This window comes from Microchirus variegatus (genome assembly GCF_963457635.1).
Source record: "Microchirus variegatus genome assembly, chromosome: 5".
In the NCBI taxonomy this organism is placed as follows: domain Eukaryota; kingdom Metazoa; phylum Chordata; class Actinopteri; order Pleuronectiformes; family Soleidae; genus Microchirus; species Microchirus variegatus.
Genome location: NC_139806.1, coordinates 21,944,302 through 22,016,390, shown reverse-complemented (window position 1 = coordinate 22,016,390; position 72,089 = coordinate 21,944,302). Strand labels below are relative to the sequence as shown.

Genomic DNA, 72,089 nt, shown 5'->3' with positions numbered 1-72,089 from the left:
CAGCGCTGCATGTTGGCCTGAACAGACGGGACCGCCAGTTCCCTCTCCTGGCAATTGAAGAGGGGTGGTTGATAGCCCAGGGATGCCATGAAGGGGGAGACATCGGTAGAAGCAGATGTGAGTGAGTTGTGTACGTATTCGATCCATGGCAGGAAGGTGCTCCAGGCGGAGGGGTGACGTGCGGAGACGCAGCGCAAGGCGACCTCCATGCTCTGGTTTGAGCGTTCCGTCTGACCGTTGGACTGGGGGTGATAACCAGAAGACAGGCTGGCAGAGGCCCCCAGGGCGGAACAAAACCCCCTCCAAACCTGAGAGGAGAATTGTGGAACTCTATCGGAGACGATGTCAGCAGGGATCCCATGGAGGCGGAAGACGTGTTGCACCAATAAGTCGCCGGTCTCAGTGGCGGATGGCAGTTGGAGAACCTATCGACGATGGTCAGCACTGTGGTGTTATTATTGGAGGTGGGGAGACCCGTGACAAAATCGACGGCGATGTGGGACCAAGGACGATGAGGGATGGAGAGGGGGTTGAGGAGTCCTGCAGGTGGACGATTTGACATCTTGCCACGGGCACAGGTGGGGCAGGCCGAGACGAATGCCGCGGCGTCTAGGGGGAGGGTCGGCCACCAGAACCGTTGCCTGATGAAGTTGACTGTGCGTGAGGTCCCGGGATGGCAGGCGAGTTTTGAGGAGTGTCCCCAATGTAGAACCTCAGATCGCATGGCCGTCGGTACGAAGAGCAGATTAGGAGGACCTCCACCAGGATCAGGTTCGACCCGTTGAGCCCTGCATACTCTCGTCTCCACCGGCCATGACGCCGCGCCCAGGATGCAGGAGGAAGGAAGGATAGGATCAGGTTCCTGGTCCGGCGGGTCAGGAGAGTACAGGCGGGATAGGACGTTGGGTTTGACGTTCCGGGTCCCAAGGCGGAACGTCAAGGTAAAGTTGAAGTGTCCTAGGAATAGTGCCCACCGAGCCTGCCGAGAATTTAGGCGTTTAGCAGTCCGAAGGTAGGCCAAGTTCTTGTGGTCGGTCCAGACCACAAATGGTTGGGGCGGTCCCCTCCAGCCAGTTTTGCCGCTCCTGCAACGCCAGAATGACAGCCAGGAGCTCCTTATTCCCTACGTCATAGTTCCTCTCAGCAGGTGATAGGCGGCGGCTGAAGAAGGCGCAGGGATGGAGCTTCTGGTCGCCTGGGTCGCGCTGGGAGAGGACCGCCCCCACTCCGGTGTCTGATGTGTCGACCTCCACAGTAAACTGCCTCTCGGGATCTGAATGGGACAGGATTGGTGCTGATGTGAATCTCTCCTCCAGGTGTAGGAAGGATGAGTCGGACTTCACTGGACCAAAGGAAAATCTGCTTGGGAGAGGTGAGTTTAGTTAAGGGTTCAGCAATACGACTATAGTCCTTGATAAATCTGCGATAAAAATTAGCAAACCCCAGGAACCGTTGTAGTTGTTTGCGAGTCGTAGGGGTCGGCCAGTCCTTTACCGCAGAGATCTTAGCAGGATCAGGGGATAGTCTGCCTTGCTCCACAATGAAGCCTAGGAAGGGGACGGACTGGGCATGAAAACAGCATTTTTCGGCCTTGACAAACAGTCTATTCTCAAGTAGGCGTTGGAGGACCAGGCGAACATGCTGGACATGTTCCTCTTCGTCCTCGGAAAAAATGAGGATGTCGTCTAGGTAGACGAAGAGGAACTTGTCCAGCATGTCTCGAAGAGTGTCGTTAACCAGGTGTTGGAAGACGGCGGGGGCATTGGTGAGACCAAACGGCATGACCAGATACTCGAAGTGCCCCATAGGTGTATTGAAGGCCGTCTTCCACTCATCGCCTTCTCTGATTCGGACAAGGTGGTAGGCGTTGCGTAAATCCAATTTGGAAAAGGACTTGGCCTTGCTCAGGGGACAGAAAGCAGCGTCGAGCAGCGGGAGGGCGTAGCGGTTCTTGACCGTGATGTCGTTCAATCCTCTGTAGTCGATGCAGGGTCTGAGGGATCTGTCCTTCTTCTGGACGAAGAAGAACCCTGCACCGACGGGGGAGGAAGATGGACGAATCAGGCCAGCTGCTAGTGACTGGTTCACATAGTCCTCCATACTTTGACGTTCAGAGCGGGAAAGGTTGTAGAGACGCCTGGACGGAAGAGAGGACCCGGGAAGTAGGTCGATGGCACAGTCGTAGGGACGGTGAGGTGGCAAGGAGAGGGCCCTATCTTTGGAGAAGACCTCTGCGAGATTGTGATAGGCCTCAGGAACGCCAGAGAGGTTGGGAGGTTCAGGTACTGGTTCAGGTTTTGTTGAGGAGCTTGCCTGGACGGAGCGAAGACATCGGGAGTCACAGTTGATGCTCCAACTGGAGAGCTGACCGATGGACCAGTTGAATGTGGGGTTGTGGGTAGCCAGCCAAGGAAGCCCCAGGACGATAGGAGCTGATGAGGAGGGAATCAGGAACAACTGGATGACCTCTCGGTGGTTGCCGGATAGGGTTATGGCGAGAGGAATGGTGCGGTGTGTGACCTCGGCCAAAGGTTTGCCATCCAGGTCACAGATAGTCTTAGGTTTTGGCAGGGGAATACAAGGAATCCCAGTTTGATGGGCTGTGTTAGAGTCAATAAAATTCTCATCGGCCCCAGAGTCGACGAGGCAAATGAGAGGGATCGAGTCTTGATCCCACCGTACTTGGCCAGTCAGGATCACACGGGTTGGAGCCGGGCAGGAAACAGCTCTGCTCACCAGCACTCCTGCGTGTGCTGGTGAGCTCATTCTTTTGGGCGACTTGGACAGGAGGAGATGAGATGACCCAATTCCCCGCAGTAGATACACGCCCCAGCCTTGAGTCGTCGTTTCCTCTCAGATTGAGTCAGGCGGGTCCCGCCTAGCTGCATGGGTTCGGGGTCAGGAGGGTGAGTGTTGGAATGTGAGTGTGTCGGATGGAAACTGCTAGGGGATGACTGAACTAACAACAGAAGTGTAGGTAACACACGTCGCCTTTCGCGTTGTCTCTCTCGTAATCTCCCATCCAGTTTAATTGCTATTTCAATCGCCGCATCGAGATCGGTTACCTCATCATGAGTTGCTAACTCATCTCTCAATTCGTTAAAACTGAATCAGATCTGGAAATTTTAGAGCTTGTATTTTTAAGAATTAATTTGTGTTGTCTCTATATCCTGCCTTATTTATTACTCTGATTGCCCTTGTCAGCATTACATACATACTCAACAAAAATATAAACACACAAATTTATAGAAAAATAGAATGTACTCAAACCCAGTAGTCCAGTGTTACTTGGCCACTCCTATTGACTACAATCTCAGATTGAGTATTTCAACTCACCAGAGTCATGGAGCATGGCAGAGTGGTGGTCAATATGCGTGACCAGTACACAGACACTCCTTATGGTCTGGTCAATAAAAGGGCACACCAAAATGTGGACTTTTGTCACTTGTCAATATGCCACAGATGTCACAAATCATGAGGGAGCGTGCCATTGGCATGCTGAGTGCTTGTGCGTTACAACTGTGGTAACACAACTGAATGTGCATCATTCCACTGTCAGCCGCCTGTTGACTCGTTTCAGAGAGACTGGAACGACAGTGAACCGTGCACATGTCAGCCGGCCACGTGTTACCACGCCCGCTCAGGACCGGTACATGCGGCTCCAGCACCTCCGTGATCGGTTCTGTCCAGCGACCAGAACTGCCAGTGAGACTGTTGGTCTGCACAACAGGCGGAAATAAGCGCAGACAGTCAGGAACCGCCTGCAGGAGGTGAATCTCCAAGCACGTCGACCACACCAGGGTCTCAACCTCACAGCAGGCCAGCAGAAATGTATCCTAATGCTCACAAATTAAAGCCACTTTATTGATAAAGTTGTACTGTTATTTTTGGATAGTTACTCTGTTTTGTCACATAACAATAACTACAAGTTTTTCTTTGTGTGTTTATATTTTTGTATATATATTGGTTGAATATTGCTTTTGTACACATTTCCCCTCACCTCTACACAGTAACTCAAAAAGTAATGAACAATATAATGTATATAGTGCTTTCTGATTTTTAAAATACAAAAAATGACAAATTTACGCCTGTAAATGGTAAACTCCTGCTGACTCATTCAATGGTAATAACAAGTGAAAGTATCTTTACCTGCACATCACAGCACTGCTTTTACTTAAATCCAAGGTCATTGCTAATGCTTCTCATAATAACCAATAGTGCCATTTACCTGCGTTTACATCAGCATGTGTTACTGCGGTCACCATCAGCTCTTGTTATTCAAACGTGAACTCAGGGTCAACCTGAGGTGAGACAGAGGAGGAGGAGATTTCCACCTGCATTGAAAAATTAATGAGGGCCACCCTAAAACGAACAACAACACATTGCACTCTGAGCTCTGTGTGGCTTGGTAAATATTAACAAATTGCCCACAGGCAGTGAGGGTGTACACTCTGTGATAGCAAGCTAAGCTGTTTTGAGGCGATGGCAATATTGAGGCATAAAGGAGAAGGAGGAGGAGAAGGCCAATAGACAAAAGCAATTCTGTGGGAGTACAGTGGGACAGGAAGGCAGAGCTGTCTTCATTTAAAGGGTGTCTCAGGCGCTGATTGTGTCTAGAAGGGCAAACCTGAACTCATGCTGCAGAAAGGTTATGGGGGTCGACTTCCTCCGGGGAGGAGCTGATAAAAGGGAAGTCTTGTTGGAGGTCTCACGGCCATAGAATCATGACTGTGGGCTGTGTGTTACCTCTAAGTGAGCCGATGACATGATGGAGGGCTTTTCCCATTTCCCATCTGTCCCTCGGAGCACCAGCCTCTGCTTTTTATTGCTTCACAGTGGCAGGTACTTCAACTCACTGCATTCGGTCTCACATCAGTGTGAGATTCAGACGACTTCCTGCCTCGACTTCAAAGTGAATATGCTGATAATATTTCTCCAAGCAATTAAATGTAAAGGTGTGTTTGTGCAGATCATAGAACATGCATTGCTGGAACTATTAGTATTAATATCAGATGTGTACAGAGATTTTTATTGATGCTGTCAGAGAGGTATATGTTAATTATTGAGCTACATTATATTGGTGCTTTCCTAATACTTGGCTAAGGCAGGACAATATAGCTTATAAATAATATCTCAATATCTATAAGAATTTCCCTCTGGGGATCAATAAAGTACATTCTGATTCTTATCAGTCCACTGAAGTACTTAAAGCGGACCTAGAGTGGTCCTGTTGCACATATATGTTAGTTATGGAGGTCTACTTACATACATTAACTTGTTTTTATGGTTAATAAACCTCCTAGTTGCTCTAAACGAGCCGATTGAAATCCAACTCCCAGCCGCAGTCCCTTTTATGACTTTGACCCGGAGTGGGTGGGGGTTGCGACTATGTAAATGTGATGCAAATGGTGCTTCTTTAGTGCTCTGGTGAGGTTCCAAGTGAGCTGAGCCGATACCAAAAAGTGACATCAACAGACTGCCGGTCACTGATTGGTCAGAGAGAGTTGTCACTGGACAAGTCATGAGCTCGACGTCCATCATAAGAATCAAAGCAAATAATGCTGAGCTGTAGATCAGTTAAAAAGTCTTACAAAAATAGTGAATAATGTGATATGTTACTGTAGAACTTTCTACCAGTTGCCCAGCGCGTACAGTGCGAAATCAAAGAGCGATTGTCATCAAAGCAGTCGTCATCAAAGCTTTGATGACCTAAGTGCTTCTTGTATATAGCAAATCCTTTATTTGTTTGTCATCATCTGTAAATGATCATCAGAACCTGTATGATTTGCCGGTTTACAACCTATTAAGTAGTGTATTGAGTTGTGTTTAGAATAAAACCTCTTAAAGACACTCGAGTTGTCCGCCATACTTGTTCTGGTGCAGAAGTAGATTTCAAGACTGAACCATTATGTCAAAGAGAAATACTGTTTTCCTCAGTTGACAGGTGCCTGAGGAAAGTGTTGCATATGTTTATGGTCTGTATTTGAGTTAGAGCTTATGCCAAAGACTAAAAAGAAATGAAGTCCAGTTTTGTTTCATAAAAGAGCCCATGGTGATTCTTCTTTTACTTTGTAAATAAAATCAAATGAAATGATCACCATATCTTAAGTTTCTCATCTTTTCTTCCATCTTCCTAAAATGTCCATACACCTGTTGTGTTCATTGGTCCATTATGAGCTGAACTCTCAGTGAGTTCTACACACTGCTGAGGTGTTGTGATTTATGACTCATAGCAGCTAGCAGGAGGTAGCAATTTTGGCACATTCTCAGACCAAGACTGCAGGCATACATCTGTCCATCTTGGACTCCACTCTTCATGTTGAGATTATGCACATGCAAATATGATCTCCAGTCTAATCCACCAAGCTCATCAGTTACACTAATCAAATGAACATTATAATGTCAGCGTAAACACAACAAAGGGCATGTTTCCATTAGCTAATTAATGTTCTTCCTCGTTACTTTGCTCATTTGCTAAATGATGAGCAAGTTTATCAACACCAAAGTTGGATTATTGCTGTTTTAGGTAAGAATAAAAACATGCATCCGACAAAGTCAACATTCAATGACATTCAAACAACTGTGAATAGCTTGTGTAGTTTTAGATTATTGGCTACAAGCACAATAATCATCCATCCATCCATTATCTACCGCTTTATCCTCCACGCACACAATAACTTTTATGAAAAAGTTTTAGCCTTCTTTAATTTAATCTGTTCTTACTTTCTCTCATGAAGGTGTGCAGCAGAATAACATTGAATGACCTCAAAGATCTGTCCCAGGTCAGGTGCTTTAAAAAAGCACATTCGACCCAAATCATCCTCTGAGGGACCAGTTCATGAATGTTGCCATTGGGGGTGTTATGTGTTCCCTTTAAGAACGAAAATAAATATATATATATATATACATATATATATATATATATACACAAATACACGTGCTAGCAAGAGTGTAGAATGCGATAGCGACAGACAAAGAGTATAGACAGCAGCCGGCCAGATCCTCAGCGACTCCTTCGTGGCAAACACAGTTCGTTTCACGTTCCCAAGGAACGGACTCACTCGAGATGTTCAGCAAGGAGGGTTTGACGATCCACGAAGGTCGAGGAGAGGCGGTGCCGCTTCGTCGTGGTGGAAGAGACGAATGCGGTGGAGAAGAACAGGATGTAGGCGATTCCAGGAGTGGTAGGAAATCTGCGGAGACTCTGTGTTCTTCTCACGGCACTTGGAGACCTGAAGACGGAGGTTGAGGTAGGGCTGGGCGATAATTCGATCTCGAATCGGGATCGCAATAAAATTTTGATCGATTTCGATAATAAGCTCGGGACATATTATTCGATATGAAAAGGTAAGCGCAACAACAACAGTATCAGAGTCTGTCGGCCGCCGTCGGACACGCCCACTACCCATAGCAGTGCCGCTAAAGTTCCAACCACAGAGAGAACGGGAAAGAAGTTGAAGAAATGAGGACAAAATGAGCGAAGACAGCGAAAATAATGGCGAACACAGCGAAGAGATTGTTGAAAAGAAAGGCAACACGACGTCAACTGTGTGAACGTGGTTTGGATACTGCAAACGCGACCATGTACGAGCTCCATGTTAGAAAATACTTTTCTCAGACGGCACTGCCACAGCTTTATGATAAATGCCGTTGTAAGCTAAAAAAAAAAAAAAACTATAATTGGGTAAATGATAGAATAACTGACTGGTTTACTGCATATTGTGCAATTTTGGCTCAGATTTCGTTCTACTTTTAAAATATATCTAGAGATCTACCTTAAACTTTCAGGTAGCATTTGTGCCAGGGCCATGTTTACTGTTTTTGTACTGGAAATGTTCACTAGTAATTTAATGTGATAGACGTCACAGCTGTTTATATACAATGTTTCAATAAGTAAAAGCTTGTATTATTGTGTAAAGGGAGATGACTCATGTTAACATTACATTATTAAACTTTATTACAAAGTTTCAGTGAATCTCTTATTTCTTCAAGCTTCAGGATGTCCCTCACACTGGCTGCATCTGAAAAACTACATATCGTGATAAGAATCGAGATTGATCAATATAGAAAAAAATATCGTGATAACATCGCCCAGCCCTAGGTTGAGGTGAGTACTTAAGAAGTCAAGAATTCTGGTAGCGAGGTAGAGAAGCATTTACCAGCTAAGCGAAAACGTGGAACTGACACCAGAGAGTCCCGCCTTATATGCCCGGATGGTCGCTGATCAGGCGCAGCTGGGCAGGAGCTGCGCAGGTGGAAGTCATCTCTGGCGTCATCAAAAATAACAATAAAAACGGAAACCATGAAATGTGGATCGTGACAGGGGGGTGCAGATACAATCTCCCCCGGTGGAGAACAAACAGGTTTAAACTGCAGTAATCAGCCTTATGGACGTTAAATGAGATGTATTCTATTCTTATAGTAGTTATTTGTTTCTTGTGATGTGGTACTAATTTAGTTTTAATTTAGTTTACCACTGTCTGGATCTAGCCCCAGACACCGTCCTATCTCGGCATGGACCTAATTCAATTTCCATTTAGATGAATAACTTTTTTTTAACTAGCACAGCTTTCCAGCCTTTATGGCACTGGAGGTCCAGGAAATTCAGACAAATTAACTATTATGTCCAGTCACTCCCTGGTTTACAATCAGCCAGCCCAAATATTTCCAGTAAACTGTCAGTCAATGATGCAGATATGTTCTACAGTCAGTGCAGAAGTTACGAGGAGTGTTTAGTTTGTTTTCATTTAAGGTCTTGAATTGACGATAGACATTTAATCTCTCAGGGCTAACTTCTACTAAATGGACAAAGTAGATAATAATGTAATGGTTTTTTATTGGTTTTCAACCCTTTAACATCGAGCGTATCACAGATGTCGCATAAGCGTACTTTGCATCACTGTAGTTACGCAACGGTTTGTGCGTAACTGTTGGGGGCCTGTTTCTGGACAATGAGACAAAAACTCAAACAAATGTTGTTTTGAATATGTTTTATAATGTTAAAATTTAACACGTAAAATCTGGTATTCATGTACAACTGCAATGTGTGTTTCTAAATGAAACTCATTTTAAATTGTTAATACACTATTTTAACATGCAGTACATTTTAAATAACTGCCAGATATTGACAGTTATTGTGGAAAAATGGGCAAAAGCACTTGCAATTTTCTTTCTTTTATGGTTAAAATTAGCAAAAAAAAGTCCTGACGGACATTTTGAGGCTTATGTGTTAAAGGGTTCAAATTTCAAGCTGGCTTTAGCGGAAGTTGTAAGTGAAGCGCTGCCCATTTAGTCCATTACTTGTGCTGTAGATTTCCAATCATAGTAGTGAACTAAATACAAATACAACACTTCCTGTTCTCATTAAAATTAAAGTTTACTACTGTTTCAGTTCTCTGTATCCATACGTTTTTCCATCAGCAAGACACAAGGTGGAGTCTGACAGTCGCCAGATCCAAAGCTTAGCACAGTGTGTTTGCAGGAAACCCAAACAGATGAGTACTGCTGAGCTATGAACGGCTGCCAAGACTCACTAACAAGACAACTTCAGGGCTGAAATAATCTCTGGAAGTAAAAGGCACAGCTGTGTTTGCACTAAATGCTGAAGCACACACACAGGTTTACTCCCAGGATCTGTTCTGTTCAGTCACAATGAATTGTGCCATGGAGACGTTACACAATGTCGATATGTATAGGCCATGGTGCCGGCATCAGACATGAAAAGGTTAGAGGATTGTGCTCCATACTGATTCGGTTGGTGGATTGATCGAAGCGACCACACATCACAGTGATTTTTTTTTTAATATGTAGCCTGCAGCAGGTTCCCTCTACTCAGTGGAAAACTTATATATTTATGTGGAAATAAGATAGAGGCCATTGCACAGGCAGTAGCATTAAATATGTAAGTAATTGTTGATCTCCATGAAGACAAATGTTTCAAAAAAATGTTTTGTAGAAAACTTATTTTGTGTTTTAAGTTAACCTTGCTCACAGTTTTGTCCAGGCATCAGGATTTACATGTATTTATCTGTATTGAAAAAATAATAATCCTTGACCAACTGTGCCTCTGTTCCTCTAGGTTTACTTCACATTTTTTTTATTTTTTGAATGATGTTTCTTTTTGTATTTTGTCTGTTTCAAGGTCTCTGGACACATTCTTGACGTCAGCATTGCTGAAGTATGAGTGTGTCTAAGTCTGGATGATGTCCACTCACACAGACAAAAGAAAGAAAGATGTAATGACTGCAGGAGAGAGAGAGGAGGTATGAATGTTAAAGATGTTTGTCTGCAGTGTTGGTGTCAGATTTCCAAAATGTTTTGAGGCAAACAAAGATTTGAATCTCAAAGCAAGCTGCTCATGGATTCATCCAGTTCTGATATTCATTCATCAACCAAACATTAATCACTTTCAAATTCGTATTAGATATGTTCTATTGAATATTCTGTTACAAATCTCCAAATCTAATTATCCTTCTCAATTAATCACAAAGCGTAACCCTGGATTTCCACTGGACGGGGAACGGCCGCAGAACGGCAGCGGCGCGGTCGCCGTTGCAAATCGCTTCCATTCTAATCAATGAGAGCATTTCCACCAGACGCGATGTGGCGCGTCTCAGCAGCGGCCCAGAAGCGGCTCGCCGCGCCGCATCGCTAGCGATAGGAATCAGTTCTATTTTTTCCGTTGCCGCTGCTGAACCTCGTAAATTTCAACGAAGCAGTTCGCACCAGACAGGAAAAGCGACACAGAATCAAGGTAAAACATTTCTGCCCCCCTTTCAAAATAAAACACAATACGCAGGTCATACAGCCTGTCACAACTTCACATCAACATTACGTCGTGACCTGTGCTGCCAGGTAAACAGTCAATTAATCAGAGCGTCTCTGAGAGTCATAATGTATGACGAGAGACTGATTGTTGAATTGGGGAAACATAAAATTATTTATGACACCAGATCAATATCTTCCACATCAGAGAATGAAAGAAGCTGTGTTGTTGTTGTTTCCTTTATACAAACAGTCTATCGCTGGATCTCGCGAACTCGCGTCCGTTCGAGATTATCGCGCGATCTTCCGTGAATACCGCTGGCTCCCAAGGCTCCGCGCCGCTGCCGTAACACGCCCGGTGGGGATTGACGCCGGGCAGAGGACGAAGCAGAACCGCGCCGCCGCCGTTCCGCATCCAGTGGAAATCCAGGGTAAGGCTCAGGGCTTATGATTACTTTTACGCCATATAACATCAAGCTTCAATGAATATAACTCTATAATTATGGTGAATAACATCCGAGGACTGAGTTTTGGCCTGATTTTAGTTAGATAGTGTACTGGCTGACCTTGTCTTAGTCACAGTCAGTGTGTACAAGCAAGTCTCACTTGGCACCCGATGACCAACTATAGACCAGGAACCTGCAGGGGCCAAATACCACTGCAGCCAAATGATGCAGGAGGCAAGAAGAGTGAAGCAACAGTACATTTCTGAATTAGATATCTGTTCATTTATTTTGAAAGTGCCTGTAAAGCAAATTGAATATTTCTCCTCTTCACACATTATTTATATATTGTGTGAATTTATATATTTCCCTTCCTTTGCCCTGTTTTGGAGTATCAGCGTTGCAGTGCCACATCTACACACACATCTACTACAGTGTTTGGAGTCGTTTTGATAAAGTTTGGTTTTGTTTTGTTCTGTTTCTGTGTGGACAGAGCCTTAGAGTCCGTCCATAGTTAATGATCTCATCCATTTGGCCTGTAACTGAATTCAAATCGGTATGATAATATCATACCGATTTGAATTCAGCTTCTCATATGAGACTGCGTCTGAGACTGCGTCTGGTGTGCCTGAAAAATACTCACAAGATTACAAATTTCATTGGCACCTAACTATTATGGTACAATCAAATCATGTCAATCCACAAAGAAAGAAACTTCCATAAATACCTGGAAGATGTGCAGTATCTGTGGAGTGCTGGCAGTATTTAGCACCTCATGGCTTTCATCATTCGCATAGGGAAAAAAAGGAACCTTAAAAATGTATTAGATCCAACTGTCAGAATACCAGAGCAGGCTGAGATCACACGAGTTTCTCTGACGACAATCAGAAACTATTAAGTCACCTGTGTCATCACCAGTGTTGGGGAGTAACGAATTACATGTAACGACGTTAGGTAATTTAATTACAAAATTTACATAATTGTAATCAGTTACATTACTGGGAGAAAATATGTAATTAAATTACAGTTGCTTTTGGAAATTTCAATGATTACAACTTAAGTTACATTTGAAAAAAAAAAAAATCAACCACAAAAGCTCGGATTTATCAGTTTTTTCTTCCCCATGGATTCATGTTTGTTTTTAGTTTTTTTCAAATCAACATCCTCCTTCCAAAACTGACGCTTGTGATTGGCTCTCTCTGGTCATGTGCCATTCGACTCAACCGACAAACCGTACGGCGGCAGTCAGACTCAGAAGCGATAATGTCGGCAGCGCACAAGATGTTCCTGGGCTGGAAATACAAAAAACACTTCATACAGACAGACCAGAACCTGGTCCCGACCAGTTTAATCATAACATCGGCTATAAAAGCACCGCTGTTTCACTATTTAACTCATTTACAGCTGGCGTCACCAAAGTCCAGTGGAGCTGGATCAGAACGGAGCATTTGTACGGAGGGAGAGATCGTGCTGATCCGCTGCTGTTTACTTTCTCTGTGAGCGTGTTCGCCTACAGATGTTCAGCTGCTCAGCGTCAGGAGGTCATTTATTAGGCTATAGACTATTTACCTTTATATACAGTCACCACTGAAAGAAGTTGTGCGCTCGCAGCAGGACAGATAATTTAACTTAATGTGGCCATGAATAAATTAATTGTTTCGCCTGTTATGTGTTGCCCAAACACAAGTCTTGAGTAGGTCTACTCTGTTTTCTCACATTTAAAAAGGTCTGAGATTTGCTTGTAGCTACATCACCTAAAAACCCACCATAACCTATTTTCATACGCACACCCAGCCTCGCTTTCAATAAAACACACACTGGCATTTTATAATTGTGATCAGTGAAATATATGAAAACAATATAAAACACAGTTTAAAACAACAGTTGTTGTTGCTCTAAAGGTTCATATTTAAAAACAGCCTCTTGTCATATTTGCAGCAACACTGTTGCTTCAGGCTGCGATCAGGCTTTTTTGTATCGCTCATACTCTCTCCATTAAAACAACCTGCTCCTCTTGGCTGAAATCAGCCCATTGTCGCTCCATTTAGTGAGGAAGTGAGCCTCCTTCACAGTACAGACCTAAGGTCAGACTCATAATATATGGTTAAAAAAAGAGTCTTTTATTATGTTGTTTTTATATAGTCTTAAGTACTGCTGAAAGGTTTATCACACTATAGGTCTTAACATGTGAAAATGGTTAACAGTTGAGAGATTTCATTCAAAATTAAGAAAAGTAATCAAAATGTAAACAAATGTAATTAGTTACATTACTTTGAGAAAGTAATTGAAATAGTTACACTACAATTACATTTTCAACAGGGTAACTTGTAATTGTAACCAACTACATTTCCAAAGTAATCTTCCCAACACTGGTCATCACTGTCAGAGTCTTCAAGGCGTAAGACTGCAACCACACTACTTGATCTCCACTTGGATTGAAGTTTGAAGTTCAGGCTGTTCAAAGACCCCAAAGCTTGTGTACGTATATGCACATTGCGTGCACATGCACACGTCTATATACTCAGTAGACATGTTTCTGTGTTGACAGGTGCTGCTTTCACATACCCACAAACCTGAGAAAACACAGCATGTGAACAACACGAAACATGTGAGGGATTTCACAGTCGAGAGCAGCTTGGAAAGGTACGGTGCACGCTGAGCGACTTTAGACCCTGGCTGATCGTGTCCTCACTAACAGGCTTCAGTTTCCCGCTGGTCGCTCTGTAGTGTGTGGATGTCAAAGAGCATCTCCTCTCCCTTTCATATGTTGTATAATTAGTCATCAGTGGGCACACATGGCTCATGGCTTGGAGTTGACAAATCTGAATAAAAGATCTGTGGGGCTTTGAAATCCATACAGCTTATTTTTTTTTTGTAAACACAGGCAAATTAGTCGGTGTTCAATGTAATGTCTGCATTTATTTGTCTGTGGACATGCATCTGTATGCAAACATCTATATTCTAATCAATTTGCCAAACACGTGGCCGTGTTCGCACATAATCATTCTGTTTACATTGTAAGTAAATAAGTCATGAGACAACTTTATATGAAATCTGCTGCACGAGAAAAACAAATTAAAGAAATCCATCTCTCTCTCCAAGTCTCTTTGTTCAGGAGTTTGGCTGCAAACACACCGTCATTCTCACGGTGCAGCTTCATCACCTGCACACGCCTTAATTTACACAGCTAAATGAGGTGCAGAGGAGTTATTTAAATAGAGGCAGGAGCAATGACACACTCACAAAGACAGCAAGCATTATTCAATCTCCTTGCATGCACGCACGCACACACACACACACACACACACACAGCTTCCCTCCCTTCATCCTCTGCACACACACACAGACTTCCCCCAATAAAACTCCCCTTCTCAATCACGTTAACAAATACCCACATACCTCACAGTGACCTCGAGCCTATAAATCATGGTCTTTTCTAGGATCTGGTCTGGAGGATGAGCTGAACATGCCCACAGGGCAGGAGAGGATGGGGGGATGAAAGAGGAAGACGGAGAGGAGGCAAGGCGTTCAGCCAAGTTTTAGCCGTGCGTGCTTCCGTGCTAACAGGCATTTTTCTCAATCTGGCCTGTCACTCAGTGTAATGTTCTAAGCAAGATTAATCACTGGTCTAGCAATCAAGTGAAGACCGTGGCATTTGTCATGTAATGGAACCTGAAGAGAAGTAAAGCTGCACTAAAACAAACACACATACTATTTCGGGTTGTGGTGGATTGCAGAGAAAAAAAAAATACTATCTTTACCTTGAAAAGCTTAAATGGTCAACAGTTTAACTGGCTTAACTCCTTTTTTTTATTGATCTTCAGGATTTGGTGTACGATCAGTTGACTCAACTGCTGGCACTGCGATGGAAATAAAAACTTTCAGTAAAATGAAGCGCGTCACATCCTAATTGAGTTCATTTCAGTGTCTCCGTGTTTTATATCGCTGCAAAAGCTGGCAGGCAAATACTCCACTGAAGGAATATGTTCATGTGATTTCGCATGGCGGGCGAATCCCCAGCTACTGCAAACAATTAGGTGCATCTCAACATGAGACAAGTTAACGCCAAAGAATAATGAGCAGGTCAGCTAACAAGTAGCCAGCAGCCCACATCCTGATTAGTGGAGGAGCCTGAGAAAGGCCCACTCACACACTAAGAGAGCCATTTAGCATAATTAGATGTCCGGGGGAGAAAAGTGCTTGGGCGAAGGGTTCATTGTTCAGGATTGTGTCATTGTGTTACTGAGGGAGGGGGAAAAAAGCTGTAAACACGAGCAGGGAAATATCAAGTAATAGCAATTAGCTATTTTTAATTTTTTATATAATTTAACACCTCATTATCACAGTGGTGGGTGGACCTTGTCTAACCACATCTGACAGCCTCTAAAGGGGGGTCTCCATTTATTCAACTGAATAATAAAGCTGTAATCTTTTACTTACGTTCTTTGTGTGTTTCTTGCAAGTGGTGCAATATAATACAGTATTATATTATATATTATATATTGTTCTCTGCGAACAGGCAAATATGTGGTTCTCTACAGCACTTCGGTCAACCTCAGTTGTTTCAAACATGCATTATAAATAAGATTTGAGTTGAGCTCTTCAGATTATTGAAGGTCGGAGTTGAGTGGTTTCCTGTATTCTTTCAATTCTATGTTGCAGCACCGACCACACCCTGCATCACAGACGTACCAACACATCCTGAGTGAACTTTGACCTCGCTTTTTAAAGTGGAAAAGTTTGTCCAGACTTCAAACCCTGACTTTAAGCTTTGTAAACCTCTGTGTTCATGTCCAATTTTCCTTGTGTTGCCTCTAAGTTCGATTGCTTCTTTACCTGGATTTTTGCCTTGTTTGGACAATTCTCTTGTGTATGTCCTTGCACTTAAGTGATTTGTCTTTTATTCCCTCCATTGTTGTCCTTTGGATTCCCTGCATTTGTGTCTCTGTTTCCTGTCAGTGTCACTGTTTTTGAGGGGTGGTTTTAAATGAGACATATTACTTGGTAGTGATAGCACGTTAACATCTGTTGAAGCCAATTTAGTCAATGTGTTTACAATGTGCTGCTTTGGATTTAGCCGCTAATGCCTAATGCTGTTATTCCGCAACAGCAAAAGACAAGTTTCCTCAAATTGAATTAAGATCCATTAAATGTCTTAAAAACCCCAGCATCACTTCGGAGTGGTTTCTGTGGTAATAATCGGCTGATTCCAATTCCACAGCAATTTATCCTGAGCTTTTATTTTCCTTTTCAGTGGCAGTTACATACATTGACCACTATTTGTTTGCTGAAGTGTATTGCAGTTTTAAAAATGCATAAAGATGTTAAATTAGCCATGACTGAATGGAATATACAGTAAGTGGTGTTTGCTGTGCTCGTCAAGATTCTGGGTATTAATGATGACACTTTTGCTGAGCTGTCTTTAAGTGAGTTAACTGCTCACAGAGACAAAAATAAGATTGTGTGAAACTGGAGAAATTGGCTTTTAAATGGAAAAGAGAAAAACAGTACAGATGGAAAGAGGGGAATTGAGGAAAGGGCGATCAGTGTGTGTGTGTGTGTGTGGGGGTATAATTTATTTTCAGGTTCTTGTTATTTTGCAGTCATTCACATTTTTGGTGACTTCTGCATATTTTTTTTTCTTTCTCTCACCAAGTTATGACTCATTCAGAGCATTCTGAGCATTACAAAACAATTAGATCAGAAGACTCCGGTAATGCAGCAGGGATCCAATGCTTCTAACCTAGAAATAGCGGGGGAGAGAGTGTCTCGAAGGGAGGGGCCGGGGATCTCAGAGGCAGTAAAGGAAGGAGAATTACAAGAACATGAATGTGACTCACAGATCAGCACAGCCACCAAGATATTACGTTCTTTTCCGGCATTTGTTGACAAAAGTGGTAACATTAAACACATACTTCCTTTGTCATTGACTTTATTGCTCACATGGTAGTAGTAGTAGTGTGCAGAGATTTTGCATTTTAATCTCATTTACATGACCTAAAATGGCTCATTGACTCCATTGTTAATCTGTTGCATGACTAAATTACATCTATCGATCTTCTACCGCTTTATCCGCCACATGAGGACCTTGGGAGGAGCTGTGCCAATCTCAGCTGTGATATGTGGGATACACCCTGGACAATCCATCAAAAACATAGAGAAACAACCACTCATTCTCACTCTCACACCTATGATCAATTATTATTATGATCAACAAGTTACCTAATTCCCATATTGCATGTTTTTGGACTGTGGGAGGAACTCTGTGCACACACAGGGAGAACATGCAAACTCCATGCAGAAAGGTCCTTGTTCTGACAGAGTACCCCTCCTATCGCTCTATGTTGGCTGAGAAAGGCACAGTATCTCCTGCGACCCTCCGTTGGAGGAAAAAGCGGTAGATAATGGATGGCGCTTGATGAGAACACTTCTTAAACTTCAATGGAGACGAAATTGAGATTTAGTGCATCTTATTGCTAAGGAGAAAATGGTAAGAGAGAGGTGAAATAAGTCTTATCAATCAAAAATAAAACTGAATTGCAGCATTGGGGATTTGCTAATTGATGTGGATTTGATGTGAATTGAAATTAGTTTCATGACATGTGTACCCAATGGATGACTGGGTCTCCCTTAGAGACAGGGTGAGAAGCTCAGTCATCCGGGATGGACATGGATTAGAGCTGTGGCTCCTTTGCGTGGAGAGGAGCCAGTTGAGTAGGTTCAGGCATCTGATAATGACGCCACAAGGTGCCTACCTAGGGAGGTGTTCCTGGCAACAGACCAAGGACTAGGTGAAGAGATTAAAGATCTGCTCGCTGGCCCCTGGGGATCCCCCAGACAGAGTTGGATAATGTGGCCCGGGAAAGGGAAGTCTGGGGCTCTCTGCTCTGCTACCTCTGCAACCCAATTGTGGATAAGCAGTTCATGATGGATGGATGGGTGGTGGAAAGAAGTAGCCACTGCACCTCTCTTGTGACAAAATGTGATAGATGCAAACTGCACAATAATTATCCCATGGCATGTTACTGTACATGGACACAGTTGCCTACATTACCTTACTTTTACAAAATGACACAACTGTCTAAAAAGTTTCCCAAGAAGTAATGTTCCCCAGACTGAGAAACTCAAAATGTCAGTCAAACTTAACCACATGAGACTCTGCAGCAGTTCTCCTTTAATGATTTTGTGGGTTGAGTTCAGACTCCAGCTGGTCAGTTGAAATCAATGAAACTGTACTGGTCTAATTCTATAAAATCATATTGTTCATATTTGCCTGTTTTTGGCACTACCATTACTTTGGTCGAAAATACCTACATGTTTGTCCCTTGCTTCAACATTATTGAATTATCTACAAAATGAAATACAATTACGTTTGCTATGTCACATCATTACTAATCATGTCATCGTTGACAGGTTATGATAGACAAACAACTGAATCCTGCCTCGTCAGCTCCATGTGTTGTGTTAACTTCATCAGATCCACTTTGCCGTAGATACTTGTGTAGTGAGAGGCTGAGGATGAGTGGCACCTTAATGTCTCACATTGCTACTTACTGTCCTTTCTTTACTTATATCACTTTCGGATTTCTCCCGATATGTAATAATCTGCAGCATCAAAGGTTATTTGTTATTAATCACGACTGTGTCCTAATCCAAATTTTGCTAATTCATTTCCCTTGTGGATCCCCCCTGAACAAAGCCTCTTAAAATCACTTCTTGATAATGAAGCTCATTAGTGCGGCTTCGTACTCTGTCCATTTCCCTCTCTGCAGCTTACTTTATCTTAATAAGCAACACTAACAAGCAGCTGTGTCTCATCCAAGATTTTTTTTCATTCTTTGTGTAGCACAAATCAAACTAGGGCTTATTATCTTTAGACCAGTAAAACATGAGGATTAGAACTGATTGTTGATCACTCAGCGGACTATATTAGAGGTATGACAATTCCATCCATCCATTTTATCCTCCACGAGGGTCGCCGGGGGTGCTGTGCCAATCTCAGCTGACATAGGGCAATAGGCTGGGTACAGCCTGGACAGTACGCCAGTCCATCACAAGGACACACAGAAAGACAAACACCTATGGTCAATTTAGAGCAGGGGTGTCCAAATGACTGCCCGCGGGCCAATCACAGCCCTCGTGAGATGTTGTATTTATGGCCAGGGACAGATTTGGACGAAAAATTGCCCTTGGTCAAATGTCACCCCCATTAGTTCAGCTAGTAAGGATTTGCGCTTTGAAACCAGAGTCTTGGGTTGGAACCCCACCTGTGACAGATACATACTTCATATTATGTTATTTGACTCGAGATGTGGAAAGAAAGTTTTGTTTTTTTTACTTAATCTTTCTTATTCTTCGCTCCTGCAAGGCTTAGATTTGGTTACATTTCCATTTAAAAATTATGAATGTTACAATGAAAATAAATGCAAAAAGTTCCTTGTTCCAACCGGGGCATGAACCTGGGTCTTCTTGCTGCAAAGGCACGCGTGCTAACCATTCAGATTGATATCCACAATCAAGTGTTTTCAATGCTCGTCCATCATTATTAAACGAGTCTGTAACTTCCAGTATGTCATCAGACGGTTCAAATGTTGACAGTTTTATACACAGACTGACACATTATGGGAGTGGATCAATATCCATATCGATTTGCTTTTTTTACACTGGCAGGGAAGGTTTTACCTGAATGAATCAATTCACTCAGGAAGTCATGATGGTCCACTTTCACGTTCAAATGAGCAGTTACTCCTCTGATGGTCATGCAGTAGTTCAAAATATTAGCATGGATTTAAAATCATCATTGGTCGGAAATTAAACAACCGGGACGGCGGCTGCGGTGTTGAACGTGTAAAAAGTTGTAATTGTAAATGTAAATGAAACCACACATGTACTTTGTAAGTGCAGTTTATGTCTTGTCAGCTGGCAGCTAATGAATTCCTGCTACATTCTGTGCTAATGAATGTCAATGTCAATGAGTTCCAGTGGTGTGCAGGTGTGAAAGCTAATGAAAGCTCAAGGATACCCTGAACAAAATGTGAGGTTGTGAAAACTGATGATTTTTCTCTCAAGCCGCGTTGCGTCTTTGTTGCTTTAGCAACTTCTCCCTTGATTTCATTAAACAGAGCTGTCAATTACATGAGCTTTATGTCTCCAATACCACATTTTCATTACACGGATGCACGATGTAATATGGATCTCCTGTCAGAGCCATGCATTTAAGCCTCTGGAATGATATCATACCTCCTAGAGTAGCGTTATTTTGAATGGTCAATCCCTCTGCCATAATTATATTTTCCCTCCGTTTTGGCCGACATTTTCCTCCAGCTTGATACTGGGCATTTGTCTGTGGTAATAATATAAAAACAATTCTATGGCAGCTGAAATTGAGTTTATGCCTTCCTCATTTTTAGTAAAAGAGAAGGGCGGTAACTGAATCAATCCTGTCATCTAATACTATTTCTTTTCAGACGAAATAATGTAATATTATACAATATAATGGTGGACATAAGCAATATTTTTAGACAAGGGAGCAGAGATGTGATCCAAAAGCTAATAGCTGCTCATTACTCTGAGTTTTTGTCTTCTGTTTTTCATCCTCGTGTGAAACTTGCTTTCATGAAATGTTTTTCTCGGAGTTAACTTTCCCTTTGTGTCTGCTGTTATACACACACACACACACACACACACACACACACACACACACACACACACACACATACACACACACACCAGCTCACACCCGTGTCTTTCCTTGCCAGTGAAACCGTCATTTAATTGCCTTTTTCTATTGACACAAATGCTTCCGTGTAAAAGGTGTGTATGAGAGGAGCAGGGCATGCAGCAGCAGAACTATTTATAGTGGCTCTGTTGTGTTTTACAGCTGAATGTTGGGGTAGAGCAACAGGCATGTGCAGAGAAATGTGCTTTTAATATGGTATACACAGGATTATGGAGTATACAAGAGTAAAATTACTTGACAATCTTACTGTTTGTAATATATTGTTTTGTAATAATTTACAATATTGTTATAATAGTAATAATAAGACATTCGGTTGTAATTACTAAATGTATCACATGCAACATTAAATAACATATCTATATATATATGCTTGTTTGGAGTTTAAATTACAGTTGTCCGCGTTATTATTTACCTATGTTTTTGATGATTTATTTTGTATGATAAACATGATTTTATTGTGGATTATACAGTCAAACATTCCATATCAAAACAAGCACTTTTACTGACTGAAATCCTGTGAAATCATGATGGAATATTGTGTCATAGCTCTAGGCCAGCGTCCTCTTGACCAGACTAGAAGTTCATTGGTCCACAGGTGATTTGAGTTTGACCCCCCTGTTGTAGGCTAATGGCTTATATTGTCACCCTGTTAAAATAACTAATTTTTTCAAGTTTTTCAGGAAACACAAAAAACACACTTGACATAGGCCATTAGACCATTATCTTAAACGGGTAAAATCACATGATCTGATCAACTGAGGAATGTAGGCGATTTTTACCATAGGTGGCCGCCTTCATGAGTGGATGATTTAGGGAAAAAAAACTATTTTGACAAACATGACTAACCCATGACTTAGGCAATTATTTTAACAGTGTGACAATATTATATATATGTGTCAGTGATTCCCAACCTGGGGGAAGATGATGCTAATATTTAAATACAATTAGTGCTGCAATTCAGGGAATAACAGAGGCATCAGATGAGCTGATCTCTTTATACATCTCTTTATATGCATTGGGGGAAACCATGTGCAGTATATATAGATATACATACATATATACATATATATATATATATATACATACATACATATATATATATATATATATATGTGTATGATGTTTATATATATATATATATATATATATATACATACATACATATATAAACATCATACATATATATATATACATCATACACATATATATATATATATACATACATATAGTACGTCAGTATAGGGCTGGGCACCGCATTGCATTCTGGGACGTGGCGGCCATGTTGATGTCTTTGCGAACTTAAACAAACAGCAACTCGAACGATGAGAAGAAGCAGAGTTGGGGGAAAGAAAAGAAACAAAGAAAGAAAAAAGATGTTAAAATCCAGTAAAGGATGTGGAATTTACCGGGATACGTTAGATAGGGAAGCCAGGGTCCGGTATGTGGACAAAATCGGCACTGATTGAGCTTATTTGCCGCCACCACACACAAGATGCATCCACACCGCAGCTCTCAAGTACTACATCTATACATAATACATATATTATATATTGTAGATACCTATTTATTTATAGTTTTGAAAGAATTTATAAGATTGTGGGTATGGATGTGTGGAGAGAGTGACAGAGGGAGAAAGCCGTCAAAGCCGCGATCAGCCAACACCAAATCCCCAGGTAACAGTTTGTCCAGAATCCCACAGTTATCAATTACACACTCTCATCGACACCATACTGTGGAATTTTATGTTTGGTGGTCTTACAGCCGCGATCCAAGCGAGCCGGCGACTCGTTATTTCGGATACTTGGTCTCCGTGGTTGCACCTCCAAGCAGGAAAGCGGTGAAAAGTTAATCAATTTTGAATCTTTTTCCCATGGTGATTATGTGTTGCGCTGTTACATACCACAATACAGCAACGGTTTACCATGGGGGAGATGGTAACGCCAAATTAATCAAATTAAGACACACAACTGAGAGGGAATATGTCTATAAACAGTGCGCCGAGTAGTAGTAAAGCAAGCCTCCAACATAGCGGCCATGCCAAGTAATGACGTCACGATGCCCAAACCCTATTGCTTATCAGATCATGTACTCCCAATATATTGGCATATTGGCAAAAAAAAATTATAATATTGTGCTATAGGTTTTCCTCAGTTTGCATCTCTTCCTTTTTATATCCCTCTGACAGATACACACACACATATGGTTCATTACGACAGCTACAACACCACTGAGACTTTCTGAGCGTCTATATACGTAAATACCTTGTCAGTCCCCTTCACTTAAACAAGAGCATATGTGTATGATTTGAAAGACATCGACAGAGGCAAGACAAAACGATAAGAAAACACAATGACAGCTGTATGGGGGGTTTGTTTGTGATTCATTTAACCATCACTTACAGTGCACTTCTGAGAAAAAAGTAACATTTAACACAAGAAGGAATGAAACGCCTGCCAAACCTACGCAGGAGCAAGGAAATCGTTTTTTTTTTTACAATTGCACCAAAGAAGACTGATATGCTAATCCATAGAGCTCGAGTGGGTTGATGGGGGGAGATGCTGCAAAAAGTGGGAAAAATGCTTGCCTCAAAAGAGTACCCTTTTTTTTTTATCTGCAAGTCATCTCCTGTGAAAATCAAAACGTTTCACTTGGATTTGTGTCAAGCTTTGCAGGCATTTTCATGTGAAATGCAGATGTTTTGCACACTGGAGCTTTGCCAACAACAAACGACTTCTGGAGCAACCAAAAAGCTCTGAATCCCCCTGGGCTATGTGTACGTAGTGGATAATGAGGATTCGGGAGGGCTGAGGAGAGCACTAGGAATAGTGGATCTATTTTTGGTATCTGATAATTCCTGTAAAAAAAAAAAGGGTATGGTTAAAAACATCCAGCTTCCATATACAATCTACAAATCTCAAAAAAAGCAGGTCTCCCTTTAGAGAGATGCAAAGCTCATCTGATGCAAATGGAGACTGTCAGAGAATTAATGAATTCTTGAATGAATTACAGCCTTTAATTTATTCTGCATTAAACACATCACCTTCACACACACAACACTGCAGTTTCCCTCGCTTCCTTTTTTCCCCGTCGGTTTTTACGCAAGTGTTTTGCTGTCAAGTCAAGGCCGTGGCCTCCGCTGGACACCCGTGCGTGCTGGCGACCCGCTGTGTCGGCTTGTGACAGCATCATCTGCTGCAGCTCATTTACTATCCACGCATCAAAGCAAAGACACCACGACAGCTGCTAGTCCGTCCACGACAAACATCCACCCACTCTTTCGCACACACATCCCCACAAGAAAACACACACACACACACATGCCTATTAAACTAATCTGTGAGGAGAGAACGGAATTCATTAGCGAGAGCGATGGCGTGCTCCTTGCTAATGCACTTTTTCATGTTTCTTTGATCCATCTCATCTCTTATTCTTTGTGACACTTCAACCCTGTAACTGCGATCGCTCAAGGTAGCAAGAATGATATCAGAGTGACAAACACCATATTTTCCCGTGTCTATCAACCAGGTGAGATAATGGAGACTAATGTGAGACTACCTGTGTAACTTATTGACTTTTGAATTAATGCTAATAAATTAGATTAAAAGTTGAAATGAGCTGCATATGAACTTGGAGGGAATTCTGCAATCTTCCTCTGGGGCGCGGAGTCTGAGTCACACAGGAGGCCACTTTAATCAGCCACAGCCCGTTCAGAGAAGAACTGTTTCCACATGCCTATATTTACTTGCGTGCAGCATAAACAATTACAAGCATTATCTCCTCCCACATGGTCAGTAGTATTGAACTTAAGAGAGCTCAGCAGACCTACAAAGTGACTCTCCCTCCCTCCTAATACTGTTTTTTTTTTTTCTCCAATGGGAGAAACATTGTTGTTCGCATTATTAGTCATTCCACAGCAGCAGATTTACCTCATGGACGCAGAATCTAAAATAGTTTCTGCAAATGTTCGCTCCATCCAGATACAGCCTCATGAGGTCTAGGCTCTACAGAGAAATTGCCTTTTTCTTCCCTCCACACAGAAGTGGATTTCATCTTCGTGGTCCTGCTGGGTTTAAATGAGAGCTAGAGAAATCATTCAAACCTTCCCTGAGGTATCACTGGAGGCACCACGGGAGCACAGTGACACTGTAAACACACTCCATTATGGGTGTAAGCGGAGATATGTGTGTGCTTCTCAACAGATCAGGATTTCCAAGACATTCTTCCATGGCGTCAAACTCTAGAGTTCACAGATTTTCCAAAAGTGAGATCAATATTTCAGTTGACAGTTCACAATCATCCTATATTTGTTGTTTTGTTTTTTTTATTCATATTACCTTTTTGTAATATTTAGTAATATTGTATGTTATAAGTATGACTGGTCCTTAACATACTTCTTTCTATTACTCTAACATGGAAACACCATGCAATCAACATATGCTGGTGTTTTTGCTTGTAAATCATTTATAATGATTATTAATTTTAATTATGTTTCTGAATGTGACTCAAGCAGAACAGTTAATGTAACAAGCTGACACTGATGCTGATTTATTCCTCTGGTTGTTATTTTGCAGTGTGGACACAAATGTTCATCAATAACAAGTCCTCAAACGTTAGAGTTTCACTACCTTTTAATAATCACAAACTCAACCATACAAAAAATAAAATAAGCATAAACATAACTGTTTTACTTCTATTCTTATTCAGCAGCTTATTCAATTAAATCAATCAAGATTGCTTTTAGGAATCATAGTCCGGATAAACATTGGTGTCCCAATCAGCAAATGCCATCTTATTTGCCAATTAAGAAAATGAGGTACAAAGCTAATAAATGAGTACACAATAAGCAGTATGAGCAGACACGATACTGAATATACTGCTCAAAATCTAGATTAGATTTTGGTAAAGAGAAACGAGAAACATAAAATCTGATCCATCTTCTACCACTTTATCCTCCACATGAGGGTCACGGGGGGGCTGTCCCAATCTCAGCTAGCACAGGGCGCTAGATGGAGTACACCCTAGACAGTTGGCCAGTCCATCACAGGGACACATAGAGAGACAAACAACCATTCACTCTCACATACAGTCAATTTTAATAGGTGCTCAATTTACCTAATCCCAAAATCTGCATGTTTTTGTGGCTGTGGGGGGAAAGTGTGGGCAAGAGTCCTAACCACTACACCAACCTTGTGGCCCTGACATACTTCAACTAAGCACAGAAAGTGAATACATAGATTGTTTTTTTTTCCGGGTTGCTGTTTATTTCTTTACAGGTGCCATAATGTTTTTTGGAATGGCTGATCATGGCTGGTTAAGCATCAGCACAATTCTTCTTAATCACTAGCATTATTGCTTTGCAGTAGGTAGAGCCTGGTTTGCAACTCTTTATATATGGGCCTCCCCCAGTTCAAAATAGGTTAATTGGACACTCTACATTAATATTGTTTGAATGTGAGAGAGTGAATAGTTGTTCATCTGTGTGTGTTGGCCTTGTGTTAGCCCCCTGTGTCATATAGCAGCCAACTCTCACACATTTGTCGTGAGACACGCATTTTCACATTGAAGTACACCATCCATCCATCCAGCCATCCATCTTCTACCACTTGTCCGAGGTCAGGTTTCGGGGGAAATAGCTTGAGCAGAGAAGTCCAGACTTCCCTCTCCCCAGGCACTTCATCCAGCTCTTCTGGGGGAATCCCGAGGCGTTCCCAGGCCAACCGAGAGACAGAGTCTCTCCAGCGAGTCCTGGGTCTTCTCCTGGGTCTTCTCCAGGGTCTTCTCCGGGGTCTTCTCCGGGGTCTCCTCCCAGTGGAACGTGCACGGAACACCTCACCAGGGAGGCGTCCAGAAGGCATCCTAACCAGGTGCCCGAGCCACCTCATATGGCTTCTCTCAATGCGGAGGAGCAGCGGTTCTACTCTGAGCCTCTCCCGGATCACCGAGCTTCTCACCCCTCTAAGGGAGCGCCCAGACACCCTGCGGAGGAAACCCATTTTGGCTGCTTGTTTCTCGTTCTTTCAGTCACTACCCACAGCTCGTGACCATAGGTGAGGATAGGAGCTTAAATCGCCTTTCGGCTCAGCTCTGTCACAGTTTCAACTTAAATCAGTTCATTTCTCATAGTCTAATTCTGTTTACTAACTCCTGTCATTTCAGAACCTGTCAGTCATCCCACCTGCCACTCCCAGTCACCTGATCTGCTCCGCCCCTGTTATACGCCTGTCTCCCACCTGCTAATCACTGCCCCCTTTATATACCAGCCCATTTCCCCTTGTCCTCTGCCAGATTGTCTAGCTTCATACCAACAGTCCAGTGTTATTATCTCTCTGCCTGATTATTGCCTGAACCTGCCTTTGATCTGAGACCTTCCCGTTTGCCGTCTCCTTGCCTGATTTGTTTGCCACGCGGACTGACTTCCGGGTATCGAACTCTGTCGAATAAACTTGACTATATTACTTGAACTGCTCCGTCTCCATCTGATCTGTCTTGCTATTGGGTTCACGCCTGCCGTTTGTATACGTCTGACAATCGCCTTCTTCACCAAGACAGACCAACTGAAGTACACATCATAATTAAAAACAGTTCTCAATATATCTGCCAGCTGTTTATCTGTGATCTAATGTGTTGAGACTGAGAAAACCACTCGTGATTGATAAGTTATGCATGCAGAGACTGTGAGGAGTGCAATATCAAACTGTCGCGTGTGCTAAGCAAATGCTGCTAATTTCATCCATCCTCTGAAATTTTTGAAACCACTCACACTTGCGATACCTAGACAGTTTGGTTGCAATCAGTTGCATCATCCTGGACTGAGCGGCAAGAGAGGTGTCCGAGCGTCAATGGTTCTAGAAATTCAGCCAAGCACATGCACTGAACTGATCAAGTTTCCGGCACAGGTCAGGTAATGGCATGCACCACAACGACGTTCCAACCACGTGCATCTTTTATTCTTTCTAGTCTAATCGTTAAATCTTCTTCTGACACCTATTACAGGAGAATAACTGTGGTAGACTTGTGTTGGGAAGGTCGTAGGATCGAATCTACCAGCTCCCAGGATGTCTACATTATTTACTATATTATTATTATTATTGTATAAAGTATTATGAGTGTTAGGCATTAATAATACATAAAGCATATAGTATAAGCATTAATAAGCCTGGGATGCATTAAAAATTACTATGAATAAATATATTGTTTTCACCTCGACTGGGCCAGCCGTACATTTGCCCCGCATGCCACGATGTCCCACTCCAAGGTTTTCTCACAAGATGGCAGCCCTGATGTCAGCTGGGATTGGCTCCAGAAGCCCCTTGAACCTTATGTGGAGGTTAAAGCCATAGACAATGAATGTTGGTAGATACAAGGGATTATTTAATCAGTATTTGTACAAAGGCTGTCAGCGGCTCTGTGCGCTCTAGACATCGCACGTGTTCCTGGTGCAGCATGAGTAACAAAGGAGAGAAACAGTGGAGAGTGATGGAGGGCTGCGAAGAGCGAGGGAGAGAAGAAAAGAGAGAAAAGCATCAAGTGTCTGCCCCCAGACACTTTAACTGCTGTGGAAATATGTCCTTGTGACTTGTTTGTGTGTCTACTCAAATTTTTAAAGTGGTTAACAGGTTAGCCTACTCTGCTAAAGCGCTTATCGCATCACGTTGATTTGAATCAAATGGTCTGTATTTAATTTGCACTTTTCTAGACTTGATGACCACTCAAAGCTGCTTCACTACAATTTTGCCATTCACACAGTACCTCTATGAGCATCAACTTGGAATTAAGTTCCTTGCCTGGGGACACGTGGGCATGAAGACTACAGCAGAGCCTGGAATTGAACCCAAAACCTTCCAGCAGAAAGACAACTCGCTCTACCATTCACTGTCGCCCAAATTATGTTTTCATTGAGTGGTGTGGTGACTGGAGTTTTTAGTGTATGTATTGGCCACAGACCATAGTTGCACATCCTTATTAGTGTATATATTTAAGGTTGCCATATCAGTATTGAACAAATAAAAAAGTGGTGTCAAGCCATCCTTAATAATAAGTCAACAAAACTGGACTTGAGTCATGAAAAGTTTCTAAAAGCACAGTAAGAACCTAAGGATCAAGAAGCTCTGCAGAGATGAACAAATGTCCCATCTGTTCTGCAACAACATTATGTTTCATAACACAGCTGTGTTCAAACGACTCTTTTAGTCAGAACGTGTAAATGTCTACATCAGTTACCTTTAAAAAATCTCACTACACTCCATAATGAAGCGTTGTGGGAAATCAGAGCTTGGAACTGCTCACATGCTCACCAAAATACATTGTATATCAAAGTTGAAACATTAGCCATAAAAACAAGAAAAGTTGTCTTCAACAAGTGGCCCAGATAAGGCCCTAAATAATGAGAGAAAAGTCACAGTCTTGTCAGTATGTGATAACATTTTAGTACAGACTTCCTACACTTAGTTTAATTATATGTCTAGAGATTATATTAGTGGTTCCGATGGGATTGAAAACTGTAACACTGGTAATATTTCATCAACGCAACAACACGTTTGCCCACACGAGGAAACAACAAATTTGCCCCCACAAAGACATGAATAGACACCATGAGCATCATCGCTGAATGTGGGAATCCTCCTTTCCTGCTCTCCCTCCATGTTCACGTTGGCAGCAAATCATAATACGTGATCAAAAACAACAACAACAAAAATAGAAAAAGAAAACAACAACAGCAGCTATTTCAAGATGGCCATTTGCCATGTAAACAATGGTCTTCGGTCTGCTGGGCAGAATACTCACGATGAATCAAGATCTTTATCACATTTTGGGCAGGTACGATGTTGTCACACCCCTGTAGCCATTTTGCCTGCTGTTCATGAATGTGTTATATTATTATTATTATTATTATTATGTATTATATCATATTTATGACATATATGGGCTATTATGTCGTGTCCTGTACAAGCTGTGCATCAGATATTATTCATCATATTGTATGTGTTATGTAAATCATGAGCCTGCTCCATGTAGAACGAATTTTCCAAACACTGTATTAATATAATATAATAATCTTGATGCAGAACATCTGTTTTGTTTCAAACTTTACCTGAGAAACTATATATATGTAAAAGTTTAAAGTTGTAAAGAGAGGTCATGTCATGTGTCCAGCGATGAGTGGATGTTTTTCAATAGGGGACAAGTAGAGGGACTAGAACTTTGAAAATACACAGTTCTGAGTAGCTCAGAACCCGGAAGAGAACAGCTTCTTCTGAGAATGAGTCACACAGGCGATCCCTCCATCCCTCAGGCCTCTGCTGGGCAGTGCTTTATTATCTCAGCCCTCCAGTCGTTGGGTGGGATCAAACGAGCTAAACAGCAGTTTCTTTTCTTCTGTTTTTGCTTCACTGTGTCTTATGTCTCTGAACCTGCTCCTCAACTACCCAGCGTTGAACTCGCCAGTAGCTTGTTTGCACAAGAGGCATTCTTATAAATAAACATATGTGGTGGAGGTGGCGAGGAAATAGGATTAAGGGGATTCAGTGGGAAAGAGAACAGGAAGAAAATTAAGAGTCATCTATTTTCTGTGTTTTCACCTGTGTTTTGTCCGAGGAAATGTAAAACAGGAGGCAGCTTGAAATGTAAGACATATATTTGGGCTCGTCTTTGTGGAAACACTCTTGCATTTAACTTGAATGCACTGTAAGGCTATGTTTTGTTTTGTTACTGTATCATTGTATGTATCGTTTAAAAGAGAAAAACATCTGTAACAAGATGTCTTGAATAAATTCAGCAAATACTTTACAAGGATATTTTTTTAGACTTCTTTGCCCATTATGAATTTCCCCGATTATAGAATTACTGAATTATACAAAAAGTTGCTTAAAACTTAGAAGACAGAACATTTTTGTTGCTATGTTTAAACTTACAGTATATACAGAGATTATACTGTAAGGATGTGGAATGAAGAAGCCAAGGAGAGGTCGAGAGACTGCTTTGAGACAACAATCTGGGAGACATTCTCTGATAGAGATAACATCAATGGCTCCAATGACTATTTCACTGATTACATGAAATTCTGTGAGGGGAACGTCACACCAACCCGTAGGATGCGGTGCTTTGCCAACACCAAGCCATGGGTGACCCCTCAACTTCAAGTCCTGCTGAACAAGAAGAAGAGAGTGTTCGCTGGGGCAGAGCAGGACGAGGGACGTGTGGAGAGGCCTGAAGAACATCACAGGACATGGACAGAGTGGAGCCAGAGTCACAGCAGGGGATGACCAGAGATGGACCACTGAACTGAATCAGTACTTCAACCGATTCGATCAGGGAGCTCCGCGATGGAGCCGCTGCAGTTCGCCTACAGGCCGAAGATCGGGGTGGATGATGTCGTCATCTATCTGCAGCACCAGGCGCTGACTCATCTGGAGGTCGCCGGGTGCGCTGTGAGAGTCATGTTCTTTGACTTCTCCAGCGCTTTCAACACCATCCGACCGGCCCTGCTACGGAAGATGGAGGACGCAGGATTGGGGACACAGCTGGCTGCATGGACCGCCGACTACCTCACCAACAGACCGCAGTATGTGAGGCTGCGGGACTGCAGGTCTGAGGTGGCCAGCTGCAGCATCAGGGCGCCTCTACACCTCGGACTACACCTACAACTCCAGCAGCTGTCACCTCCAGAAGTTCTCCGATGACTCAGCTATTGTTGGCTGAATTTGAACACCTGAAAGACGAGGGAGATGGTGATCGACTTCCGGAAAAGGACCCCACCACACTCACCGGTGAGCATCCAGGGCTCGGACATCGAGCTGGTTGACAGCTTCAAGAACCTGGGTGTTCACCTCAACAATAAACTGAACTGGAACACTCGCATCAACGCCCTGTAGAAGACCGAGGTCCTTAGGTGTGTGCAGACTTCTACTACTGACTTTTTATGACTCGGTGGTGGCCTCTGCCATCCACTGCGCTGTGGTTTGCTGGGGAGCAGGACAGGCAGCACGGACAGGGACAGAAAGAAACTGAACAGGATGGTCAGGAGGACCGGCTCTGTACTGAGCCGCTCGTCTCGTGGAGGAGGTGGGACAGAGGAGGACATTATCCAGACTGTCATGGATAACACACTCCACCCACTGCATCTGACTGTGGAGGGGCTCCGCAGCTCCTTCAGCGGCAGGCTCCGGCACCCTCAGTGTAAGACGGAGCGCTACCGAAAGTCCTTCATCCCCACTGTTGTTTTAAATTTCCACTCACTTACCTACTTACCTCTTACTCTTATCTTTACGTTTTATTTATTGCTTACTTAATAATTAGTGTAATTTTTTACCACATTGTATTTAATTGTATTCTTTTTACTCTTAATTTTGAGAAGTCAGACATTTCCCTGGTAATTGTCGCAGATTAACCCACGTTTTTAGGATTGTTAAAGTACTTTTAACCTATCTACAGTTCAGCATTATTGTTTGGCTCGATCCTTGTGTCGGAGTTCTCTGGAGCGCAGACTCCGTGTGACACAAACACACACAGCTGCAACGTCTATGCAGCCGGTCACAATCAGCGGTGCTGTCCCTAAACACACCAGACTCCTTAGTGAGATTTTAGACGTTTCCCCCGGTAAATGTTGGAGATTAACCCACGTTTTTGGGATTGTTACTTTAGTTTTAACTGATCTACAGTTGTGTAAGACTTGTTTTTCCTGTGACGGCACTCAGTCGTTGGCAGTCTGGCGATGTCATATAGTACCTGTTCAGCACTATAGATATGAAAAAGGTAGATGTGTCGTCCGCGCTGCTGGCCAATACTGTCGTTGGACACTCCACCGTAAGACATCTATAGTTTACATGTCTATGCTCAACACGATTGGAAGAACAAGGGGAGTGGCCAGTGACGTCACTATCCTGCGCCGCGCCGTATTGTGAACTCATTTGAATTATGAAACACTTTTTGCAGCGAACATGAACACGAAAAAGCATTTCTCTGTTTGCTTAGTCTTTTAAGGCACAGAATAAGCAGTCTAGAAGTTGAAAATTAAAATGCAGTTTGGAATATTGACTATTAATTTTATTTATGAGTCAAAAAATGCAGCTACATTTTGAAAATGAAAAAGCATTTCTGTTAATGCATTTTAATTTTCAAATTTGACATTTCAAATTGAATTTTGTTACCTTTTTGCTGGAGGATGTTTTGAAAATTAAATCTTAAATGTCATTTTCTTTATCATTTTAATTAAGTCACAGAATGAGCAGTCTTGAATTTGAAAATGAAAATGCATTTTGAAATATTGATTATTCATTTTATTTATGATTCACAAAATGAAGCTCCATTTTGAAAATGAAAAAGCATTTCTGTTAATGCATTTTAATTTGGATAATGGCACTAATTTGCTTCCATACCCCAGGGGAGGAATAAAGTAATTCAATTCAATTCAAGAATGTGCAACAGAGTGTCTTATATAATTTTTTCTGAAAAAAAAATCATTAATTTTCACCAACTATATAAACACACCTGAGCAAAAAGTACAAAAAATTTAAAACCTGACTTAATCAAATTTGGAAATAGGTCACAGTTCAAAGTTCACTTGGCTCCTTTTTATGAAAAAAAAAACACTCCATAAAGGAGTTATGTATTATTCCTGCAGCATATTACCATTGGTGCACCTGCGGCACAAATCCGTGCCACGTGAACACTATGGGTTAAATCAAAGTTCTAGTATGTCAGATGAAATTATTTCCATCTGGCAGAAATGGAATAAAAAACAATGTTTATGGAAGAGCAGCATGTGGATACTTTTTTTTTTTAGAAACAAACAGAAACAGCAGAATTCTTTCATTCATTCATGCATGTGTGACACTAAATCCTACATGCTGTACATTTATATGAACATTTACTGAACAACATGCACATATACATATATGCACAAAGAAAAGTGAAATAATAATTAGCCAATGCCATTTTAAAATGGTAATATCCTCTTGATTAACTGAGGTGACTTGATGTTTTGAAGCGACCGACCCCAGTTCATAAACGGTTCAGAGTGGTCCAGTGCCGGCGTGGCAGGTCGTCGCCTCCTATGGCGCCATCTCCTGGGTACCAGATGTAACGATGGATGCGGGAGGGCCCGGCTGAAAAAGTGGGGCCTGGCAGACAGTGCGGCTTGTGAGTGTGGCGACCCCGAGCAGACTGCCGACCACATAATCACCACCTGCTCCTTATACAGACCACCATCGGAAGCCAGCCTTTTTGACCTAGGTCCAGAGATGTTGGCATGGCTACACGACACCGAGTTGGACCTCTGACATTACACGAAAGAACTGAGGTGACTGATTAATGGGTTGACCCATTTATTTTAACAGACTCTGGAAACAAATTAAATAACACATTTAACCACTAATCCAACAAATGCAAATCTAAAAATAATGTAAAATGACCCAAACGTTTTAATGTGCCATTTCCTGATCTGGTTGATACTTTGTGTGAGCTCGGCTTTGCAGAACTTTTAAATTCCTTTCTTCAGTGTGATTCATGATTTCAGACTTCAAGGATGAAAGTTTGGGGAGGGAGGCTTGAGAAGTGGATTGTGTCTTTTCAAATCCCCCTTTCTCAAAGGAAAAGTCAGAGCTAACCTTGAGCCAGACTTAACTTCCAGCTGCTGCTCAGTGGCAGACAGCAGCAGTCAGGCCTGCAGGTTAGAATGCAAACACATCAAGGCTACCCGTTAAACATCAAACACTGCAGTTGCAAACCCCCGTAGCTACTGCAGAGTGAGAGCTCTCAAAACCCACAACCTGAAGTTGTTCTGTTCGCTTGGTGGAGATGCAACCGAAAGCAGAGTGACTGTGAGTGAAGTGCTAAATCTCAAGGTCACATATTGTGTCACACTTCTGAATTGTTATGACTGTGAAGAGCATCAGTTAGCTCAATAAAGTATCGGGTATTGTTTGGGTATTTGACTTAAAAAAGTACCAGTGCCTATCCTCCTTTATGGAAAATGTTTACTTCCAATTGGAGCATTTTTACATATATTACACTCGTTGAATTACAATAATGTTATATTAATTATCAGTTGGAACAAACCTAAAATTGAAGCAGCCCTTGTTTTCTATTCCATTTTTCTATTAACATGCCATCCATTTTGTGACAGATTTGTGCAACTCTTGGTGAAAACAGATCAAATCAAACACACACAGCTGGTGCACAAGGTGCTTTTTTCTTTCTCCTTCCAGGAAACACTGATCCAGATTCTCATCAAATGAAGATACATGTGGATGATTGAAATGTTTCTGGCAGCTGCTGTCCACAAGCAGCTTGCGTCATCACCAATCAGTGGTAGCAGAGATCTGTGAGCTCATAATGCACAGCATGGTGTAGTCCACTGAGATGCAGACTAAACCAGTGTTTCCAAACATTCTAAATGGGACCTTACTCTTTAAAGATGGCAAACTATCGTGACCCAAATCACAAGATCAATCACGACAATGTAGTGGCGAATTTACAACCGTATATGGTATAATTTTGTATTGGTAAGTTAGAAAATATTTTTCAAAATTAAACGAAGTTTAAATTTATGTGTTATGTTATATACTAAAAGCAGTGGTGGTCCGTCCATAGAGTGCGCTATGAAGAAGAAGAAGAATATAGGAATCATCTAAAATAATTTATAAAAACATGGGAAGTTTAAATAAATGAACTATACATTATACAGTCCGTGACTACTGTGTGTAATCTGCATTCAAGTGTAGTTTAAAAACATTCTCTCGCTCGAGAATGCATGCAGCCATGCACTTGCAATGCAAAAGATATGAAAACTCTCGGGCGCAGAAATTTAGTGACCAAAGGCTGCCCACAGCCGAGCGGACTGGCCCAGATAACCAATATAAACACGTTACTCCGGTAACTACCAGCATTTTGCGCAACGATATGTGAACAATATGTGAACGTCAAACTAGTTTGGGGGTGCATGCTGTAGCGGTAGCTTGACGTCGCATCGGCGCTACAACGACAATCAACGACATTCAACGTGACACAACAACAACACAACAATGGAGGACATCCAGCAGCTTATCAAAGCCCTCGAAGTGTTCCTTTTCATATCCAAGTTTTGTGGCTGGTCGATGGTCGGTCACAGAGAAAACACATGGCTAATTAAAATGCAGCAGAGGCAGTGGAGGCTCCTCACTACTACTGTGGACCTGTGTGGGTTCACCATGAAGATGGAAAAGGAAAAACACAGAAGAACAAAGACAGAGGCCGACACAATTCTCACTTCTGCTTTGTGAGTGGACTCCTTTGCGTTAGCATTTAAGCTAACAGACTTTAGCATACGTTAGCAGAGTTCATTGTCGCAAACTTTCTCCAGAGTTTATGAACAACAAATGGATGGATAATTTAGCGGCCGAAAGACAACAAGACATGAGAACAAGTGGACACCTTGAGGAACAGACACGGTAGTTATGTCTGAGATGATGACATGAAGCTTCTTATTAACCTTCTATCTTCTTATGGGGTGAGTTTTCATTAAAGTCGTTAATCTACGCTACGTTAGTGTTCATTCGAAGTCACATACAGGGATTAAAATTAAAAAAAAAAAAATCATGCTAAACACAGTCTATGTGGCTACATTGTTATTTACTAGCTCCAAGGGTCCCGAAGCTGAATTTGATTTGTACCTCAATAAATTGCATTAATTATAATATAGCCGTGTTATTTAGGATTAACACTATTCAGATATATGAATGTATATATCTTTATACAATATAAATAAAAATGATAAAATGTCCTCCCACACCCGATCACCAAGGGGGCCCTCGGGCCGCCTCTTGCTTGAATAATATGTGAATGGCACAGCTTTGTGTATGAAGTATTGACTGTGATGCTAATGAATTAGCAACTAGCTGAGACAGACTGATCCATCCACACTACACCACAGAGCGACTAAAATGTATTTTATTTTATTTGATATTAGAAATATGTATCTATCTTTGATGCTTCTAAAGCTTAAGTATACATAGTATATTTTGTTTTCATTTTTATGAAACAACAAAAACAGATGATGGAAATATGACTACTTGAGTGTAAGCCCAAGAAATAATAACAGAATAAGCCACCCCCCTTCCTATATATTTATCAAGTTATTTCATTTAAAATGTTAATAGGTTATTATGTCCAGTTTTTTATGTATTGTATTGTTCTGTGTAGCAGTGTAGCTCACAATAGTATACTCAACAAAAATATAAATGCACAAACTTGAAATAGTTAACGAAAATAGAATGTCATGACATTTGCTCAGATTCTTGATGCATGTGTTTATGGAATTATGGGTTTTGCTCAAACCCATTAGTCCAGTGTCATTTGGCCACTCCTATTGACTACAATCTCAGATTGAGTATTTCAACACCAGAGTCATGGAGCATGGCAGAGTGGTGGTCAATATGCGTGACCAGTACACAGACACTCCTTATGGTCTGGTCAATAAAAGGGCACACCAAAATGTGGACTTTTGTCACTTGTCAATATGCCACAGATGTCACAAATCACGAGGGAGCGTGCCATTGGCATGCTGAGTTGACCATTACAGCTGTGGAAACACAACTGAATGTGCATGATTCCACTGTCAGCCGCCTGTGGACTCGTTTCAGAGAGACTGGAACGACAGTGAACCGTGCACATGTCCACCGGCCACGTGTTACCACACCCGCTCAGGACCGGTACATGCGGCTCCAGCACCTCCGTGATCGGCTCCGCCCAGCAACCAGAACTGGCAGTGAGACTGTTGGTCTGCACAACAGGCGGATTTCAGCTGCTTCTACTTCCAAAGTCTGCAGTGTGAGAGAAATGTTTGCAACCATGGAGCTCATGGTAGGATCATGCCTCCCATTGCTTCACATTCCCATTAGGTACAGATTGCACAGAGCAGTGAGTAGACTATAATGAAGTGGCAGTTTCATTATAACCCCCAAAACTCAGGTAACTAGAGCTGGTTGAGTCCTGAGTCAATCGGATATTTCACCCGTGTCTTTAAATTAAAAGGAGTCGCGAGTCTCTAGCATCATTAACCCGGATCAGTTGAGTCATACTACAATTTAATTTAAAATGATAAACAGCGCCAGTGTGTCTCTCCGAGATAGCAACTTCCTGCAGAGCCGGAAACAGAGCGGAGACTAGTCACGAATCAGCCGGCTACGTTGTCATGAGTGAATCTGTTTCCTAGCAGACGAGAGTAGTAGGCTATTTCTCCACGAGTCAGTTTGAACAGCAAATCCACAACAAAAGCCATACTTTCACTTCTGAAATAGCATGCTTATACTGTAGGTTACAGGCCAAGGTTTGGTGTTGTTATTATAATAAAAATAATAATAATAATAATAATGCATTATATTTGGCACCTTTCATGACATACTCAAGGTCACCTTACAACAACAACAAAATAATAATAACAATAACAGGTAGAGAGTTAGAGGAGGTAGGCCTGTTTAAAAATGTGGGTTTTCAGATGGGATTTGAAAATGGGGAATGAGACAATATAGAATGTAGCATATAAAAATTGTGTTGGTCAAGTTGTTAAGTAGCCTAATAATAATAATCGGCTAATAATAATAATAGCCTAATAATTTATTTACTGTGGACAGTTCTCTGTTCCTGTTTCTATGTCTACATTGAAACCCTACACATTGTTTATGCTACACTAAGTTAATACAATAAATACATTTGTACTGAGTGTTCTTGGCGATTTAGCAATATTGACTCAAGTGACTCGCATAATCCGGATCAGTTGAGTGAGTGACTCAGAATAACCCGCATCCTTAAAAAGAATCAAGTTTGCCAGGCCTACAGGTAACACATTCTCCTGCAGCAGAGTGGTTTAAATTGCGTTGGGCTCTTTGTATCACTTATTTTATTGTAGTTTTTCAAAGTAGGAACCAAGGAAGCCCATCATGAATTCATTTAGATTCTAGGCCACTATAGGTTAGGTAATAATGCTGGACATGTCTCATGTTATATAGCAGTTCATTGAAATGAAGAAATGATAATGTGACTTTGGGGCTTCTGGGACAGTTGTACACATCGGCTGCTTGGTAATTCAGTCACGGTGTTACATCCCGAGATCTTAACCAGGGGATGAGTGGAGGAAAACAAAATAAAATATTTCCCGGGAAAAAGGAAGCGACACAGAGACTGATAAATGTGTAGAAACTAGCTAAGAAACTAAAGTAATCCCAAACTGAGAAAGATGGTCAAAATTAAATTCCACAGACCAGGATGGATAAGAATGTGATTCTAGGGAGGAATAAGCCACAGGTAAATAACTGACATGAAAAAAACAAACTAAAAGTGCCACCACACCTTGAGGTGAGAGAAACTGTTAAGAAAAACACTGATAAGGGTACACAATTGCAGATAAAGAATTCAGCCAGCAACCAACAAAGCATGTTCATGTACATGTTTTGAACTAGCTTGGTTTCTGACTTTTGTACTGTACTGAATTTTTTTTTATATCCCCTATCTCTAGTGTGGTGACACAAGGACTTTTCTGAATAAGACCCAACGTTGGCACAACAAGAAAGTTGTAAACTCAGAACCCCTGAGGTAGATTTTATGCCAGTGATTCTCAAAGAGATTTTTTTGGGGGGTCTCCAAACAAATTTTCCCAACAGTTGAGTCAAGATTTATGTGTATAGGTTTTAAATAACATGCATAAAATGACCTTTAATTCATTTACCAGCCATCTCTTGGTAATTATTATTTTTCCAATTCAAAATGTCCTCAGGTGTCACAGATACGGCTGCAAATGAGTCACTATTATGCAGAAATTGGCTTTGTATTCGGTGTGCCATATTTAAAAAGAAAGTTTAGGAAACACTGATGAATATCATCACTATACTAGTAAAATTCAGTGTGGGGATTATGAGATGATGCCTCAGTGAATGGCATTGGACTTGTGGTGTGGCCATTCCCATTATTGGTCGTAGCAGTGCAGGTGTAAGAGGCTGGCAGCTCCTGCACTGTACTGACACATACGTTTGGCCAATTAGCTTTTTCTGTCACTTTGCTGTCACACCTTAGTTCAGCTTACTGTAACATAGAGGTTGTGGTTCACAGACAGGCACCAGAATAGAACTCTGTAGGCTGACACAATCCACAATACTTAACACTTAACATGTGGTTTCAGTGGGATTAGATTGTGTATTTTGTCTGTTTCCTGATTGTGGATTTAAGTCCCAGACCTAACCCGTTGGACAGCAAAAATCACTAGTGAATCATTAGATTCATTCATTTTCACTTGAAAGTATTGATACTGAAAACAGATTTTTAATTATTTTTTTTAATATGGTATTTGGTTTGGAATTTCTGAGGTCTGTGATTAAGTTATTCCGCCTTTAACTGTGACACAGTTCCATAATTATTATTTTTTTTATTGATATCATCTAAGCCTTGAACATGATTTGTGTTCAAGTAGTGTAATCAACCAGATAATAAACTTTAATAACTTTGACGTCTACTAATGATTCTTGTTGCTCTTTTGTTGTAAACGAAATGAAATGAAAAATGTTTACATCAAACTTTTGATACAAAAATGGAGACGTGATAAGGCGGATTTCCATTGGACATGTAACAGCCGCAGCACGTCAGCGGTGCGGTCGCTGTTGCAAATAGCTTCCATTCTAATCAATGAGAACATTTCCACTGGAAAGCGCTTTCAATAGGTAGCAGTTTTTTCTGTGCTATTGCCAGGAAGTCCGACACAGACTTGTAAGTAAAACACTTCCGCCTCCCTTTCAAAATAAAACACAATATGCAGGTCATATAGCCTGTCACAACTTCGCATCAACATTACGTCGTGACCGTTGCTACCAGGTCAACAATCAATTGATCAGAGCGTCTCGGAGAGTCATAATGTACGACGAGAGACTGAAGTGCAGAAACATAAAATCATCCATGACACCAGATCAACAGTTCTTCCACGTCGGACAATGAAAAAGCTGTGTTGTTGTTTCCTTTATACACTCAGTCTATCGCAGGATCTCACAAACTCGCATCCGTTCGAGATTATCACGTGATCTTCCGTGAATACCGCTGTGCTCCTAAGGCACCGCGCCGCTGCTGTAACGCCGCCACCCAGTGGGGATTGCCGCTGGGCAGAGGTCGAAGCAGAACCGCACCGCTGACAGTGGAAATCCGCCTAAAGACTGAGGAGACGTGTCTGGAGGTGGAATGTATGTCCACTAAATGTACCGAGACTGATGGTAGGCCAATTTAAAGGCGGATTTCCACTGGTGAGACTTGCTGAGGACCAATCACAGCCCTTGCCGTCTCCGTTGTCCTTTGACAGAGTGTTGGGCTTAAAGCCATTTATAACAGTATAAATTGGACTAAAAGCCAATTAATACTCCTGCGTAAAGTGCTCTATGTCAGTTTAAGCCCTCTACGTCGCAAAAGTATCTGTCATTCAATGTTATTCAGCTGTTACAACAACAACAGTCTTTCTCTCTTGGATGTGATTGCTCACTGTAGCCGGAACCACAACAACCAACGACGTTACCGACCAAGGCCAGTCTTGCGTAGCAACCCCTACCGATCAGGCGGGAAATTGCCTTGCGTATCTATCTGGCACCACAACGGAGAACTATGAGGGCTCAAGGGGTCTCCGTGGTAACGCAATTGGATAGCGCATTACGCAGTTGTAGAAGTGTAATCACCGCTGAAGTACTCATATCAGTACAAAATGTACCCAGTCCAGAGAAGTGATATCAGTGCATTATTATAAAATATAATGTGAAGGAAAAACCCTTAGGAAGAAGCTGCTTGTTCTAAGGAAAAAACTAAAATACATTATCAATGAATAATTACGTTTTTTGGAAGAAAGTTCAGTGCAGACGTTGTCTTCCGTCTAATTTCCTCTTTTACTCTTCTGCACTTAAATCTTTACCATCTCATTGTCTCTCTCTCGTGATTCAATCTCCAGCCTATTTGCAACTAAATTCAATTCCAGAATCATTTACCACTCTCCCTGCACTAAGAGCGCCCGTACCCCGTCATACGTCACCATATCGGCCCAATGAATTTTTAAACGTCATTTGACAAATAAATCAATCAAATGTTTAACATTTAGATAGCAATGATGGCATGGAGAGAGACTCTAACCTACATCCCCGCCATAATCACCCTAACTCTCTCTGGAGATTCACCTGATGAGGTGCCTTCATCCATTCCTCTCATCTCATGTCTGCCATCTTCACTCATTTGCCAAACCATTAATAGTCCTCTGCAGCTTTGCAATTCATACAATCTTGAGGTATTTCTCAATATATTCGGATTTTAGTGTATGAATATAGAAATAACACATAAAGTCAGTGTTTCATCTCTTCCCACGTGCATGCTTTGACTTTATTACTGCAAGAATGGGTTAAACATAATAACAGTGGAAATTTCTAAAATGCAATGTAAGAAGAATCAAAACTTCTCCATTAATTTACAATGATAATGATCCCATTAACAATTAATTCACACTTCCCAGTTCTGTGGTTCCACTGTGCACTCATAATGTCCTCTGTATGTGAGTAGTTGTTTTGTTTGAGGTGTGTCATGCTCACCAAAGAACTAATAAATTAATATTTTAGAACCACTCTGCTATTCTAACAATACAAAGCCACATGCAAATCGGTGAAGTATCTCTTTAACAAAAGAATCAGAGTGAATTAACCTGGGAATAAATGGAGGAAGTTTTGAGGCAAAACGAAATGAAAGATATTCTTCAGGCCCAATTTGAAATACAAATCTGAGTGAAAGCCCAACACTCTTTAAATATTTAACAACAAAGGATCCCTGTTCACTGCTCCTACATTGAGATAATATAACATCACCTATCAATGATAACCTACATCCACAAATAGGTAATAAACATTCTCACCTGACAAGTCTATTATTTAATAGACTTAACACAAAAAATTATGTCATTTCCCAAAATCACAAACTGGCGTTTACCCTCACTGTGACATGTGTGTGTCACTCACACATACACAACGCTTTATGTAAACTCAATAAAAGCCAACATCAAAGATCATCAGTGTCATGAATTTCTGCCTGGATTTGTTTTTCATCTGTATTTTGAAATTAGATGTATTGTGAGTGTCAAACATCTAAGAACTTCACAGAAAATTATACATAATAGCAACTTTTGGTAATTGTTTTCCCATTTTTAGAATCTGCCTTACAGACAGGTCTTTAAAATGGCATTTAATTAAGAATGTTTTGCAGTGTCTCAAGAGGTTTGGAGTTACATCATTTTGTTAAACAGAAATTATGGTTGAACAATAATGTGGTAATATATATACTGTGGTATCTTAAATAGCCACAGCATCAGTTTCACTAACAAAAAAATACATTTGCTGTAACATATTCATATATCAAGGATATTAGAAATACCTTATGTCATTGGTTCTTAAAGTGCGGCCCGGGGGCCAATGGCGGCCCGCAGAAACATTTCTGGTGGCCCGCAATGAATTACAGTTGATAGTTTTAATCCAGGAGGTACTAAGCTTGTTAAATGTTTATTGGACATTACTGGATACAGACCAATAGGTGTAAACTGTACAACTGCAATCTGGTCATTAAAATGATTACAAATGGGATTTCTTTCTGGGTTTTCTTCCATTTTTTTCCTTTGGCGGCCCTCAGTCCAACGTTGGGTTCATAAATTGGCCCTCAGGTATCAAAACTTTGAGAACCCCTGCCTTACATAAACCAAGTTTGTCCCTTTTTAGGAGGGGGTTGTGTGTACAACCCCTCTCCTCTGCAGCTAACTCTGCCCAATGCCGGATTTTTCAAAATCAGGCATTAGGGTAGCAGTTCTATTTTTGCCGTTGCCGCTGCTGAACCGCGTAAATTTCAACAGAGCAGACACAGACTCAAAGTAAAACACTTCAGCCCCCCTTTCAAAATAAAACACAATACGCAGGTCATATAGCCTATCACAACTTCACATCAACATTACGTCGTGACCGGTGCTACCAGGTCAACAGTCAATTAATCGGAGCATCTTGGAGAGTCATAATGTACGAAGAGAGACTGATTATTAAAGTGGAGAAACTCCACTCCATCCATCCATCCATCTCCCTTACCTCTTATCCGGGGCCGGGTCGCGGAGGCAGCAGTCTGAGAAGGGACGCCCAGACCTCCCTCTCGCAGGACACTTCCCCCAAGGCGTTCCCAGGCCAGCCGAGCGACGTAGTCACTCCAACGTGTCCTGGGTCTTCCTCTGGGTCTCCTCCCAGTGAGACGTGCCCGGAACACCTCCTGAGGGAGGCGTCCAGGGGGCACGCGATACAAATGCCCCGAGCCACCTCAGCTGGCTCCTTTCGAGGTGGAGGAACAGTGGCGCTACTCCCAGCTCCTCCCGGGTGACAGAGCTCCTCACCCTATCTCTAAGGGAGCGGAGCGCTCCGCCATCCTGCGTTGAAAACTAATTTCAGCCGATTGTATTCGGGATCTTGTTCTTTCGGTCATAACCCAAAGTTCATGACCATAGGTGAGGGTAGGAACTTAGATTGACCGGTAAATCGAGAGCTTTGCCTTTCGGCTCAGCTCCTTCTTCACCAAAACAGACCGAGACAATGACCACATTACTGTGGCCGCTGCCCCGATCCGCATGTCAATCTCACGCTCCATCCTTCCCTCACTTGTGAACAAGACCCCAGGATACTTAAACTCCTAAACCTGAGGCAGGATCTCTCCACTGACCCGGAGGGGGCAAGCCACCTTTTTCCGGTCGAGAACCATGGCCTCGGACTTAGAGGTGCTGATTCTCATCCCAGCTGCTTCGCACTCGGCTGCAAACCGCCCCAGCACATTCTGGAGTTCCTAGTTCGTAGGAGCCATCAAGACCACATCATCTGCAAAGAGCAGAGATGAAATCCAGCTGCTTCCGAACCGGACCCCCTCCGGCCCCTGGCTGCGCCTAGAAATTCTGTCCATAAGAATAATGAACAGAACCTTGACCATAGAACCTTAGACGCGACCCTTTCGTTCTGCAGAGAGAACTCCAACACATGGCGGCTGAGCTGGGGAGCTGTAAGCAAGCCCTCACCAGCTCGCAGCCTCTCACCTTGGGCAACTCCAGAGTAGTAGAGAGTCCAGCCTCTCTCAAGGAGCTGGGTTCCAGAGTCCAGACTTTGCGTGCAGGTGAGCCCGACTATTTCTAGTCGGTACCGCTCTACCTCCCGCACAAGCTCAGGCACTATCCCCCTCAGTGAGGTGACATTCCATGTCCCCATAGCTAGAGTTGTTGTCCCGCGATTGCGCACACGACTGCCACACAAATCACACTGCACTGGCCCCTTATGGCCCTTCATGCAGGTGGTGAACCCACTTGAAGAGGCACCCACCTCGCTCTTTCGGGCTGAGCCCGGCCGGGTCCCGCGAGCAAAGACCCGGCCACCAGGCGCTCGCCTGCGAGCCCAATCCCGGGCCTGGCTCCGGTAACGCCAATCCGGGCAACGTACACGTCTTCTTCTTTTTCTTTGTCTTCATAAGGGGTGTGTGAACTGGAGAAACATAAAATCATTAATGACACCAGATCAACAGTTCTTCCACGTCGGAGAATGAAAGAAGCTGTGTTGTTGTTTCCTTTATACACACAGTCTATCGCGGGATCTCACGTCCGTTCGAGATTATCGGGTGATCTTCCGTGAATACCTCTGGCTCCCAAGGCACCACGGCGCTGCTGTAATGCGCCCGGTGGTGATTGCCGCTGGGCAGAGGTGGAAGCAGGCTGTAACGCGTCCAGTTGAAATCTGGGGTTACACAGTATTAAAAAAAATAAAATAAACTATATTTTCTGCACAACAACACAGAAACCCCATGAAGCACCACAATGAGAGTTCAACAACAGTTCTTCTCATGCGAAAATGATCTCTCCATTCTTTTGGAAGGATGATTTTGTCTCTCATGTATTATTATTATTCTGTGCTTTTATTTTGAAGTTGTATGTTCAGTGAAGGTCACCTGAGCCTCTTGGGCCAATAAGGTGTTATGAGCAGTTTTTTTTTTTTTGTGGTGTGATTTAAAGCGGGCTGTCCATCCTCGGAAACAATCAAACCTGACCGAACTGGAGATGTTTTGTAAAGAAGAATGGTCCAAAATACCTTCGGCCAGAATCTAGACTCTAATTGGAAGCTATAGGAAGCATTTAGAGGCTGTTATTTCTGCAAAAGGAGGATGCACAAAATGTTTCTTTTGTGGTGCCTAAACTTATGCACATGCCTAATTTTGTTTAAATAATTCTTACACCATCCACACATAAATGGTGGTTTCGAAGTTTTCAAAAGTCTCCGTTTTCAATTACATGAAACTGCATTTACATGAATACGGAGGGCCAAAACAAGGTGCTGCTTACAACATGCTTCACATGGTGGAGTGAGACAGGAAACAGAGCAACAGCTCCAGGATTTAAAAACAAGGAGGAGGAGTCTGGGTCAACAAGCCTCGGCCTGATAAGAGCCCCTCTTCTTCAGCCAGGTAACTTCTGCCACTGCGAGGAGACAATGAAGTAGTGACGCCTGGTGAATGAAACTGGCTTGAGGATTTGCACCTGGATCAGCAAATAACATTAACTATACACTTGGGGTGTCACGATCTCTATTGTAAAGCCAATATTGATCAAAACAACGTCCCAATATTGACCTCCAAAGCAAAGGTGGAAATCGAGGATGTAACCACGCCATGTGTTGCCCGTGAGACCCGAGACTTTGCAAGACCTGCTGTTTTCGAGAACTCTGGTTCTGCGGCCCTGCTCTTACAAGGCTTGTTTTCCCCTTACATATGATATAGGGATTGGAATAAAACCCCACAACAAACCATCAAAACTCCCAAACTGGTAGAGTAAAATCCTGCATAGTTCTGCATGCAGTGGATGCATGTGTGCTTTATGTCACGCCTCCATGTTTGCCACAGAGCAGGGAGACGGATAAACTCATCATCACAATAAAGTCATGATATGGAACCACAGAATATCGCCCAGACTGTTTGTTGTTATCTCTGAGAGGCTGCAGAGGTAACAGCAAGCCTCCCATCAAGTGACCCTGTACCAAAGAAAAACAACATCTAATGTGTTGCTGTGTCAGACAAGGACGCCTGGTTAAAAAAGTCAATAAAAGCTAGGATTCTTACCAAGCTGGAGCCAAATATGAAAGCGAGTCTGTAAAGCACACCTTACTCGACCCTCAGTACCCCGGAGGATACAAGAGTGATGATACCGCTTTGGCTGAGACAAAGACAGAGTTAGAGGCCAACATGGTGAGACTGGAGTGGAGGGCCAGGCAGACGGTGCAGTGGCTTGCAGAGTTTAAAAGCTAGACATGCAGTGGAAAAGGGAGATGGGGAGGAAGAAAGAAACAGAACTACCACCAAAAAGGATGACTTGGGGCAGTTTCTAACAAAGAAAAACATATGCAGGTTTCATTGGTACTGTGAGCAGCGACCAGGAGCAGAGTATGGAGTTTTTAATAAACAACACTTTTTAAGAAGCAAATAAAAATATTTATTTAATCATTCAAATTTTTTCATTGTATTTTATTGTTTGAAAATACACTTTATGCACCCTGATTTTGTTTGCGATTCTGACCATGGGCGGGCCTTAGGAAGTTGCCTGATTGGCTCCTGAGTTTTGGAGCAACAGCTCAATGGATCGGAAGTCGTTACAGGTTGGTCGCTGTCCGTCTGGAACAAAATAATTGTTTGTTTGTTGTTTGTTTATAATCTGACAAACGTTGGAAAAGTGCAGTCTAATGTCGACGGAGAAAACTTGGGTAATAAGTTCCAGACGGACAGTGGCTCCAAGCTCGTGACAGGTTAATTGTGCTGACCTTGAGTACCTAAAAATAAACTAATGGACCATACCTGTTGCATTTGTTATTGTGTCTTGTTGATTTGATTTATCCCCTCCCTATGAGGCCGATTACCTATTTTACTACCATAGATTGTGGTAAAGTGTATCAAGATTTTGTTACCATCCAACCTTAGTCTTTAGGCTCTTATTGGAACATGACTGTTAGGTTAGTTGTTATAAAAGTAATAATACGTACAGTACATGTAATAATGTCATCATTCACTTGAAGGTTGTGTGTTCGATTTCCTATTTCTACATACTGATGTGTCCTTGGGCAAGACACTTAGAGTGAGCTATACCTGATAATAATAATAATATCTTTATAAAAGTTACTATCTTATAACTACATTATTATATTATCAGGTTATAGTATAAGGTAAAATAATAACTTGTTAGTTCCTTGCCATCTTCCCTAAGGGCTGTTTTCTTCTCTCAAAACCCGATTTTCAATTACGATTTTTTTTGTCCTGGTAGCTTGTAGCAGGGGTCCACCACATGAAAGATGAAACGTTTTCTACTGTGTGTATCGGGACCATGTCTATTGCGATGTGAAACATGACTGAATCTGTAATGTTAGTCCTGTTACGTTTCCGTTAAAGGAAACGTTGAGAATATAATATGAGGACCCGAATGCAGACAGGACATAGGCAGGTAAGTAAAAGTATTTTTATTTAGCTACCAGATGTTACAAGCGCTAGCAGGGTATGACAACACGAAGGTAAGCCTAAGCGAACGAATACAGCTGAGCCAGGATCCACAACAGCTCTCTGGTGGGAATACAGTTTGTCTTGTGTTCCAGGTGGAACGAACTCACTCAGGATGTAGTGGAGGAGTAACATTTGTTCTAGAGAGTCTGTGGCGAAGCGGGCTGCTTCGTGTGGAAGGAAGAAGATGAGCAAGCTGGAGACACAACAGGAGGAAGCGATCCCGGAAGAGTGGAATCCGCAAGAGAGTCCGTGTTGTTCTCAGCAGCAGGAGACGTGGAGACCTGAGAGGAAGGTTCAGGTAAGTAACCAGGTTTGAATCAAATTTTCTTCTGGCCAGGGGTGTATTCAGTAGCGGGAGTGCGGTGACGATTAGCCTGTCGTTGAGACTGTTGGGAGGCTTTCTGGAGTGCTGTCCGGACCTGTACCCAGACTGCCTGACAACGTTCAAGGTTGGCCTGAACGGACGGAACTGCGACCTCTCTCTCCTGAAAACTGAACAGGGGTGGTTGGTAGCCCAGGGATGCCATGAATGGGGAGACGCCAGTTGATGCAGAGATGAGGGAATTATGTGCGTATTCGACCCATGGTAGGAAGGTACTCCATTCTTCTGGATGGTGGGCGGCAACGCATCGGAGGGCTACCTCCATATTTTGGTTTGCCCTCTCTGTTTGACCGTTTGATTGGGGATGATAGCCGGAAGACAGGCTGGCAGAAGCCCCCAAGGCAGAGCAAAAAGCCTTCCACACCTGCGAGGCGAATTGAGGACCACGATCTTAGATGATGTCAGCAGGAAACCCATGGAAGCGAAAAATGTGTTGGACCAGAAGTTCAGCTGTTTCCATGGCGGAGGGCAGTGCAGGTAGAGGAATGTAGTGTACCGACACGGTCAACAACAGTGAGGACGGTGGTATGATTATGGGAGGGAGGAAGTCCAGTAACAAAGTCTACAGCGATGTGTGACCAGGGGCGGTGGGATGGGTAGGGGGTGTAGGAGACCAGACGGAGGGCGATTGGAAGTCTTGCCCCTGGAGCAGGTGGGGCAAATAGAGACGAAGGTTGCCGCGTCTTGGGACATGGTAGGCCACCAGAAACGCTGTTTGAGGAATTGGAGAGTTCGAGCAGTACCAGGATGACAAGCCAACTTGGAGGAATGGCCCCATTGGAGGACCTCGGAGCGTGCGGCCGCGGGCACAAAAAGGCGATCGGGTGGTCCTCCTCCAGGGTCGGGATCGGTCGCCTGGGCCTCGTGAACTCTCGTCTCCACTGGCCAAGTAGCGGCACCTAAGTTGCAGGAGGACGGCAGGATGGTTCCGGGTTCTGGTTCTGGAGGGTCTGGAGCATACAGTCGGGAGAGAGCATCAGGCTTTACGTTCTGGGGCCCTGGGCGAAAGGTGAGGGTAAACTGGAAACGTCCCAGGAAGAGAGCCCAACGTCCCTGCCTCGAGTCTTCGAGCGTTCTGTAGATAGGCCAGGTTCTTATGATCGGTCCAGACGATAAACGGTTGGACGGTCCCCTCTAACCAGTGCCTCCACTCTTGGAGGGCCAAGACGACAGCCAGGAGCTCTTTATTCCCAACGTCGTAGTTTCTTTCAGCGGGAGAGAGTCGACGGCTGAAGAAAGCGCAGGGATGGAGTTTCTGGTTGTCGGGGATGTGCTGGGAGAGGACCACCCCCACACCGGTGTCGGACGCGTCGACCTCCACCACGAATTGACGTTCTGGGTCAGGATGGGACAGGATAGGAGCAGAAGTGAACATCTCCTTCAATCAAAGGAACGCAGACTCAGCATCACCGGACCACAGGAACGTCTGTTTAGGAGAAGTCAGTTTTGTTGAAGGTTCAACAATTCGGCTGTAGTTCTTAATAAAACGTCTGTAAAAGTTTGCGAAGCCTAGGAAGCGCTGTAACTGCTTCTGGATGGTAGGGGTAGGCCAGTCCTTTACCGCCGAGATCTTGGAAGGGTCGGGAGCAAGACTTCCCTGTTCCACAATAAACCCCAGGAATGGAACTGATCTTGCATGGAATGAACATTTCTCCGGCTTAACAAATAGTTTATTCTCCAATAGTCTTTGTAACACTAAACGGACATGCTGGACATGTTCCTCTTCGGTCTCGGAAAAGATGAGAATATCATCCAAGTACACGAAGAGGAAACTGTCCAGCATGTCACGCAGCATGTCATTCGCCAGGTGCTGGAAAACAGCAGGGGCGTTAGTGAGGCCAAAAAAATTAAGTTAAGTTCATTAGAATCATGAGTAGCTCTTCTTTGTAAACAGCATCATTTTCTGGGGCCATGTGAACCTGTGTGGAGTTATTCTACAGCACGTGTCAAACTGTGGCCCGCCACATCATCTTATGTGGCCCACGAGGTCTATGCTGCTTTAAGGCGTGTGTTGACCATAAACCACAATGCATGGCTATTGTGTTACCCTTGAAGTAACAGCATCCCGCCACTAGATTGCAGTGTATCATTGTGCATCATGCAACAAATGAAATTGAGATTGAAACATCCACAAATAATCCCAAAATGTCCAGGAAGAGAAAGATTGATGCAGATGGAAGGCAGTTTCAAGAAAGATGGGAAGGCGAATACATGTTTGTGTTATGAGGCGGTGTCCGAGAGTACAATCTACATCTACGGCATTTTGACACCAAACAAAGAGCCAAGTATGCCAAAGTTAGCCTTCAAGAAAAACAACAAATTGTCAAAGAATGAAACGTTAAACTGCGATTGCAGCAGAATGTGTTCACAAAAGCCACAACCAAAAACAATGCGGCGGTGAAAGCTAGCTTTATTGTTGCTGAAGAAATCACCCGTGCTTCGAAGTCTTTTTCTGAGGGTGTGTTTACATTTAGTTACATTTATTCTGTCTTAAAGTTACATCTGGCCCTTTGAGGGCAACCATTATGCTGATGTGGCCCTCAGTGAAAATGAGTTTGACACCCCTGTTCTACAGTATTCATGACAGTCAAATAGACCATCCTAAATTAATCTACTGCAGTAATTCTGTTCTCAACCAGTAGAAAAGTATGCATGGATTATGCATTAAAAAAAAATGCCGTCATATACCGTGAAACCGTTAGAATTTTGAAAAACACTGTGATATACATTTTGCTTGCTTTTTTGCTCATACCGCCCAGCACTAGACATCAGTATAATTTTTTATCAACAATCTCTGCTGCTGCTTATATAAATGACTGTAGTTCTATAAACATGTCTTCACTGACCCTAACTGTCCTGTATAACTTGAAACAATTGTTGTATATCTGCTCCTGGTCTCTTTATGCTGTCTCTAACTCATCTCCCTCTTGTCCTTTCTCTCCCCCTTTCTATCCTCCACCTCTCCTCTGTCCCCTATTTTTCTTTCACCCCAACCTGTCGAGGCAGATGGCTGCATATCTTTGAGTCTGGTTCTGTCAGAGATTTCTTCTGTTAAAAGGGAGTTTTTTTCTGTCCACTGATGCCTAGTGTTTGTTCATAGTGTGAATTGTTGGGTTTCTCTGCTCTCCATGATGTTGTCTATGTGCAGTGCCTTGAGATGATTTGGCGCTATACAAATAAAATGGAATTGAATTGAATTGAATTTGTAAAATTGTAAATAAAAGTGTTATGTAAATAAAATAGATTGTTATTATTATAGTTTGAAGAAGAATTTGCGGGTAAAGGTTTCAGTGTTCCCATACATAGGTTGACATCAAATTCAAGGACTTTTCCAGGACCAAATCCCTAAAATTCAAGGGCGGGCAACTTGTAGGAGCTGCTCTGCCCATGGTGTCCGCACTTTTATGGATTTGCAGCACGCTCTGCATCTGGACAAGTTATTGTCCTCAGAATCTTGGTCAAAGGCAATCTTTGTGATTTTCTCTGGTGAGCACCAGAGAACACTCAACACTGCTAGTCTAAGTGCATCAAGCAAACGTACCAAACAAGGGGGGACCTTACCTAAATATCAACTTAACTTCTTTCTTGCACAAAATTCAAGCACTTTCAATGATGTCTATTTATGGAAATTTTGGGCCTCACTTTAAGTAAATACAACTACTTACATTGTGGTTGAGATCAAGTGTTCATTTGTGGACTCACCCTGAGAATATTCTTGATCTTCGAGCCTGTGTTCATGTCCGAGTGATGCATCAGTGTGTTGGTATCACAGCAGACAGCAGTGATGTGATATGTGATATCTCATAGCCTCTGCTTCACTACATTGCCAAGACTGTGGGTGGGCCAAGCCTGAAAATAGAAATGTATTTATAGGGGCAGGTCAGGTTGCTGACAATAGCACCATTGCACAGTATATGAAGCCTTTTATAATAACATTCACTACGTGCATTATTTCTCATCTCTCATCTCTAAATGCCTACAGGTCTTTGTCTCTTGGCACAGAGGCTGCAATCACGGTCATTTTGGGCGAGGGAAAGAAAAAACTGGCCTGTTTGTCTTTCTTGGAAACCAAACAAACCTGCAAAAACAATAACAGAAGTGTCATCTTTGAGTGTGTGTGATTCAAATGTTGCAAATACAACATGGATGGAGGGGATGGATGGATGGATGGATGATTTGGGCATACAAACCCTGATTTACAATGAATAGTAAGTTGTACGCAAATACAATCACAAAAGTGAAGCTTAGATTACGCTCTGTCTTGCCTCACATGTGTTTCGGTGCACTTTGAAATCTCCTTCTTCTCATTCAGAGCACAGATTTCTACTGAGTTTGATACGATTTTTTACACATTTAGCAACTTTTTCAAATTTGGCAAGGTGGTAAGTAACACATTTTGATGTGGGGATGACAAAGTCACTTACATTCACTTAAATGTCAACAAAAATGCTTGCTTGACATAGTCTAGTAAAAATATTCATCAGTGATGGCTGACACATATCACACTGTGTATTATAACAGTTATAACTCAAATGTGTGTGTATTTATATCTTTGAGAGGTCCAAATATAACATACAAACCTATCCTCATGAGGACATTTTGTTCAAGTATCAGCCCCGCAACTTTGTGCGTGTGTGTGTGTGTGTGTTCGGGAAAGCAGCTTCCCAGGTCCAATCTCTACAGCTCCACTGAGCAGCACATCAACACTTTCTTTGCCTGTTTCAAAGTAAAACACTCCAGCCTTTCAGCGCTCTACACTATAAAATACTTGCTTACTAGCGCGACGCATGGCTTCATCCTGAAATGTCATACTGGCATTTACTTGAGTACAGTGGAATAATAGCATTTATAAGTATGTTATTTATGCCTATGTAAAATATAACAGCAGCTCCTCAGCTAACATACTCGCAATCAAAATCACAGAAACCACACGTTTATCGCCGTTGGATTAAATTAGTGACATTAAAAGGAAATTGTGTTCATGAGTTATTACTGCATCATCTTTGACAGCCCTATAATAACTAAATCCCAGTAAACCAACTGGTTAATCTGAATGGTTAATCACTGACATTACCAAAGGGAATAAGTACATATCCCCATGCACTTCATTATAAAGTATTCTTAAATTGTCAATTAGGGGGTGTTCAGTACTGAGAAGTGACCCTGGTTTGGAACTGCAACTAATGTTTATTTTAATATTTAATTAATCTGTCGATTAGTATTTGTTTGATCCATAAAATGTCAGAAAATGTTGTCTGGTTTCGTCTTGTCTTGTTTTGTCCACAAACCAAAATGTTTCAGTTTTAATGCTTTCTTGTCAAATGGAGCAAAGAAACCAGAAAATATTCACATTAAAAGCTGAAAAATGGGAAAGCTTGTTTTGATTATAAAAAAAAAAAACTGTAAAGCAGAATAACTGATTCATCTAAATAGTCGACAATTACTAAGCATTCTAGTTAAGCAGTGACAAAGGTCACATGACATTTCACAAAATAAATTTGTGCAGAAATGCAGACAAAAAGATTTTTAGCTGGTGCAGAGCAAATTAACTGACCATGAATTTAAAAAGTTATACTCCACTGAAAGAAAGAAAGAAAGAAAGATATGGGCTGAAATATGTGCCACCAGAAACTGAATTTGAATTGTTTATATTTGAATTTGAATCGCTAAACTTGAATAATTGCATTAAAAAACTGAATTTGAATCATTTATATTTGAAATTGAATTGCTTAACTTGAATAATTGCATTAAAAAACTGAATTTGAATCACATAATTTGAATTTGAATTGCTAAACTTGAATAATAGCATTAAAAAACTGAATTTGAATCACATAATTTGAATTTGTATTGTTTAATTTGAATTATTGCATTGAAAAACTGAATCTGAATAGTATAATTTGAAATTGAATTATTCAAATTCAACACTCCATATCTCTTCGTATTCAGTTCTCACAATTCATATTCAGTTCTCACAATTCAGATTCAGTTCTCAAAATTCAGATTCAAATTACTGCGTCATACATCCGGTTAGTTCAAGGATGAAGGAAGAGCAATCGAGCGCAGATACAGGATCTGCCGACTTGACATTGTTAACAGCTGCCACGAACGGCTTCCTTAACCACTGGCTGTAGCTCTATCCTACCGGTAAGTTTCACTTTACGTTAGTTTGTTTACTTGACTGGGTTTGTTTATGTGCTACTGGTTAGCAGATGAGAGGCTGACAAACTCTCATCTCATCTCTCATTGCTAAGTTAACGTTAGCCTACATTTACGTTACCTTAGCTGAAGCAGCCGGATAGATCTGAGTTTGTCAGCCTCTCATCTGCTAACCAGTAGCACCTAAACAACTCCAGTCAAGTCAAAAAACTAACGTAAAGTGAAACTTACCGCTAGGATAGAGCTACAGCCAGTGGTTAATGAAGCCGTCGTGGCAGCTCTTGTAGTTTGAAATCAAGACAAACACATTATTAATTCATTCGTCTGTTAACCTTTCCTGCTTTATCTCCTGATGGCACACACATGACAGGCCGTTTTTGCTGAAGAGAATTCGGCTTTATTAGCTGATTGCACAGTAACACTTAACACTCTCATTATCTGCTCCGGTCGGCGTCACTATTCATTCACCGGCACACATGTAAACACTTCCGCTCACGGGCGAGCGCGCATGCACTCACTCACGCACTCGCCGTGTCCCAAAGCTGTCTGGGTTACACATTAGTGTTAAGGCACATCCCACAACACGTCTCTTCAATTGGAACAGCAGCGTAACTTCAGTGTTGTACTGTTTGAATGGCGGGTGGCTGTGCTAAGCTTCATTAAGGGTTCGCGGGGGTGCTGTGCCAATCTCAGCTGACATCCATCCATCCATTATCTACCGCTTATCCTCCACCGGAGCATTGCGGGGGTGCTGTGCCTATCTCAGCTGACATTCAAGGTTAAAATAAATAAAACTATAGAGACTTTCAAACTATCAGGTCAAAACGTTTACATTAGAAAAGAAAGTAACGTGTCAACAACAAATCTATTGATCACACCAAATATCTAATGACGGAGCCGTCTGAGCCAGCGGATCGTTTCAACAGGGCAGTCCGAGATAAGGCTGCTCTGTGCCGGGCACTGCACGCACCGAGCGTCCGCTGAGGCGGAGCCGATCACCTCCTACAAAGTCGCTGCCAAACTATAAATACATCACATCTTAATACACAAACCACATTTTTGAATTCCAAATCACTAATTTCTCGCCTCAAATGATCTTAAAACCGCGTTCCGGGACACAGAAAAATATTTATTTCAGGTTTGTTTTCTCTGCTGCTGTGTTCTGGCGAAATCCAAAGCGATTATCCTGTATCTGCGCTCGATTGCTCTTCCTTCATCCTTGAACTAACCGGATGTCTGTCGCAGTAATTTGAATTTGAATTGTGAGAACTGAATTTGAATCGTGAAAACTGAATACGAAGAGATATGGAGTGTTGAATTTGAATAATTAAATTTCAAATTATACTATTCAGATTCAGTTTTTCAATGCAACAATTCAAATTAAACAATACAAATTCAAATTATGTGATTCAAATTCAGTTTTTTAATGCTATTATTCAAGTTTAGCAATTCAATTTCAAATATAAATGATTCAAATTCAGTTTTTTAATGCAATTATTCAAATTTAGCGATTCAAATTCAAATTATGTGATTCTAATTCAGATTTTTAATGCAATTATTCAAGTTTAGCAATTCAATTTCAAATATAAATGATTCAAATTCAGTTTTTTAATGCAATTATTCAAGTTTAGCGATTCAAATTCAAATATAAACAATTCAAATTCAGTTTCTGGTGGCACATATTTCAGCCCATAGAAAGAAAGAAAGAAAGAAAGAAAGAAAGAAAGAAAGAAAGAAAGACAAGAAATACAACATCATCCACTCTTGTGAGCCATTACCACATTTAAGTGTAAGAGAGAGCTGTCCTCACTCCTAATGCACAACTTAAATGTAGAAAAACTAAGTGGGATCTATTTTTCTTAAATTGCCCACGAACCAATAATGGCACTCATCAATATTACAATCTCTAATTAGGGTATATAGGTAATACTAGGGTTTTGTACTTATCCCTCCAGAAATTATTATCATGAAGGTGATAAATCATTCAATTCAATAAGTATCTGAACAAAAGTGGATTTATTTTGTCGTCAGACTTGCATGCCTTGACACCTTTGGCTGATTGAGCTATTAAGGCTGCGAGTCTTACCGACGACAAGCTATTCAATTAGTACAAAACGGCTCCGGTTGTCAGGCAACGCCAAGGACATGCCATTCTTTTGTACGATGGCATTCAGCTGTTTCGTAAACTGTAATGACATTACACTGAAAATCTGCAGCAAGGAAAACACAAGGATGATTATAAAACTTTTTTCAAGCTTGGATGAAGTGAAGAGCCCTCACCCACGTCCAGGTGTGTTCGATTCACACAACTGACGCATTCAGATGCGAGCATTGCTTTTAAAATAATCACCTTGAAGGCATTCAATCCTGGGGAATAAATCCTGAGCTGTACGAGCTACGAAGCTACACTATAAAGACTGCACAGCTGACAGACACATGACAGTTTTACAGAGCAGGACATCTAAAAGACGGTGTTGTGCAAAAGAATTGGAACTTTGTGAGGTCCGTTATTCAATTACATAAAGTTTTGGCAAACTTTTGAAACAAATATATATATGTATATATATATATATACATATATATATATATATATATATATATATACATATATATATATATTTATGTTTCATTCCTCCATTTATTCCCAATAGCCGCTTAGATGGGGAAGAAAGGGGTTGGAGCTAGATCAGTGTAGACATTAGACCAGCTGCTAGTCCATCACTGTATCACATTTCAGGGTATCCCACTCATAATCCATAATCTTATTTGTATTGTGGTTTTTAACCAGCATATCAGATGCCAGGTTTCACTACTACATTAATGTCTACATTAATGTATGTAAAGATATACATTATATTGAGTTTTATTTTGTAGGTGAAGATTGCACATCTGTTCCAATTTCCAAAATCAGAGTCATTAAGCTGGTTTACTAGTTTGCAGCAAATAAAACTCACTTTAGGGCCCCATAAAGGCTCACGACGACCCTGATCTGCAGTGTATCTGTATGTCTGTATATGATGAACTGTTGACTTACTCCTGTTTGGGGTTCAGCCATAGCCATGATAAAAAGAGAATTCACACACAAGATGTAACACAGCAACATTATAGTCTAGTTCTGTTTTATACAAGGCAACTTTGAAACATAATGGTGATGTGACTGTGATCTCTGTCTGGATTTTTAGTTTTTTTCTCTTCCCCCATCTCCCTCTTCTGTTCTCTGATGAATTGCTGTCTTATTCCTGTTCAGTTTCGTGAGTTAGCTGTAGGCGACTTGACTTGCTTGAGTAAAGTTGAAGACATTTTCCCTCTCTTTGGAGAGGCTTCTTGAGTTCTGACTAACTTATACTAAGACAGCCTTGAGCCTCGAGGGATAGCTCAGGGCTTGTGCCTTTTTCTACCCATCACTGGTTGGTTGGCAGCAAGAGAGATGGAGGAGAGGAGGACTCTGGTGGAAGGAAGGCACATATGGGCCAAGGCACATAGACACAGAGAGAGAAACCGATCTGTGTGTTGTGTTACTTCAGTTGTATGTGTTTGTCTGTGTGTTATGTGATAGACATGAATTTGTGAAACAGTGCTCACAAGTGCGTGGGGGGGTGTTGGTTGTGACATCTTCAGCTACATTTCCGGGCTGTTATTTGTTGACATTGTTCGATGGTCTTGAACATTAATTGCATGTACTGTATGGTTGCTGCTGAATGATGGGGGCACCTGCAGGCAAGTTTAATGTTTTGTTTTGAGTCTGACGTGCCATGTTTTCTTCAGGGGGCTTTGAGATGTTTGAGACCGTCGTTTGATTCATGTCTGCATCAAATTCAAATCACTGACGCTAGCCTACAAAGTGCTTCATGGGTCTGCTCCCACCTACTCAAATGCTCTCCTACAGGCTTACGTTACCCCTCGACTACTCGGTTCATCAAAGGATTGTCGTCTGGTGCTGCCAACACCCAGCACCAGACTCTTCATGTGTCGTTCCACGCTGGTGGAATGACCTACCTAGCGCTACCAGAACAGGGGTGTCCAAGAATTACTTCAATCTCCTTCAATCTCCTTCTGCACTTGCAGCCACCTCAGCACTCTCACCCTCTATCAGTCCACTGTTCCTATCTAGTGGAGTTATTTCCAAGACTACTTCTATTTAGCTTTTCCAGGTTATTGGCTGACGAACCTGTGGAAGAATCCAGGTTAAGTAGTCCAAGATAATTTGCTTTATAGAGGCCAACATCTTATGAACAGGTATGTAGGAGAAACATGTAGGAGAAACAACAGCAGATTTCAAGAAATGAATAGTTACTAAGGCAACTGTTAAATTTGCATTAGCTTGCATTATTTGTGGGCTGATTAAGGAGCTGTTTCAAAAGCAACAGCAAACATGTCATTCTTAAATGTGTATGCTAATAAATGCACATGAATAATACAAACTCATATTAGAAAATTATGTTCAGTTGAATAAAGAAGGGAAGGGATGATACTGTGAACCAGTAAACAATCTCACAATGTTTGCATGAACCCATTATCAATGGAAGATATATCAATTATATTTCCTCTCCACTCTTTTCCATGGCATAACTTACACTGACTGCATATAATGAAGAGCTATAACACAGACAAGATGCTAAGTTGGTCAGTAAATTACAATTCAATTTCACTGTCTGACATAATTCTCTGATTTTGTTTCTCATGACTTAGCTCAATGGTCAGCTGTGTCTTTCCCACTTTTCCACTATTCAGTTCTTACAATCTTTAAAATCTTTTTAATTAGCTGATTCTAATGATTCAGAAGACCGGAAATAACTGCTTTGCTTGTCACTGGTTTGTGTGTTTGTGTCGCTTACAACACAATGTCACTGCAGTTTTTTCGTGCTTTGATGACCCTGCCCTAGTAATGGAAAACAACGTGCGATAACAAAACCATGTAGAGTGAAGCTGAGCAGTGCTACAACTGTAAAATTCCATTTGACAACTCAGTGGGCAGAGGATAAGCGTCTTAACCAACCTACTGTATACCGAGTCAACACAAAAGTGAAATGGTGATTTTAAAGTAATTAATATTTCCAGGGGTGATAAAAAAAAAAATATTTGACATTCTTCCCTTTAAGGGTGCCTGTACACGTTTTTAATTACTGCCAAATGGAAATATTTTCACTTAAATTTTACACACTGGACCTTAAAAAAACTGATTAAAACTTTCTCTATGATGATTGATTATACAGCTACAAAGATAGAAAAGGAATTGTTTAAAGACTTCTCCTTAAGGATCAATTAATCATCAATTATGTAGAGAACCTCTGCATGTTTCTGGACAGTGGGAGGAAGCTGGAGTCCCCCGGAGAAAAAAGAAAAAGAAAGATTCGAACTGGCAACCTTCTTGCTGCAAGGCATCAGTGCTTGCCACTGCACATAATTTAAAAGCAAGTGTTCAAACTGTACAATGACACTAACAGTTATTTCTACTTAGAGAGTGGTGCCATTGTCATGGTAACACAGTCAAAAGGTAACACAATAAAAGCAAAATGTCACATTTTGTTGCTTGTATTTTATCTTAGAATAAATATAAATATTAGTGAAGAATTATTTCTTGTTTTTAAAAGCCTCATCCAGGCAGCATTATGTACGACTGACAATAATCATAACGTACAACACTCTGTTATCCTTGATGGTGAAACCACTGACACCACAGTGGCCTAAAACTTAAAGGTCATAAACATAACTTATGGGTAATAATATTACACATATTCAATTTCTCCCAATTAACCCACTAGAATCCTAGAACCCTTTAAAGGCAGTGTGTAAGATCTAGTGACTAGATCTTACACACTGCCTTTAAAGGGTATTTTTCTCTCAATTTCTAAGAGAATCATGTGTTATCTCTTGACTGTGACTCTGTGCAACAGATCAGAAAACACATTTTTTTAAAAACAGGGGCTGATCCTGGCAGTGGGGCTCATCACGATCTGGCACACTGAACAGATTTCAAGGTGACACAGTGTGCTGGTAGATGTCGAGTCGTGGTCGTATCGTCTCTAACAAAAGGTGAGTGAATGAAATAGTCATGAGGTGCGTGATGGGGGAGTATTATCTGCAACAAGTCTCTCTGCATGTTTGAACCTGAACGTCCACACCCTTATTCAGGGAGACTCGCTGCCTTACTGCGATACAGTATTACCCAGAGGTTACCTGGGACAAAGACAGCATATGACCTCATGGAGACTGCTATTTTAAACACAGGTTTGCCCATGTGTTAACATGTCATCTCACCAGGGAAAATAACGTGGTTTGTCAGCATGAGCAACAGGTGGTTACTCTGAAATGATGTATTTGCCATTTCTTATTATTGAATTGCTGTCAGAGTTGTCGCCTTTTAAAGGTTATATTTACAATATTTATTGCATTTGTTGACCACACCTCAACCCTTTTTTATGGAAGCAGTTGCCTTTACAGTCTATAGGTGATGCAGAGTCCACTGAACTTAGACAGCAAAGGGAAGCTCGGTTCGTCATCAAATAAATGGTCAAATATATACTGTTGTATTTACAAGTGTGCTGGAATGTGATCAACTAAAGGATGAGTTTGTTCAAAATCAGCTGTTTCCCACACATCTTGTGCTGTGATTTTCTTCTCATATGTTCCCGTAGCAGCACAGCGCATTAAAACCAGTGGAAGCTCAGCTTCAATTCATCTCTATGGGCCAGTTGTTCAAAGGTAATCTGATCGGATTTTGGTTATCGGATTGGATCAAATCTGGAAAATGGGTTGTTCAAAAGGGAAAGAAGGATTCTGAAATTAGATCAGATCATGTAATCCAATCCTAGTCTGGAAATGGATCAAACCTTCAGTTTGTGTTGTTCAAAACTTTTCATTAGGATTTGGATAACTGTGATCCAAAAACAACAAGGGGTAGGATTTCAAGGTGGATTTTAGGAAGAAAATCTAGTAAAATTGGTCATATAATACATTTGTATCATTTAGTGTATATACTTTTATTTATATTTTGCATTTGACTTGTTTAACCATTACAGTGATCAAGTAGACCAAGGCTACCAATTAAGCCACTTCCGGGGGGGGTTTCCCTGCTTGAAAGACCACCAAACACCACTGTGCCTGAAATACTAAAGTTACTCTGTAAAAAATCATAAAACAACTCCACTAGAAGATGTGCAGCAGGTCTGTGCATCTTCAATTGTCTCACAGTTTGATTAGATTATTCATTTATTCTATTTCTGTATTTTATGACTGCACATGAGAGGGAAAAAAAACGGTATTTGAGGGTTTGTGTGGCTCTCCTAATCATAATAGTATATTAAAACAAAACAAGTGTACAAGTGCAATTGCCTTCAAATACTCCAAATTATTCAGTATATTATACAGTAAGTATGATCCTGAATTTCTCGGTTGATACAAGAAGGAAAAAAACTATGACTAACTTCTTGAATAACAATGATTGTGATTATCATGTCAATGATTCAGTGGTATTCGATTCTATGATGTGTAACAAAGCAATGCATCCTCAATTTTTCATCAGCAGTCAGATATGAATTCAAACATTTGCTTACAAATGAATCGCAAATGTTTCACCGCCAAAAAAAGAAAGCTAATGCTTCTGCAGTCGAGCTACAGTTGAACTGGAAAGTCAACAAGCAATAATACGTGTCTATCGTCATGTAAGTGCCGTCACTGCGTCTGTGAGGGGAATTCATCTGTCAGTGCTTTATTATATTAATTATAAACATAGAGCCAGTGCTAATTGAAGTCTGGTTGTTATTGAACAGACTGAGATGGTTTCAAGCTCGGCATCAAACAAGTAAGCCAATCAGAGCCTGGTGCAGCCAATGGATTAAATGCAGCCCGTCACTTAATATCATGTTATATGTAGCGTGTGAGGTGATAGAATAATAACAGAATATACATAAATAAATATATTTACTAGAAATATTTTTTAATAGTAACAATAATTATAATTATTATATTAACAATAATTATAGCATTATTAAATGTTATAAGCTTGTTTGATGTTTACATTTCAGTTGTCAATGTTTTGTGTTTGATTTATTTAAAGGGACACTGTGTAGTTTTATGGGTTTATATTACCCAAAATCCACTTTCGTATACATATTATGTGCTCCTGTATTGTCTAGTCGCTGTATAATATTCTTTGTTTAATTTTCGTAATGTTTCAAAAAGTCATGTAAAATAACATGGTCGCGGGCCGCTACTGCATTGCCACGACGCCATGTTTCTACCGGAGCCTGTATAGACAAACGCGAGAGAACAAATCAAGCGTCGCTTTACTTGTAGCGGAAGTCCCGCCTCCACTCTCTCCGCCTCGTCTGCTACGGCCGCGGTAGCTCGCCCTCTCCCTCGCCTCACGAACCTCATCTGCTGACACGGAGAAAGACGACGAGGACGACATTTGACCGGCTGAGGATACCGTAGCGCTCAGGGAAGGGAGGGGGTGAGCAGAGCAGCAGTTCTTTGTTGTAAATTTCAGCCTCTCCTCTAGATGTCACTATAAACTACTTACTTCACCTTTAATAAGTAAGATTGATTTTGAATCATAAATATGTTTTACTGTGAAGTACACATTATTCCGTATCAAACAACCCTTTTAGTTTTTACATCATTCTGAATATCGATTGTGTTATAATGTAAAGCAACTGAACAGTTGTTGTTTTTCGCCCCCTCTTGACCAGACTGGAGACTCATTGGTCCCCAGGTCATTTGAGTTTGACCCTGTTCCAGAGAGAATTCATGTCTTCCTGATTTAAATATAATGTTAAAGGTCATAAGACAGATGAATAGCATGAGGGCCCCACGACGCTTATATTCAGGTTGACAATGGATAAGTGCCCTGACACTTATTTTTTCCACTTTCCACTTGGGCATTCATGACCTCATTTTTTTCAGATTTACTTATCTGTCAATAAAGTCAAAGTCGAGTCGACAAGTCCTTTGATGAATCGTCACATTGACTCAGAGGAGGAGCATAGCTGTACAACAATGGACTGATGGACTTGATGGCGTCGCTTCCACCCCTGGGTACACAGGCACCCAACTCTCAGTTAAATGAGAGACATTGCAGAGAAAGTTTGCATTGTGTACATGCAAACAGAGGAGCACACAGAGGGAGAGGGGAAGAATAACACTAGACTTGTCGACTCCTCGCACTCGTCGACACATTGGCTTTTCTGTTAATGCCCTCCTTCACACACTTACATGCTCTAACATGAACACAGAACAGAGCACCCCCCCCCCCACACACACACACACACAGGCACGCACAGCCAAGGACACTGCATTGATTTCTATTCATTTGGAAAAAAAAAACTAAAAAAGCATTATCCCTAACCTTTAAGCCTAATCAATTCATATCACACCCTAACCTAAGCAGTAAGCAGCAGTTCCTCAGAAAAGAGGTTCTGCCTTATTAGGACCAGGTTTTTGCCTCCATAAGGACTACTGGTCCTGACAAGGTCAGCGTTCATGTCAGAAACGTTACTATCAGATACAAGCGTACATACACACACACAGACCTTTTGACTGGACTTCCCTATTGTTGACAACAATCATACAATAGCACACTCTGTCTCTCAGGTGACCCGAACAACTTTCTTTCACCACTTGACTCAGATATAAGGTTCTACCGTATTAGGACCAGGTTAGGCCTCCAGGAGAACTACTGGTCCTGACAAGGTCAGTGTTTATGCCAGAAAAGGTCTTAAAGAGCTTAGAAAAGAAATGCACATGTACACAGAACGTCACATCTACTCAGGATGCCTTTACTTCACTTTATCTAAGAGGTTTTTTCTATATTCATCCCTACGTTTTATATAACTCTAACCCATGTATATATATACGGTATGTAGAGATAAACATACTGACATTACTATTTGTGTCTTGAGACTGAAATCCTCTAAACCATTGATGCCTATGGTTACCATGACATGTCACCATGCACGTAAGCAACTAGCTGTGGAAATTTTTTTTTTATCTACGTCCAAGTTTTACTCCCTGAGGAGTTAGAGGGAATTGTGACAGCTATGGTAGTCAACATACTGTAGCTGATGAGCTGAAAATCCCTCACACACAGAGTGAAGATGGAGAAAAACAATCTCTGCCAAACCTCATGTATCTGCAGTTATACCTGCAGTGGGATTCATTAACCTGGTCTAATAAGAACTAATAAAGTTGCCTTGCCATTGTTTGGTATTGATTTCTTTTTTTCCGCTCTTGATGACTGTAACGCCAGCCCTTAGAGAGGTGAGAAAGATCCATATGTTGACTCATATGTCTGTCACAGCCTTGGTGGCTTTCACTTGTTTTTCAGAGTGACTTATTGAATGTGATGTGCAAAGCTTTTATTAAGGCGCCTCTGTGTTTGGGGATACCTCATCTCAATTGACCTGTGGTAAGTTGAAGTTATTAAAACAGTCGCTCCTCGCCTTTTTCACACCAACCTTTCCCTTCATTCCCCTACCTCCCCAGGAGCCGCACACCTACTTGATCACTTTCTTTCTGGTTTGACAGCTCCCTCCCACTCACTCTCATTCTTCATTATTACTGTTCTCCAAGTCTATCTCTCACCTTCTTCCTCTCTTGCTACCCACTATCCACACTCTCCCCTGGGTGTTCACTAACTCTCTGTAAACCGCTTTCAACTCATTTTCTGTCCGCTGTCCTGTGAATTTACCTGTCCTATTGCCATCATTTCCCTCAGTCTTGTGATGGCAAAAGTGAACACTTGTCATATTACTTTCATCGAAGAGTGCCTCTTTCTCTCAGAAGTGTCTAGGCTTGCTTGTCTTTGTTAAATTTCCCACGGTGTCCATGTCCAACGACTGCACCTGAATTCACAAACATCCATCTGTATCCAAAAGGAGCAACAGAGTATTATATAGAGCTATAATATACTGACTGGTTTCTGAGAGAAAACACCGTCCATGCCTCAAGTGCAACGTAAAGAATAAACTCCAGAGGCTTAGAAAGTCATTCGATGAAACGTGACTCAGGCATATTGGACAAGCTTTGTAAAGATGACAAAACAAAAGAAAGTTTTTGAGTGGTTTCAACCTGTTAACAAGGTCATGTATAGGAGATAAACCACTAAACACACCTAAAACAGATTGAGTATAGCAGGAAAGCTGTAAAATGGATCCAGATATTTTTGGGAGGAATGGTGTAGCCAAAATGATTAATGATTTCCCATGTGTATGCTGATATGTAAAGGAAGCAGGTGTCGGTTGAGACTAGAAAGGAGAAGATTACACTCACCAACTGTAATATTCTGCTGAAGAGTGAGCTCTAGTGGCAACATGTTGAAACACAAAAGTGACAACAGTCACGTGTCATGCTGTATGGGTGGTAAAATGGATTATACAACCACAGCAGCAGACCACAGCTTTGATTCTGCCTAAAGTTGTTTTGAGTGTGTTTGTTTTTGCCGTCTCATATCACCTAATGTTATGTTTTACCATCTTTTTGAGATGAAAACAACAAATCTCCGGAATGACGGAAAAAAAGTCAAGTTGGATCAAGGCACTGGAGTTGCCATGAGAAGATGAATGATGATTTGTATGTTCTATGTTGGTATAAAACACTTACGCATATCAAATGCCAAATGCTTGGATCCACTCTTCTTCAACTCGACACATGCCTTAAATAATTAACAGAGTGCTTGTTTTTTTGTTTTGTTTTTAAGACGTCAGGTGGCTTAAATTGCAGGAATAGATTTCATACAAAGGGAAATTCACTGCCTTTCTCAACACCAAAACAAACACTTCATTCTCAGACTATAAACATAAAAACATCCAGCAACCAGAAAAACACTCGAGGAGCAATTCTGGTAAAGGAAATGGTACTTTAATGGCTCTCGCAAAGTGCTCGGGAGATCACAATCTTCCAAAGCAAAACAATAATCTGCAGTCCGGTAGCCTGGAGATTTCACTAATGAGGAGAGATAGAGAGATAAACTATTGACTTATATTACAGTCGAAGCTGAAAGCGCTTTAAATGCTTTCACTTGGCAAACACTTTAGATTCAATAACAAAGTGTGACATATGTTATGATGTGGAATTTGCACTGTTGCTTCTTTGTTTACAAACAGGGCCGGGAGCAAGAGTCATTTCAATTCAATGCATTTGAATGTTTAAATGTTTGGTCTGACTCATCGCAGACGTTTCAGTAAATGCATGCAATAAATCACACGTGTGTTAAAAAAAAAAAAAAACAACCTGGCTTTGGCTTAGCATTGCTCGTTGGCTCAGGTAAATCAGCTATAAATGTGCTGAAATGATGCTGAACACACAATTAAACAGCAACACTGTCGCACGACGGCTTGTCCACCTTCAGAGGACAGTCTTTTCCTACACATCACTGTGGATTCTCGGCTCTCTCTCGCTCTAAACTGCCTCTGCAAATTAAATAAATAAATACGAAATGTTTATTATTCATGTTTATCATCACACCACGTCTGCTGTTTGCTACCAGTTTCATGGATGGACTTGCAGCAATTTAGAGTTGCCACATGAAACCCGGCTTTACCGTCAACAGTGAAACGGATCCCACTTAGTTTCACACACACACACAGACACACTGATGTGCACACGCACACACATATTCAACCGCCCACACAATCGCACCACACACATCAGATCTGAGAAGCGTCGGTCAGATTATCATTTGTGTTCATGTGTTTTCTCACTAAACCACAGGCTCTGGCCTCTTAGACATCATTGTGCACAGTGGAAGGAAAAGAAAATGAGAGTATTACTGCAGTAATCGCCAATCTACTGAGATAATTGCCTCACAATTAATTCCACTCTTATTAAAAACCTACTGCGGGTCTAATCCTCTTTTCTGGGTGCTGAGGTGATAATTTAAAAAAACAAACAAACAAAAAAAAACAGGTGCAAGTCAATCCCCAGCCTGTATATTCCCATCTCAATTCAATGTATCTGAACATTCGTGAATCCACAGGCATGTACTGTATCTGTTTTATACAGCCGATCATTGCGGCTTTGCAAACTTTTGTATTCTATTCATTTTCTCTCCGACTTCCATGAGAACAGAAATGCAGACTAAGCCCAAAAGAAAGAAAGAACCCAAAAGTGCAGGAGATTTAATTCGGTTTCAGACTGATTAGGAGACGCCAGCAAACAATGACAAACATTCTAACTTTTTTATTTGTAAGGTTGGTTTTGCAAATGTGTAGTTTTCTGATATTACTGTTTTTTCATTGTCTTGTTTTTAATATTTGCACGTTTATAATAAGTTCCATTATTATAAAAGCACTTTGTGAAATTTTCCTCAGTGAAAGATGCTGTATTTTTGGTGTTATCACCATTATTATTATTATTGTTATACCCTTTTAACCAGCAAATAAAAACTAATTGAGATTAAAAATCTCTTTTGCAACAGTGTCCTGGCTAAGGCAGGCAGCATTTCATATAGGTTAGGGCAGTGATTCCCAAACTATACATATGTACATATATATGTGTATATGTAACGACGTAACGTAATTTAATTACAAAATTTACGTATCTGTAATCAGTTACATTACTGGGAGAAAATATGTAATTAAATTACAGTTGCTTTTGGAAATTTCAATGATTACAACTTAAGTCACATTTGAAAAACAAATCGCCACAAAAGCTCGGATTTATCAGTTTTTCTTCCCCATGGATTCATGTTTGTTTTTAGTTTTTTTCAAATCAACATCCTCCTTCCAAAACTGATGCTTGTGATTGGCTCTCTCTGGTCATGGGCTATTCAACTCAACCGACAAACCGTACGGCGGCAGTCAGACTCAGCAGCGATAATGTCGGCAGCGCACAAGATGTTCCTGGGCTGGAAATACAAAAAACACTTCATACAGACAGACCAGAACTTGGTCCCGACCAGTTTAATCATAACATTGGCTATAAAAGCACAGCTGTTTCACTATTTAACTCATTTACAGCTGGCTTCACCAAAGTCCAGTGGAGCTGGATCAGAACGGAGCATTTGTACGGAGGGAGAGATCGTGCTGATCCGCTGCTGTTTACTTTCTCTGTGAGCGTGTTCGCCTACAGATGTTCAGCTGCTCAGCGTCAGGAGGTCATTTATTAGGCTATAGACTATTTACCTTTATATACAGTCACCACTGAAAGAAGTTGTGCGCTCGCAGCAGGACAGATAATTTAACTTAATGTGGCCATGAATAAATTAATGGTTTCGCCTGTTATGTGTTAAACACAAGTCTTGAGTAGGTCTACTCTGTTTTCTCACATTTAAATTATTTCCAGGTTATTATTCCTTGACAATGTCTTGTTACAGTTCAGTATCAGCCTTGGACCGCAGATAGGTTTTCTGACATCACAATGCAACCCATTGATAGGTTGTGGTCATTAACAAATCAAATACAAGAGTAGGCTGGCACATGTGAGTGCTTGGGAGCACCCACAGAATCGGCGCCTATGCTCCCATTGTCCATTTCAGTATTTCTAAGATATTTCTTTATTCTTAGACATGGGATTCCCTTTCGTGATTCGTCATTTCTATGGACACGGAAGTGACGTCACATAAAATTCAGTTTACGGCACATAGTACTGTCGTAATTCAGCTCTGAGAGTGACACTTAAGATTCAGTCCTACACTTCGCTGAAAGTGTGAGTAAGACGCTTGATAACTAACTTTTAAGTGCAGCTTTCAGCGAAGAATTTTCTACTCTTAACAGGGTTCTTAGGAGTAATTCTAAGACGCTTGATGAATTTTTCTGACAAGTATACATATATATATATAACTGTTTATATACGGTTTATAAAGTTACCTAAAAACAAAAGAGAATCTTAAAAAAAAAAAAAAAAACTTTTTCTTATCTGAAACTCAGTGAGAGAAAGTTTGGAGCTGATGTGGGCAGAAAAAAACATGTTGCCTTCACACCTTCAAACTGATATTGCAAACAATTGTTTCCTAATTACTGAGCTGAACAGAAATGCTTGTAGCCTAATTGAGAACCGACCAGCCTCTGCAAGGAGGCTTTTCAAAATAAAACAGCGCTGTCCAAGATATGATTATAACTGCAGCTGTAAACCACATTCAGCTGGACTGGCAGCTGAGAATGACCAGAGTAAATGGCTTGACCCTGTATTCACCACAGTTTAATAACAGTGCCACATTTCACTATAGAGAGTTTCCAATAAAAAGCAAAATATCCCACACACTGTCCCACATAGTGTTTTGGAAAATATATTCAGACCTCAGACATGAAACAAAACTAACCACAGGTCACGGCTGTTCAGTAAAAAGAGGTTTACAGTTTAAAGAGCAGCCAGTACACAGCAGCATGTTATTTTGTCCAGGAACATGACAACATCACATTTTTAAATAATTCTTTAAAGGGAGACAATTTATGTAGGAGGCTGTTGCTCAGGAGCCACAGAAGGTTTTCTCCTAACACCTACATAGAAGGTCAGTTGGTCCATCCTGGATACTGAACCCCAAATTGCCCTTGACAGCCGGACTGTCAGTTTGAATGATGGGCAACAGAAAAGCCCTGAATAAATTTGCAATGTGTAAACACATGGGTGAATGTGACCTATAGTATAAGGCACACTGAGAGGTGAGAGGTGGTCAAGACTCGCAAAGTGCTGTATAAATGCAGTCCATTTGGCATTTAATTTCCTTCTCTGGCACATATTTATTTCTTGATGCCCTCAGAGTTCATCTTTCATCCAGCCCACACAACACAGAACAAAATAAAACCCTGTAAACTCCTGGCAAGCAACGTCATCCTGTGATTCAGAGGACTTCCTGTATCATGCCATCAACCCCTCCTTTCACTTCTCTGTCGGGTTGTCACATGGAATTATGGATACCATGCTCTCACTTCTCGGAGGAGTGTCCAATCGGACCACTCTCCACCGCTCCGTTGACAGGAAATGAGATGGTGTCATGATTGAATGTGGTCGATGCCAGTTTTACTCTGATGAGCTCAAAGATGACCGTGGCTCTACTGTTTCCCAGATGCTGAGTGAGATGATGTCTGAAAATTGGGATTACAGCAAATAAGGTGTGGTGTCGAAAGAGAAAACAGTGGTGTTTAATGACACCACAGACTAAAAAAAATTGCCAAGGGTCTGGTTTTTGACCCCCGCCAAGGAGGTATATGTTTTCGTCTGAGTTTGTTTATTTGTTTGTCTGTCTGTTAGCAACATAACTCCAAAAGTGATGAACGGATTTGGATGAAATTTTCAGAAAACGTCCGCAATGGGAACAAGTAATTATATTTTGGGTGTAATCCGTAGATGCTGCACGCCGGCAGGGTGTATTTTGTAGGCACTGAGCTGCCTTGTTTACGTGATTAAAATCAGTAAAGTTCAGTAGGAAGTAATAATACAACTAATAATTTGACAGTGAAAATCAGAGCCCCGGGGCATTGTCTTCAAAAGTCTATCTTTGTTGAGTCAGCACATTCAGTCCATTTAAGGATCAAGTGAACATCAGATCTATTAATTATTAATTTACCATTAAAATAGCTTCTGACCTTTAAGTGCTGACGGTGAGCAAAGTAATGTTCCTCTAGCTCTAATTGATTAACCATGAATATTCAAACATTAGGGGGAATAAAACTTTATATACTTTGATTTTGAAGGCCTGAATCTCACACTATTTAAAACGAGGTTGAACTGTGAGTCTGCCTATGCTTTAAATAAGTAACACAACATGACTTATAGCCAAAACTAACCAGGTAACAACAAACCCTACCTGCAGTATCACAGTCAGAGCCAGTTTAACACCGGTTCAGTTTAGGACCAAATCCAATATCCGTTAATCCAATGAACTATTTTTGCATTACATTAAAAAGAGTTAACTTTAACACTATTCCAAAATGTATTTGCTCCTTATTGGCATGGACTATTTTAAAGTTACTTATTGCTGTCTATTGTTTATTTTGTTTATTATGTAAAAAAGAAAACCGATAAAAGAAAACAAATGCAGATGGGCAAAATGTGATCAATGTTTGAAAGGGAGTAGGAGGAAGTATAAATGTATTTATTCCCA

At 41.4% G+C, this 72,089-nt stretch overlaps 1 long non-coding RNA gene across 1 annotated transcript; it reads right to left on the bottom strand.

Moving 5' to 3' along the window:
* Positions 1-25,653: 25,653 nt before the first annotated feature.
* Positions 25,654-52,666, bottom strand: LOC310927063. Its single transcript, XR_014592822.1, has 3 exons — positions 52,598-52,666; positions 28,148-28,262; positions 25,654-26,922 (listed from the first exon to the last, which is right to left on the bottom strand). It is a non-coding gene; the product is annotated as an uncharacterized lncRNA (long non-coding RNA).
* Positions 52,667-72,089: the final 19,423 nt, after the last annotated feature.